At 39.6% G+C, this 72,089-nt stretch overlaps 1 protein-coding gene, 1 long non-coding RNA gene and 6 pseudogenes across 2 annotated transcripts; 5 read left to right on the top strand and 3 right to left on the bottom strand.

The window, feature by feature from the left end:
- Positions 1-11,994: 11,994 nt before the first annotated feature.
- On the top strand, positions 11,995-13,588 carry LOC148730723 (uncharacterized). Its single transcript, XR_016001011.1, has 2 exons — positions 11,995-12,718; positions 12,850-13,588. It is a non-coding gene; the product is annotated as an uncharacterized LOC148730723 (long non-coding RNA).
- Positions 13,589-20,660: 7,072 nt separating this feature from the next.
- Positions 20,661-21,146, bottom strand: LOC148730724 (uncharacterized). Its single transcript, XM_088759560.1, has one exon. The coding sequence runs from the start codon at positions 21,144-21,146 to the stop codon at positions 20,727-20,729; it is 420 nt and encodes a 139-aa protein (XP_088615686.1). The 3' UTR covers positions 20,661-20,726.
- A 1,667-nt stretch (positions 21,147-22,813) lies between these two features.
- Positions 22,814-23,405, bottom strand: LOC148730725 (uncharacterized; annotated as a pseudogene).
- Positions 23,406-30,240: 6,835 nt separating this feature from the next.
- Positions 30,241-31,755, top strand: LOC148730726 (uncharacterized; annotated as a pseudogene).
- A 5,004-nt stretch (positions 31,756-36,759) lies between these two features.
- LOC148730727 (uncharacterized) lies at positions 36,760-37,720 on the top strand (annotated as a pseudogene).
- A 1,931-nt stretch (positions 37,721-39,651) lies between these two features.
- Positions 39,652-40,831, top strand: LOC148730728 (uncharacterized; annotated as a pseudogene).
- A 10,079-nt stretch (positions 40,832-50,910) lies between these two features.
- Positions 50,911-52,241, top strand: LOC148730729 (uncharacterized; annotated as a pseudogene).
- A 15,609-nt stretch (positions 52,242-67,850) lies between these two features.
- LOC148730730 (uncharacterized) lies at positions 67,851-68,828 on the bottom strand (annotated as a pseudogene).
- Between the last annotated feature and the right edge of the window lie 3,261 nt (positions 68,829-72,089).

Here is a 72,089-nt window from a genome sequence, read left to right on the forward strand (position 1 = left end):
GGGGGAAGGTAAACCCTTTAACTTCCAAGGTCTGATTGTTACCTCTCCCCTCTAAGTGCTACATATTTCTTTGTAAAGTGGATATAATGATTTTATGTTAGATTGAGATAACTACCAGATAAGTTTGAATATTCTCATTACCTGTTTACTGGATATAATGTATGTATATTGAAGGGAGAATTTTCTCAGTAATTACTTCTGGGAGTTGAAAGTTATCCAATCTCTCTTTCCCTTGGTTACAGTTTTTAAAAGGAATATAGACTCTCTTCAAATAATTTCGGGAATTTTCAGGTAAAATCATCGAGCGTCGCGCTCGGAATCTCATTTGCAAACATCTGTGGATACCTTGAACTTTGTAAAAATGACAGTACTCTTATGGAAAACGACCAAATGACAGAAATGTAGAGGAAAATAAAGAATGTTCCTGTTAATCTTTACATCGATGTGTTTGTAATGTTCCGTTGCTGTCAATTTCATGCAGTCAGTTCTGCGTGTTGAAACTACAATAACAAAGGCACAACCCATTTGTTGTTTTGGTATGTATGTCATGTTGTGGTCATGTCCTTAGTATAGATGAATACAGACCTTCAAATGGAAAACAGTAATTGAAGTTTTCAAATTAAACGTCGAACCATAGGACGCGATGACTTTTATACCTTGGCTACTTATCATTAGGTATTACAATCTAACAGATATAAGTAGAAAAGAAATAGTAATAACGCACGAGTCGATTTTACAAACATCCTGCGATATTTGGACAATTAGCTACTTGTCTGTGTAATAGGACTATATGCCGTTTAATCTGGGAATAATTAGTTAAAAAAAATTCTCAGATAGCCTAGATCTTTTTGAACACGACGACTGATCTGCAATTAACTTATTATTATTTGTGGTATTCTTAACGTAATAATATTCAAACAAACACGTTTGAAAAGTTATATCGAGAGTAAATAGGGAGTCTTATCATTATAGAGCTTGTGAAGTTTTCTTCAATCATGAAACGTTAAAGGAATTTCAAACTAGAAATTACCTCTGAAATAAAATATTTCTAAATAATATCCCGTTGAAATAGATAGAAACGCGCATGGTAAAGACTGTTGGGTCAGGACAGAAAAAGCGAGAATGATAATAACAATTGCGATAATGACGATGATGCTAAATGCAATAGTATAATATTAACAACCATCCAGAGAAAAGGAACATTAACAACCCTATAAATAAATAAAAAATTAGAATTATAACATCATCACTCTTTTAAATCGGCCAATCAAGCGAGAGACCCGTGACGCTTGCAGCCATATGGTGACAAATAACATAACGTTTAGTAACATCATTAGACTGCTTCAGCTGACGGCCCTCAAGAAAAAATTTTCCATTTCCAACAGTTCTAAATTCTTTTTTCTTTGTTTTTTTTTTGTTTTGTGTCTCGGTTTTGTTTCTCGATGTAAGTTTGTATCATTTTGTCTTTTGACAGTTATCAGTAATTGGCAAGCGTTTAGGATGATGAAGGCGGGTCGTAATACGGTGGCCTTCCTAAATGATCGTCTGTGTGAGTCGTCCCAAATGAAGCTTGAGAGATCAACATAAATTTTTGGAAACCAAGGCAAAAGATCTGTAACGATTTGGACGATGAAGAAAACTTCCATCGCTCGGATGTACGACCGCCCCGATCATCTCGATCAGTACTAACTTGGTGCGCCGATCAGGATGATGCAACACTGATCAATTGCAAGAGAGCATCAGCGCTTGAACTTCCCGAGCCGGCTGCATAGAAGAAAATGCTTTCGTGAGCGTTGCTTTGGTCCAAATAATTTACAAGCTTCTGTGTAAGGCAGTTTTCACTGTTGAGTCGGGGGGACGTACCCCGCTAAACAATATACAGAAGGCGTAGGAGACGACGCCTAGGACTTATCGTCCTAATCCGAGAAGACAAGACCCTCTAACCATTTGCAAATGTCAGAGCAAAGGCAGCACGTCCCCCTTAGTTATTTCGAGACCCTGAGTGTTGGTCCAGTCTAGGGCTTTAACCTTTGACCTCCCGTAAGGCAGTGCGGCGCTCTACAACACCAGCTTTCTAGGCACGGTTGATAGCCGTGTAACAAGCATGAACTCTTTCTGAGATGAAGTTGAACCCCCAAGGCTGTCTACGTTTAATAAAGTCATGTAAACTTACAGCGTTTCGTTATGGAAAAGCAGTTATTAACGGAAACAACCACAGCAACTGTAGGTCAGTTCAAAATTGGTGAGTTTTATTCCTTTTTTTCCCAGTTGGGGTATCTCGAACAAATCTCATTTGTTTCAAGCTCAACTCTACGCAAAACTCTGTGGACTTTCCATGCAGAGGACAGAATTCAAAACGACTAGAATACTACATATAGAGTCCTCAACTGTTTCACGACCCGTTATGACTGACTGTGAAGTTGGGGATAGAGGAGCATGGTCGAGCAGGATTTTGGAAAACGTTTGGCAAAAATAATCCAAGTTCAACAGTTTTATATACAAAAATTACTTTAAGAACGACTTATCTTAAATAAAATGACCTCTTGAACTGCTAACAATGGGAAAGAGAATTCAATATGATACCTACACACTAGATTTGATAAAGGGAACGAGAAATGTTTCCATCGTCACCTAAGTGATGGCTGTTTTAACACTAAATCCGTGACTTTCTCCAGTAGTTCAACTATGGGACTTGTCAGGGGAAACTGGCTTTCTGATGTAATATCTGCTACATTTATGAGACAACAAAAATATTGATGGCAATGATTCATTAGGGATTTGAAGGTTCACTTGTCTAATTTGCCCTTTCATTTCTTCTGCCCCTAATCATTTACTCAACGACAGAAATTTAAATGTTGATCATTTATGCTTGGGCGTTACAAAAAAATCTTCTTCAACTCATTTAACAGCCTGTATATGTTTTGTTTTGCTTTTGGTTTTGTCTTGTATTTTTTTCAGTGTTAATTTTCATGTACTTTTTTTAAGACAATGAAGTAAGTTTTCGATTAGTACCACTCCGATATGTCCCCTCTGATAAACCTCTGAATAATTCCTCTTTCCTCGTCTGCAAGCCTTTGTAATTGATAAACCTTCTAGAGTATCTCAAAACGCTTAATATAAGTTATCAAATATTACAACTGCAACAACAATTGCGGGAAAAATAGTACAAAAAGATCGTTTGCTATTTATTCTTAATACTCCAAAAAAAAAAAAAAAAATGCCCTCTCAACAAAAATAGCCGAAGAAAACTTACTGGAGCAGAAATCGAAAGAAAAATAAACGGCATTAATGATTACGAGCAGTCCCGGCTAATAACGTTACTAATAACGTTAAACGTTCCATGATCCTCTGTAAAAAATATTTCTGAAAATAGAACGAAGATATCAACCTTTGATTATGAGACGCTGCTGTTGTCGTTGGATTAAGGTCGTTCTTAAGATCCCTTAACCCTTAACCCTTCACCCTTCAGATTGACCAGCAGCTAATTTCTCCCAACATTGTCGGTGGTAAATCAAACATTAAGGTCACAAGAATAAAGGAAATGGTTGCCGACTGAAGGAGCGCCATAAGAAATGTAAAAAGAACACTCTGGAGAATATGCATACTGATGTTGTAAAAGTTTTAGGGGTTAAGATATGCACTAATCAACATATGTTAGTAAAAATCTATCGGCATTCCTTCACTAGTTCTGCTATCTGATTGACCAACTTACTCGCCTGTAGCCTGAAAATGTGCGTTTGTAACTAAAATAAAAATTGAAAAAGACAAGTCTGTCTTGTTTTGACTTAAAAGTTTTAGATTACTAGAAGAAGCAAACTGTAAAGCATTTAGAATATTTCTGTTGTCCTCGTCAACCGTCAGGCGATGTGAAATTTGTGTTCAAAATTTAGTTGTTAAATTAAATTGGCCATGGTCGCGTACTATTGGAACTTTGCTTATTTTAAGTTGGTTGCGTATTGTCGTATTCTATAGATCACTTTCATAAGTGGCTGCTGGATTAATATTCTTTTGTTTAAATTTAAATTAGCCTTTCTGGCCTCGTTCTCTAGTACAAAGTTCAAAAGAATACATTATCTCAAGCGAGGCCAGAAAGGCTAATTTAAATTTGAATAAAAGAATATTAATCCGGCAGCCATTTTTGAAAGTGGTCAATTGGAAAAGAAACGTTGTTGAATTCGTTAATTCCTCAAATTTTCCAAGTGGCGGCAAACCAAGTTGAAACGGTTCCTTTAAAGACACAGATTGACCAAAGTATGAACTAATAGACCGTAAATGTCAATCCCCACCGTAAAGAAGGAAAACTGTTTCTTGCACGTTCCGAATAGAGCGAGTAGGAGCTTAGGAAAGGAGCCTTTCGCCACCTTGAAACGAGTTGCAGTTGTATAAACTTTAAAATATTTGGTTAATCTTTTTGTCCAATGATATTATTTCAATTTGTATTTCTCATTGTTTCGATAATTCTTGGAATGAGCAATCTTTTCTAAATGTTTGCTTCTATTCTGCCTCAACCCGTTGACTGCCATAAGTGACCAAGACAGAATTTCTCCTTACTATTTTAATACAACATCAAGTAGACAAGTGATGAGAATAAAGAAAAGTAAGTCCGCATTGCGTACATGTGTGTCTCACGCCATTGAGCTGCTTTTAGTGTCTGGTGTCATAATGAGCTTGTTCTAGCTAATAATCTGATTATGGTTAGATAGTTTTCAATATTGTTCCTGCTCATCAATAAAAACAACGATAACTAGCATACAATATAGTGCTGAAATGTTCATTAAAGTCAGGGTTAATTGCCAAACTCTGTTGTGGTCTCATTTCGACAACAGAAAACATGAAGATTTTAGGTACTGAAAAAAAACCTAAACATTATATCACACAGTGGCCTGATAGATTCAGTCATGATTTGTTTACGTAACAAAATGGAATTGGGTTCTGAAGTTTGTAGGTTAATGTTCTCTTCCAAGGCAAGTGATGTGAAATTAACTCCAGGGAAGCAAGAAAATCTTTGGCATTTTGTGTACCAGTACATAAGGAAAATGATATAATCTACACTAGAAGCCATTAGGAGCTTGATTTGGTTTCAATGTATGGCTAATTTTGGACAGTACATATAGAATACTTCATGGTAACTGCGCGCGTACGGTGTTTACGCACGAGTTGTGGCGTATCAGAAATCGAACAAGTCAGCGAAGTGACCGAGTGAGATATCGGATACAAAATAGCGAGTGTGTAAATACCGTACGCGCGCACTTTCCATGTGGTATTATGTTTGTTATATACATACTGAGATTGAACACTCTCCTTAAATTATGACAAGCTTTGTTTAAACAAATGTGGTCAAACAACAATCACTGAAAGAAAGCAGCTTCGTAAAAAGGGAAAGAGCTGAAATAAAATCCAAAAGTTATGAATCCAAAAGTTATGAACCGTGGATAACGAAACGCTTTTCGCTCATGGCTTTGCCGAAACAGGAACTTTCAATATTAACGATGGAAGAAATGCGAATAAAAATATTTGCAAAGCGATGGCTTGTGCGGTGTACAAAATGTGGTGTGTAAAATCCAAAAGTTATGAATCCAAAAGTTATGAACCGTGGATGACGAAAAGCTTTTCACTTATGGCTTTCGCCGAGACAGGAACTTTCAATATCAAAGATGGAAGAAATGCGAATAAAAATTATTTGCAAAGCGATAGCTTGTGCGGTGTACGAAACCGCGCCAACCAGCCTTGAATGAAAACTTTAACTTGCCGTGCGGCTCGCACGTGAAAAAACATGAAACGCGGCTCCTGATTGGACGTATCGCTTTTCTCACATGTGGTAAAAGCGATACGCGACATTTGATTGGTTTACATCGGTTTGCAAACGAAAATTTACTCTGCGGTTTTCTCAGTATGTATATAATAAATACATGTAAGCATAGGTTTTCATTTCTTATAATTATTCTATTTGGGTTTGATTGTATTTTCAATAAAAAACACAGAAAAATTCAGTTAAAGTAGGTAGATATGGGGTTGCAAATGGAAGAATTTCGGAGAAAAATAAGTGTATAACAAGATCAGAACACAAGCAATATTTTAATGAATCATATGTTGAGTAGTACATTACACTGACACTGCTAATAATTTTTTATCCCAATAAGATTTACAATTTTACCTGGAGGTTTTATTTAACAGAAAGTTTATTATAGATAGAATTTCACCGTAATAGATTTCAGGAACAGTAATGAGAGATATGATGACGTAAACATAACAGGGTTCAATGAACAGGTAAGCTAGTACACAATAGTATCATTATTTAAAGTATCAGAATTTTTAGCTTTTCTCATTATTGAGGTTGTAACTTCATGCCAGTGTGTTTCCCAAATTCAAGCTATGTGGAGACTTGAAATAAATAGGTGAACTTGACATCGTCATGTAAATGGTCAACTTGACATACTATGAAAATTTGCTTTCAGCTAAAATCTTACTCAGGAATGCAGTATTGTTATTGTTTTTCAATAGACCTAAAATTTATCCAGGCTTTCGTTTATTTTGGTCAGCTTAAGGGTGTATCAATCACCAAAACCTCCTTTGTATAAGTCTCATTGGTTTCCAGTGTGATCTATTGTTGCTGAGCCTAATTTACATTTGTAACTGAGTTTTGCACTAGTGATACATGGAAAAGGCACCTACCTGTTTTCAGCCAGTCAAGAGTGTAATTTTTCATGTATATCAGTGTTGCGATGAATTAACCCAAATAGACTACCGGTATCAAATAAATAGCTTGGATCATGACAGTTTACACTTTGTGTAACCCACACAAAAACACTAATTAGTTGATCCAATACCAAACTCTGAGATCAAACATCAGCATTGAAGTTAGCTCTCCAATCATCTTCCATTCTTAGTACTTCTCCAGTTTTAAGAGTGGATTCAGCACCCCAAGTGGGAGGTAACCTAAAATCTGAAACGTCTATGGGACGTGTAGAAAGCCAGCCAGTCACGATACAGCATCTGTCAGGACAGGCAAACAGACTTCATTTAAGCATCTCAGACCCTGATCTACGACATCTGAGGCATGAACGCAGCAGCAAATTGTATTAAGGGTCAGCTAGTAATATTGGAGCTGTTTCTACATCTCCTCGGAGCAGGCGACCCCTTCCTCCACCTCCTCCTGGTCATGAATCAATGATCGTGCAGTCTAGTTCAAGCGCAAGACTGAAATTAGGAAGTGTTGGTCAGCAAAGAAGAAAGAAACCGTTGGCCTCATCTGAACCCCTCAAATGAACGAGTAACTTTTGAAAGCCGAAGGAAAATACTTCATGTCCTTAAGTGAAATACTTACTGCTTGTTCTTGGGCTTCAACAATCTTCAGGAGCCAAAAAATGTTTAGGACATTGTCTTATACTGAAAAGCAGTTGCCCTGAAATAACAAGAAACTTAATCTCGTAAAGTTATCATAAATTCAGTTTAGTTACTAAACATTGTTCACTGTAAGAATGTGAGGATGAGGTACCAAGCGTCAAAGTTAACAATGAGTGACTATCATCTGATTTCTCCTTACAATGTCATCCCTGAGTCGTTTATTACAGTCATGAAAATGTAGGAAATGATCACTAACTAAGAGAAGCTCTTGACTGTTTAACAAATTATCCTTGTCATGAGCTTAGGAAACATGTAAAGAAACCAAAATCCTAATCAACGACGCTGCGCTTAACATCCATATTTATATTCTCCATTTCTCAATACATCTCCTGTGATACTGGCAAGGAGAACCTGTTTGACAATCAGGAAGTCCTTTCGATAGCGATTATTTCTTTCATTCTCATCACCTAAATGCTCAATTGACGGGAGCTATTTTGAGTAGAAATGAGTTGTTAGTCACCCTTAGGAGTTAATGGTATTCAAACCTAACCTGATGCACAGCACACATCAGTTCAAACAGAAGCGACGTAGCATTGTCCAGAAATTCTCTCAATAGTTTATCAATCTGAAAAGAAACAAAAAGTACACATGTAAGTGATAACAGAAGATGTCTCATTACATTTTTTAGTACCAAGGCATCCTTACGAGAATTACTTGACGAGAAATTATAGGAAACCATCTAACTAGTAGTGTAATGGGGGCGCTATCGTACACAAACAACCAGAGAAGCTAGAGGATTATGTTCCACTGTCACCATACTGGATGCTATTCCAGCCATATAGTAGGTTAGTTTGCACATAATGTGTTACAAAATACTCTTCTCTAATAGGCAGACAGCACAGTGCCCCCCTTATACTGTCATCTGAAAGCAACTTTAGTCACAGTTTAAAACATTGGCCAATGTCAACTTTATTGTTTACAGTCTGCTGCGTAAACATTGAAGGAAGTGCGATTGCTATAAACAAATTGGGAAGCATATTAGTGAGTATTCTCTTAATGGTACACGTGCTTCAGTGCCTTTTATGAATGGCATTTTCCTTTCTGTCCGATTTATCAGCCACTTAGATCAAGCAAATCTACTGCTACTGCACGTTATTCGATAAATTTGCATAGCGATGCGACATGTGTACGTGTAGCATGATAGATTGTCCATTTATTTCTTTTTCAAGCCCAAAAGTTCTTTGTTTTACACAACAATGTAACACATAGGAAACTTATAGCTCTGAACAACAAAGTCGTGCATTCGTTTGCGTCCGTGCAAGCATACAAAAAAATCGTATGTGCATGTCTGACTACCGTGCATCTGAGCATATGAAATATGTCTGTGTTGTTAACTTGTATCTGAGGGGTTAGTGTACCGTACCTTCCAAAAGTATTTTGTTAAGTTAAAACTCTTCTCTGCCGCTGTAAAAAGCTCCTGGATGAGAATAAATGTCTTCTTCGTGACATGAGATTGAAGGATTTCTGTCTTCAGCTGATTAAACAAGTGCAATAACTGTGAACTGAAAAAGGTTATGAGAATAATATAAAAGACTCAAATCTAACTAATATTCAGTAGCCATGAACCCTCAATTTATAATTGTTTTTTTGCGGTGGGCTGTTTGCTCCCCATAAGTCATGTTCTCTTCAAACTGGACAATGACCTGAGGTTAGGCAATACAGCTGCAAAGCATTTGTAATAAAAATGTACCTGTTTTAAATATTAGCAAAGTGTTTCCTGAGGAGATTTTTTACATATACTTAAATGAAAAAGAGAACAGAATTGTACATGAAAAAAAAAAAAAAAAAAAAAAAGACAGAACTAAAACGACAAATACATGTAAATAGATAAATCGATCAGCAGCAATTGCATAAAAGGCAAAACAACAATCAACTAGTGCTTTGACCAAACTGCATCTATTTCATGGACCTTCTTGCATAATCAGCAATTCACGCCACCATTTACGTTTTATCACAATAGAATCTTTGCTAATTAGTGTAAATTGTATTGTGACCGTAATATATGCAAAATGCTAGCAGGTCTGAAACTCGTGGATTTTGGCTTTACATTATCATTACTTGGATTAGTGTGTGCGCGAATAAAGAACTTTGTTTTTACAGAACCGAGTAGTTAATAGACCTTCTGTCCCCAAATTTGGAATTTCAGCTTGTTGTTAAATAAATGTATGTATAGTTACTTGTCAACTTTGTTTGATCCAGTGGGTGAAGTTGGTGTGGAACTCCTTCGATCGTGATGGAGTGTAGATTTCTGAAGAGAGAGGCAATCAAAATTTATAATCAATTAACCCTAAAAATTATTTACATTGCAAGTGTATAACACAGGTATCATGTACAAGAGATTTCTTTCTGTGGACCTAAGTTTTGACAACAAGATTCACATGTCCTGTCTGCTCATCACTTAAAGCTAGTAAAAACAGTGCTGGTTAAGCCAACCAAAACACCTGACTAGTGTAACACCTTTACACGGCTAGTTTTTAATTACCTTATTTTATCAAAATCCTTAGTTGAAAATCCTTCAATTACTAAGACTCTCGAAGAAAATTCAGGGCTCAACATCAACGGTAGCTAGCTAGCCACAAACTAGTAGAAATTCAGTTTTGGCTAGAGGTGTTTGATTTCCACTCGCCAGTTTGGCTAGGAAAGAAACTGAAACAGTTGTAACATCTAAGTTGTCTCTTGGCTAACAAGTTGAAAAGTTAGTGTTGATCCCTGAAATTTGTTCTGCAGAAATTTGTTTGATTCCCAGTCTTGAGAAGAATGGAAAACAAACTGTTACAAATTAAAGCAGCTTTACATGTACGAATCAAGTTTATTTTCAAAATGTGCAGAAAGGTTAATGCACTGTAATTTTTCTAGTGCCAACAGTGTACACATAGGAAATATAATCTGATTAGTTCCCAGTCTTGCACATAATCTGACAAAACAACATGGCTCCACAATAGCCTGGTGGCCCCTTATCTTTATAGCTGTTAATTTCAAACTTATTGTAAGCCCTTGAGACATGAGGGTTAGTTTATTATCACCACACAATGTACAGCATGTAGCTCTTTCATGGAAAGAAGCCCAAACTGCCATGACCTGAACTGGTTACTCATAACGGCATTTTCTGTGCTGAAGCCTGTTTTCCATATGTACATGTACATGTAGGGAAAAGTCCCTATGATTCAAAGTTTCACTGTTTCCTAACTGTCCCAAAGTTATCAGACAAGTAATTATAGAGGTTGTAGAAACTGGATGCTCCAGCACACCCCACACTTCTGTGATGATCAACAATCACTTGCTATATTTGGAAACTTAAATTTTCACTGTTAAAGAATTCAACAGTAGTTTTGGCTCACTACCAGTCCTTCAGTTGCTTAGCAAATCAGTACCCTTGAATCGCAGATATCTTTGAATTTACCGAAATGTTTGCAAAATCTGGGACGAATGGGAAACAAAATTGCCAATCACCATTGATCTTACCATTTTTTCGTCTACAGAGTTAAAGTTCAGTACACTGTAACCAGAGCATGCAGTTGTTAACACACATGACCTACACCCACACAGCCTACTAAAAAGGTAAAAAAAAAAAAATTAAAGGAAATTACCAAAATGTAATCGTTCCAGGTGCTTTTAAAATGCATATACATTGGTGATTTTTCTGAGAGGATGTATAAGTCCATTTCCATCAATTCAAATTTCTTGTTAGCAGAATAATTGCCTCCATCATCAGAATTATAGTCCAACTCTTCCCCACTGTCTACAGAGCCATTACTGTCACTTCCTTAATGACTCCTCTCCTGTGGATCACTAGAATCCACTGACTTTTGTCAGTTAAAACTAGTTGATGAATCCTGGTAAGAAATTTCAAGTTCACTACTGCTAGACCTACAATTTAATTCATCATAGTCATTATTAGTTCTTATCTACTGTGAACCCAACGGTTTCTTTCTTCTTTGCTGACCAACACTTCCTAATTTCAGTCTTACGCTTGAACTAGACTGCACGATCATTGATTCATGACTAGGTGGAGGTGTCGGAAGGAGTCGCCTGCTCCGAGGAGATGTAGAAACAGCTCCAATATCACTAGCTGACCCTGAATACAATTTGCTGCTGCGTTCATGCCTCAGATGGTGGAGATCAGGGTCTGAGGCGCTTAAACGAAGTCTGTTTTCCTGTACTGACACATGCTGCGTCGTGACTGGCTGGCTTTCTACACGTCCCATAGACGTTTTAGATTTAAGGTTACCTTCCACTTGGGGTGCTGAATCCACTCTTAAAACTGGAGAAGCACTGAGAATGGAAGATGATTGGAGAGCTAACCTCCATGCTAAATTGTTTTCACTAGGTGGAATGGCTATCGCATGGCTTGCTGCCATTTGCTTAAAAATCTTTTTGTAAACTATCAGAATGTGTTGGTTTTTGGTCTTCAAATCTCCTCCAAGAAATTCTGCAACATCATGAATCTAGAAAAAAAATGATCATGAATGTATTAATTAAAGAATAATCATTTTAGTTTTTTTAAAAAAAGCCAGTTTTCAGACCAACAATTTCAAGGATTCTTTTATCACTTATTTTAGAATAGTCCATAATCACTCGCAATTATAGAAAAATTCACTGCCTGACGAGTGAATTCCACGTTAAATTTCACGCGAAAAACCGATATCGCACGAATCGCGAAGCGATGAGTGCGATATCGATTTTTCAAGTGAAATTTAACGTGGAATTCACGAGTCAGGTAGTGAATTTTTCTTGAATCGCATAACTGAATAAAAATAAGAAAACAAGAAATTAAAATGCCAATGTTATTGTCTGTTTTTATTCCGTACACGCGCCCTTAAGAAAGCCATTTTAAAGTCAACTGTCAGAACTGTCATTGTTAAGGGAATGGAAAGCAAGGTAAGTCGCTCACGTTTGAACCGTCGACAATTTTAATTGTACCTCGTGAATTTTTCTTGAATCACACAGCTAAAGCCACCAAATCACTGGGCGAAACCAGATGTTCTGTAGTTTTGTGCGCCACGCCAGTGCGCAAACAATGGAAACCCTTTCAAAGTCGGGTGTCAATATCTAGCGAATAGAGGGAACAAGATATTTTTAGAATGAAAACCACTTTTATTTCAAACTCGTGGAGAAAGCGGTGCCTCACATTTTACAATCTTCAGCAAAAAAAACTAAAAGTACACAATACGGAGTTAATTAAGACAGAGATTTGCCTGCTACCACTCCACTTGGCCAAATGTGGCGCCGACAATCAACAACTGAATAGTTAAATCCTCAAGCGAAATGAAAATTTCAAGCGTTCCGGTATCAAAGCAAGATCTACAAAAAACCGGTAAGTGCTTTACAGTTGTAAAAAAAAGTGTATTCAAAATATAATGATTAAGACTGGAATTTCTCGGTAAACTCTGGCGAAAAAAAGTTCAGTTAAAAGTCACAATTTTAACTGTTTTTCTTTCATCGCAGGGAGTCGCTCGTTGGTGTCAATGCTGGACTGAAAGTTTATGGAAATATTTACTGGGGAATTATTAAAAGTTACTCCAGTAAACATTCCGCCAACTGCTCCTGCCATCAGGTAACTAGAACGACTGGCATTGCTGTCAAGGTCACTAGTAGCTGCTGTGTTGCTTGGCGTGGCTGAGCTATTGAGAACAATCTCCCGTAAAGCATGACTTGAATAGCCGTTGGTGGCTGTCGTCGGTTGAAACCGGCCAACTTATTCGACATTCGCCGCTGTTTTTCCAGAGGATTATGGCTGTATCTGGATATGGATTACGGATTGGAGTGGCCAGTGAGCTCTGATATCTCCACTGGGTCGAAATCATCACTGAGCGCTTGGATGACAGTTTTGCGACCACTCGAATTTGTGAATTTGCCGTCCAGTGTTTTGAAACCATGTTGTATTTAAAAGAGGCCAGTTTGTCGTCTGTATCGGCTACATTAATGGTCTGGATTTCGGGAAAAGATGTTTGACCCTTTTCGGCATTGATACCTGTTTTGGTTTTCTTTCGTAACGCTTGTTTGGTTTTCCTCGGCGAGAACTGTCGTTTGGCTTTCTTCCCTCGTCTCTGGCATTTTGATTTTTTGCTATGCGTTTTCTCGTACTTTTGAGCGTGAGTGGTTTCCTCCAGTTTTCTAAAAATTTCAATTTCAATTCAAAATTCGGAAGACATTCGTTTTCTATAAATTTGTTCATATTTGTTCATATTTTCGTAGCACTAGTTGTATTTACGTTAATTACGTTAGTAACAGTAATTTTTGCTCGCGACTCACGTCAGCTATATCGCTTTATGCGTTAGTGCGATTCCACGCTAAATACCCTCTCTTCCGGTTGACGTATTGACCAATCAGAGCGCGTGTTTACTTTGAGCTATGCGATTCTATTCAAAATTATTGTTTTTACTTTCTCTTGGGATTTACATCCTCTTGACAGATTAATGAAATTAAAAATAATTCCAAAGCTGGATTTTGCATAGGAAGTACAAAGTGTATTACAGGTTACTCAGATATAGGAAATGCCAAAAGAAAATCAGTGTAAGCACTTAAGCTGGATTCTTCAAGTGCTGGATATCAGAACATTTTATGAATTATTTCACTTTACAGATATCAATTTTCCAATTAAAAATGCTTATAAAAACAAGTCTCTGGAAGAATCAAACATCATGGGAAATGAAAATTTTCAACCCCTCTTCAAACCCTGCACACAGTTAGGCACTCAGGGAAATGCACAAAATGCTCTTTTTTTAAGACAGCAGCACTCTTTTTGCCACGGTAACAACAGCTGCTTGTTTGAGGCCTGGGGCCTCATTTCCATGCAAAAACACTTAAAAAAGAATGAAGTGCTTATCTCTCTATCTCAAGCTAAATATAACATTACAGATTGGTCCTTATACCATATATAGCGACATCATTTATCATCACTTTGATACCTTCAATTTTTCCAGAGAGTGAATGTGAACACAACAATAGATTATTTATCTCGGTACAGTTTCGGCCATTTTTTATGTAAGATGAAACAGGGAAAACGTTTATCTGAATTTCTCCAAACGTACACCGATTCTGAAACTGAAACTAAAACTACCCACCTAGTTGTTCATAATATTTTAGTTTTTAAATATGTAAAATATCTGCGGGCCGGCTCCTACTTTTCATAGGGGCAGTCCGCGAACGAAGCTCAAAAATTAGATATTGCATAGTTTGGCGATGTTCGCATCCGATGTTCTCAACAACAAACGTCTCATACAAATGAAGCTTGCAAGGCTTGGAAAGAATGTTATCTTATGAGCAATATCCCGAAGAGAAATATATTAATCTCACCTCTGGTTGTCATCTTTAAAAAAAAAAAATTATCAGTCTTTATGGAAGACTGCTTGACGTAACTACAAAGATATTGTGTTCAAATCGTGTGCATACCATCCAGATTCCGAGTGCTGCACCTTATTTCACGGGAATTTGAGCAACCTGACATCCTCTGAAGATACACTGGCTGATCTACACGAAACTGTCCCATCACCGGTCATTTGTAATAAACGTGTACGTTATCACGATGGCGTGACGCTCTATTTCTCCCTGAAGTTTCCCTCGGTCGAGAAATGAACATTTTTCGATATTTCAGCAGATCTCCGCGCATTCTGAAATAAAATAAGACCAAAAAACAAACAGAGAAGAGGAAGACTTTGGTTGAATGCGACAGAGCTGAATAATAAAATGCTCATGCCAGAGGGTATGCGGTTAACAACGTGGGCTCAAGTATCCCAGGTCTAAGCTAGTGAACCGGAAAATAATAAAGGCTGACTTTTAAACCGAGGAACTCTATTTTCGTCGAAGGCATTTTCCTATTTCCAGAGGTTTTAAGGGGAAAATTAATTTTTGAAAATTTTTTAGGAGGCGTAGCAAGTTTTTGGAGGTTGTTCTGTAAAAGAAAAGCGGCAATGAAAATGACGCCTCAAAGTGGATGATTCTCTTGTCTTATAGTAGCTGTATTAAATCATCCCCCTGGAGCAGATATCAACATCCGTGAACATTTGTTTAACTCTCTGGCCCGGGCTGAATTTATTTCCCCGAAATGTGCCCTTATTTTAGCCAGCGATTTTAACCGCTTCGATGTCACGCGGCTTATAAGGCATTTTCATCTTGGGAACGTGTCCACGTAAGATCCAAGCAATATCAAAATTTGAGTCTGCGTGGTACCCTCCAGATTTTTATACTATTTTGTGTACATACTGGTATTAGTCTTAGCCAGGAGCCCATCACTTGTCTTAGGTAACCGCCTCCCGGTTAGCTCAATGGATAGAGCGCTGGACTGCTGTGCGAGAGGTCGAGGGAGTTCACGCCCCGGCCGGACCAACACTCAAGGTCTTGAAATAATTGAGAAGAATATGCTACCTTTCTGAGGTTGAAGAAATGGTTAGATATTCTAGTCTTCTAGGATAGGGACGAATAAATGGAGGTCCCGTCTCCTACAGGGTTAGGGGTAGGAGTCGTTAATTTCCCACGCACGAGATTACTGTGTGATGGATGTCCTCCCCTGGGCTGGGATGAGTGGGATTTATTGGGTGGACTACTCGCATGGTTCGCATATGTTCCGTTCTAGACCTACCCTACTGCGGGAATGCAGTGAATGGTTCGAAAAAAAAAAATAATTAAAAACCTGCCAAATATTTTTTCCAACGTCCGAACAGTTCACGAGATACAGTGGTTCGAGTGAGATGACACAGTTTTAAGTAGAATCGCATAGCTTAAGACAAACACGCGCTTTGATTGGTCAATACGCCGACCGGAAGAGAGGGTATTTAGCGTGGAATCGCACCAATGCATAGAGCGATATGGCTGACGTGAGTCGCGATCAAAAATTATTGTTACCAACATAAAAACGTAAATACAACTATTGCTACGAAAATGTGAAGAAACTTAGACAAATTTATAGAAAACGAATGCCTTCCGAATTTTGAATTGAAATTCAAATTTTAAGAAAATTGGAGGAAACCACTCACGCTCAAAAGTACGAGAAAACGCACAGAAAAAGAAATCAAAATGCCAGAGACAAGGGAAGAAAGCCAAACGACAGTTCTTGCCGAGACAAACCAAACACGCGTTACGAAAGAAAACCAAAACAGGTATTGTAATGTTTATGTCGTCTACCGGAAGTCGCCCTATCTATCTATTAACACACTAAGGATTCTGGATCTGAACTATCATGGTTGCCATGAGGCTGATGTATTCTTTTAGTCATTTATTAAATCTCTTTTAATCATATACATCATGAGTCTAAATCAATGAGAAACATCACAGGTATCAATGCCGAAAAAGGTCAAGTATCTTTTTCGGGAAATCCAAACCATTGTAGCCTATACAGATGGCGAACTGGCCTCTTTTAGAGACAACATGGTTTCAAAAAACACTAGACGGCAAATTCACAATTTCGAGTGGTCGCAAAACAGTAATCCAAGCGCTCCGTGATGATTTCGACCCCCTGGAGATATCAGAGCTCACTGGCCACTCCAATCCAGAATTCATATCCAGCTAAAGCCATAATCCTCTGGAAAAACAGCGGCGAATGTGGAATAAGTTGGCTGGTTTCAACCCAAGCACGACAACTACCAACGGCTATTCAAGTCATGCTTTACGGTAGATTGTTCTCAATAGCTCAGCCATGCCAAGCAACACAGCAGCTACTAGTGACCTTGACAGCAATGCCAGTCGTTCTAATTACGTGATGGCAGGAGCAGTTGGCGGGATGTTTAATGGGGTAACTTTTAATAATTCTCCAGTAAATATTTCCATAAACTTTTAGTCCAGCATTGACACCAATGAGCGACTCCCTGCAATGAAACAAAAACATTTAAAATTGTGACTTTTAACCTTTTTTTAACTGTTTTCCGTCAGAGTTTACCGAGAAATTCCAGTCTTAATCATTATATTTTGAACACACTTTTTTATAACTGTAAAGCACTTACCGGTTTTTTGAAGATCTTGCTTTGATACCGGAACGCTTGAAATTTTCATTTTGCATGAGGATTTGACCAATCAGTTGTTGATTGTCGGCGCCACATTTTGCCAAGTTGAGTGGTAGCAGGCAAACCTCTGTCTTAAAATAACTCCGTATTTTGTACTTTCAGTTTTTTGCTGAACATTGTAAAATGTGAGGCACTGGTTTCTCCACGAGTTTGAAGTAAAAGTGGTTTTCATTCTAAAAATATCTTGTTCTCGTCATTCGCTACATATTGACAACTTTCAAAGGGTTTCCATTGTTTGCCAACTGGCGTGGCGCACAAAAGTACGAAACATCTGGTTTCACCCAAGGATTTGGTGGCTTTAGCTTTGCGATTCAAGAAAAATTCACGAGGTACAAATAAGATTGTCGACGGTTCAAACGTGAGCGACTTACCTTGCTTTCTATTCCCTTAACGATGACAGTTCTGACAGTTGACATAAAAAAAGGCTTTCTTGGGCGTGCTTACGGGATAAAAACAAACAATAATATTGCCCATTTAATTTCTTGTTTTCTTATTTTTATTCAGTTACGCGATTCAAGAAAAATTCACTGCCTGTCTCGTGAATTCAACGTTAAATTTTACATGAAAAACCGGCAGATATCGGTTTTTAACGTGAAATTTAACGTGGAATTCACTCGTTAGGCAGTGAATTTTTCTACAGAATTGCATCATTGAATAAAATCTCGCATTCTGATTGGTTAACGAAGCGAGGTATTAAGCGTGGAATTGCGAGTTGAAAACGAGGCTAAGTGACTACGTCACTAATCACAACAACTATCGTCAAATTGTTACAAAGTTTGGTTTCTAAGTCAATTTAAAGTGAGTAGTAGGAAAAGGGGGTTTCTGGCACATTTTTTTTTTCAAAAGTACCCTGAAAAACAGGGCAATTTTGAAAACTGATTTTTTTTTTTATTTTTTATCTCATTTAAAAAAAAAGAACGATGTTTCTCAGGAAAAATGATTGGCGCAGTTTCTTTCAAACAAAAATCAAAGAAAAATTGAACATTCAGTGGGTTTCTGGCACATTTTCAAAAATACCCTGAAAAACAGGGCAATTTTGAAAACTGATTTTTTTCACTTTTTATCTCATTTAAAAAAAAAAAAAGAACGATGTTTTTCATGCAAAATGATTGACGCATTTTTTTCTTTCAAAAATCAAAGAAAAATTGAAAATTTGACTCAGTGGGTTTCTGGCACAATTGCCTGAAAAACAGGGCAGTTTTGAAAACTGATTTTTTATCTCATTTAAAAATGAACGATGTTTTTTAGGCCAAATGATTGGCGCAGTTTCTTTAAAAAATCAAAGCAAAATTGAAGAATTTTGAGATTACTTTGATTCTCAAGACAATCTCAAAATTCAGTTCTTCGATAAACGTGGTTGCCCTGTTTTCGTCGTTCAAGCGGGTTACCACCGCGCTCGACTTATTGATCGACATTCAGCACTACAAACGTCGCATAAGGAAGATTCCGACCGCATTCCATTCACTCTCACGTTTCACCCTCAGAACCACTCAGTTAAATCCATCATTCTTAAAAACTTTAAATTACTTCAAAACGATCCAGAGACAAGCACTATCTTTTCGCAGCCTCCGCTCATTTCATTCAAACGCGACAAAAACATAGGCAATTTTTTGGTCAGTTCTTTTCAGACTAATGACCAACCAGGCACTTTTAAATGCGCTCGTGCACGATGCAAAACATGTCCTTTCATTCACAACACTGATAAAATATCGGGACCTAAACGATCCATTAAGATCACCGATCACTTCACGTGCACCTCCGCCAATGTAATCTATTGCGTAACTTGCACTTATTGTAAAAAGATATACATCGGCGAAACAGGCAGAAGACTAGGTGACCGATTCCGAGAACACCTTCGAGACGTGGAAAGGAATGACAAGGACACATCGAAACCAGTCGCTAGACATTTAAATTTACCTAATCATTCTAAGCAACATATGGCAATCTGCAGTCTTTCCTTGCACTTAGGTGACGCGGAAAGCCGTAAAAATCTTGAACAAAAGCTCATCTTTCAAACCGGCAGTTTAAATCCCACAGGGATCAACGAACGCTTTTCATTCCACTAATTTATTCATGTTTTTCTCGTTGCCATGCTCCCACCAATAACGTAGCTCCATTTTCTGCCTTTAAAAGCACACACAACCCACAATTCCTCTATTCGCTCCGACGAAGGGCTAACGCTCGAAACGTCAGCTTTTGTAATCATTACGGTGGCCAATTTACCATTTCAACTTTGTTGATATATCCAAATCTCAAAATTCATTTGAACCATGAGAAAAAACTAATGACAATATCTCAGAAATAATCTCAAAAAACACATTCTCCTCATCGAATTCCTTCCGGAGGTAGCTCAGTTTTAGGTGGAACAATCTGAAGCTCTTCTCTGACAAATACCCGCTTTGGTCCATCTTTCAGATAGTAAAGAACAGGTTTTTTTTTATTCACAAGTGCTTTTTCAATTTTGAAAACTTTTAGAGACCAGATTGGATCTATTGCTCTTCTTTGTCCACCTTCAAATTCACCAGGAGAATAGAGATATCTCACGTTTTTCGAATAGTCAAGTCTCTTTTCTTTCAAGCCAACAGGTCTTGAATAAGAAGTTGAAATCTTTGCGTCAACCACCTTTTCTTTGATTGCGTCAACTGGTTTCTCTCCAGTCAATCTTGTCTCCTCACGATTTAATGCAGAAACAACTTCTGGAAGCCTCTTCACCCATTCTGTTGATCTCGTTCTGTCTTTGAGGTTCATCTCTTGGCCGTATTGGAAGCTAAAAAGGCGCTCACCCAAGGTTCGATTAAATCGCTCAACTATCCCCTGATCTCTATGAACGTTTACGTTTCCTCTTCTAATTCTTACATCATGCTTTGCCATCTCTTTAGTTGTTTCACCCATGAATTCACGTCCAGGATCAACCTAAAGATTTTTTGGCCATCTCAATGGTCCTCTCTTGGAGATTGCCTGGAAAGCCTTTGAGACCTCAGAAGATTCTTTTGAGGTGAGAGGTTCAACAGCCTTGAATCTGCTCGCAACATCGACCACTGTCAATGCATGTTTATAGACCTTTCTGAAAAGTTTGTCATGAGGAAGGAAAAGAAGATCAGCCTGATGAACTGCATTTGGAAAATCAACATCAAACGTTGGCCGTGGGATATGCTTAGGTGCAGGCAAATAAATCTGCCAGATGGCTTGTTTCATCAGCCAAAGCTTTGTAACATCTTCAGGAACCCGAGCCTCTTCTGCCAACTTTTTCACAGCACCCAATCCCTTCCAAAATCCTTTCGGGCTATAGTAAACTCTTGAAAGTTTTCTCTCCATTTTCTTTTGCTTTCACAAAAATCGACTTGCAGCCAATCCCAAAGCCAAAGCCATTCCTCCAGCATAAATCATATTACCTTGTTTCTGTTGTGTGCTCGGTTTGTAGAAGTTAGAAAAGTGCGGTTCTTTCATATCAAGCTCTTCACTATGTGCCTTGTTGTAAAGCTTTAAAGCATAATCTGTATCAACAAAATTTTGATTTGCCTCTATTTTGACTCGGTCGTTTGCTGCAATCCAATCGAGTAGCTTTGTTCGATTCTCTTTATATTTCTCTTGAGCTGCCTGGTATTTTTCTATAGCAAGATCATGTCCCTTCTTCTCTTCTTCGACACTATTTCTATCTCCACTCAAATACTTTGCGAGATAGCTCCCGCCAACAAATGCAGTTGCATTGATGAGTGCTCCTCCAATCATTATTGCTATGCTTGCCATTTTATTAATCGCTGGCAAGTTTTTATCATGAAATTAACCTCATAGAATATTGAGATAGTCCACAAACTTAAATGCATTTCTTAAGATGGCAAAATCTTCTGTTCTTCAAAATATTTTTTGCTGGGATTGATCCAGCGATCACGAGAGTGAACTTTACATAGTTCATGAGATTTGAACTCGGATCAGAAGTCATCGGTTCTCTGATAACTCTCCTTGCCACCCATTCAATTCCAGCAGCAAATCCAGTCAATGTAGCTGAATCTGTCAGTTTTCACAAGTGTATTATCAGACATTTTTATTTGAAAGACAAAACAAATCAATCCATTGGTTTTACTCTTCTTGGAATTTGAGGCAACTCCGCTGATTCTCCCGCAGAGATGCGTTCAATTTGCCTTTGTTCTGGGTTTGGTCGTGATTTTACGAGCTCTATCAACTCTTATTCAAGTTCTTATTCAAGTTCTTATTCAAGTTCTTATTCAAGTCCTTATTCAAGTCCTTATTCAAGTTCTTATTCAAGTTCTTATTCAAGCTCTTTTTCAGGTTCTTCACAATGACTTTCTACTTCAACATTAACCGCGTTTGGTTTTAAGGGAACTTCAACATTTTTGGCAGTGAGAAGAGCAGCACTTGCGATCGCCATGTACTTTCCGTACTTCAAACTCAAGCTTCCTGCAATCATTCCGAGTTCTCTCTTCACAATGAAGCCATCGTTCAGGTCTTTCGTGAGCTTTCCTTCGTCAACAGGGAGAAAATACGCCAACGCTTTACACGAAAGCTGAAGAAATGTGTCGACTATCGCATCGCAAGTCTTTGAAGAGATCGAGGCCTCATATCTTTTGAAGTACTTCTCAAAATCTTTTTCAGAAAGCATTTTGACTTAGTCCTGGGTGAAAGAGACACCAATCATTTCCCTTGCTCTTCCACTCGCAATGAGAACAGCAAGTTGCTCTCGGTGATCTGAATCACTTGTGGGTTCTACTTCAATAATGTTCATAGCAATAATATCTGTGATTGCTTCTTCTTCTTTGTTCGCCCTGCTTGCTTCGCACGCTTCGCTCATCTCTATTTTATTTCTTTTTCAAATTTTATATCGAAGGGATGACAAAGTGACAAAATCAGATGAGAATATTTCTCATTCTTCAGCTATGCTATTAATTTAATTTGCTCTTCTTTCGACAAATCACCTGCATAATCATCAAATGTCGCCTTCATATCCTTGGCCGAAGGTGTGTAGAATAAAACCAGTACAGCAATGTTTTCTCTGAATGGTTTTGCGATACTTGTCATCTGCTGTGTGAGCACCCAAACACTGATTCCCTTATGTCTTGCACTAAATGCTAAATTCACGAGTTCATTTGTACTCTGCTTCACATCTTTTGAAGCCGCACAGTCATCAAGGATGATAAGTGTATTAGTTCCCTCATAAACAAAACTAATGAGCTTGAGACAAAAATCAGTCTGGTTTCTGAGTGGAGTCAAGATAAAGAGGTCTTTGTCTAAATCTCCAAAATTATTATAAGTTTTGTTGTGGATGAATGTTGGACAAATCAAAAAAATGTAATCGAATTTCTGATTTAATTTATTGCTCAAAAGATTGACGACATATTTTGTCTTTCCTGAATTTGTTGGTCCAACTATGAATGCATTGAAAGGAATATTCCGAGGATTCATATTTTATAGTGCCCCTGTGAAAAAGTTCAGATCTTGTCTTCTCTTATGATTCTCTTATCATCATTTGCGCTTAGAGCAATCTTGTTGATGGTCTCACTGAATATCTCATGTCTGTGTGATCTGATTACATTCATCTTTCTCATTTGTATTTTTCCGCGAATTAAGCACTTTTTGTAGTCTTCGTGAGTTATATTCTTCTTTATCACAGTCTTCTTGATTCCCTTGCACTTCTTCTCTTCTTTGCCCTCAAGAATCTTGTAGCTGTATAGTTTTGCTCTCAAACCAACAAACTCTTCAATAATCTTTCCACCAGCCTCATCTTTCATCATGCCCACAACTTTTTTTGTTACAACCAGTTGAGATCGTTGAAATGTTGTCTTTTGGAAAGTTGCTGGTGTCAAACTTTTCTTCGACATCTGCTGCTGTGTCCTTGTAAAAGTCTTCAGTTTCAATCTCATACATGAGACTGTCAGTGTCTGTGAAAAGAAGCTTGGCGTTATCTCCATATTTCTTTTTTATGTAGTTGTAGTGGAAATCGTACATCAAAGTCTTGCTGGAATCAAGAATAGCCATTCCACAGAAAACTGGCTTGTCAAACTTTATTGATGTTTTCCCCATATGTATTGCAATGAGATTTTCGTCAAATATTGTGCCATGCTTGAAGTTTGGTTTTGCCGAAAGCTTTTGTGCTTTCTTTCGATTGTTCAGAAGCCTCACATCAACTCGTTTCCTGATGTTTACCATTGTTTTTCCAAACACAGAGTTGTTCATCAACTTGAAAAAATCCTTTTCAAATTCATTCTTTGCATTCGCGCGCAAATTTGTGTTGAGCTCTATATAACTTTTCAGCCAAGGTTCTTTTTCAAATTTGATTCCTCTGTAAATCTTTTTCACTCTCAAGCCGAGTTCAAGGCACTGTTTGAGATTCTGGTGATGAATGATATATTTCTTCTTATCGTTCAAATTTGGCACAAGTTTCTCGACTTTGTCTGAGTTGATCATGATTCTCTCTGGAGCAAGAGGATAATCGTTGTGAAGATCATGAAGCTCTTTTGAATATTCAAGATCAACCTCAAGAATGCAGGGAATATTGCGATGCTCGCTATCGCTCGCTCTCCAGTCTCCAATCTCTTCTCGACTCATCCATTTGAAACCTCTGACAGGAAGAGGTTTGCACATTGCCCATCCATGAAGATTGTTTGCGTCAAAATAAGTCAGTTATTTTGATGGTTTTTCTCTGCCAAACTTTCAATTCATGTATTTGTTGTTTGCTTTTCCATAGCGATTTGGGATCATTGAGATTCCTCCACGAGTTCCTTTCTCAAACATCAGAAGCATGTCTGGATCACTCAAAAGCTCAAGCTCAGCATTTGTCACCTTCAATGCTGCATCCCAAGTCAATCCAGGAGCAGTGTAATACCAAGCAGGATCGAGATTGTAATTCACAAGACAGACGTTTCTGAATTCTTCAAACACATCTGCAGGCAAGAGAATATCTGATTTGAGATAAAGATCATGATAATCACCCATGTTCTTCATCTTGAACTCATTCCAGATTTTCTTTGCATGCTCATAATCTTCATGGCTTATATTACAGTCATCAAGCTTTGAGTAAAACTCTCTTGTTGGTGGAAGTTTTGTTTCTCCGAACTTTTCAATGTTGCTCATGTAATCATATGGATAAACACCCTTTCTTGAGATCAACTCGATTTCGCGACGGCTCTCGTCTCTAAACACCTCCCCAGTTTTCTTCAGCTTATTGTGGCTCAGATTACTGACCAGTTTATCGAGAGAAGAAGCCATGAACTTTAAACTATCTATAAAGCGAAGCTCAGTCTTGGTTGCAACTTCTTCTTCTTCTTTGTTGGTGTAAGAGCCAACAGCAACAGACTTGCTGAAGCTGATGTACTTCTCTTCATTATCGGAAATGCATTTTATGTCTCCCTCGGTCTTTCCAAGATTCTTGACAAAACGATGAGAGTCATAACCAGCCAAGTTGTGAAATATAACAGGAGTGAACTTTGGCTTTGCGAATTGAAAATTGCAATTTCTGTGTGCAGCTCCTCTATACTTGCCGGTGAAATGACAGTGATCTCTAACTTTGTCGCGCAAAGCGAGCGCAACAATATCAGTGGTGGAGACGCACACGAAAGACTCACCACATATTCAACAGCACTTCGCTGCATTGAATATTTTCTTGTCTTCATTAGTGAAGATCATCTTTTTAAAGTCAACTTTTTTGTAAATCTTCTTGATGTTCTCTTCTAGCATTTCAACAAAGATCTGAGCAACATCCTCATCATCAGAATTTTCTCTGTAGATTAGTGGCTCTTGAGAATAAAGCTGGTCATCAAAGGAGACAACCTTATAGCAAAAGCCGGACGGTTTATGTTTTTGATATTTAATAGTAAAGCTCTTATCGCTTCTTGGCTCACAAGAATGAATAGCTTTTGTGAATGATTCAAAGTCAGCATAAACAACAAAGGGCACTCTTATTGATCGGTTATGTTTCTTAAATTTGATAAAAGCTCCTTTTTTTGGCATTTGAATCTTGACAGCCTCATTGTTTGCGCAGAGCACCTCGTGCTCCGCAAGCTTTTCTTTGCTTGAAAAGTGATTCAAACAACTGAGGCAAAATTCTTTTGGTTCTTTATGCTTTGAAACTTGACTCGAGAGAAGCCTGCTGATGTTGTTTATCAAGCAGTAGTGCTTATTAGCGCCAGCGACAGCGACTCTGTCTTTCTCGATAGAAGAAGATTGATCACCTGATTCCTTTCTCTGGCTGGTGACTTGCTTATTCTGAGAGAATAGACTCTAGCCTCACTTTCATAGCCAAACACGTTTACCGCGATATTTTCGTTCTGTTTTTCAAAATTTTTTATCTTGTCAAGCTCAACCGGGAAGTTGATTCCTCTCCAGTCAAGTCGATCAGATTGTTCTCTAAGAATCTTTGTTATTCTTTGAGGGTTTTTCTCAACTGGATAAAGCGCTCTTGTAATGCACCATTTAAAACATTCATTGTCTTGATTTTCCATATTGATTATTGCTTTTTTTCCTTTGAGCTCTTTCGGAAGTTCGATGTAAGAGCTGCCGTTCAAAGGGTTGTACTCTACAAGATGCAAGTCAAGGAAAATGACTCTGTGAAACTCCCAGTGACTTCCGTTATTGTTGAATTCTTCAATTCTTTCCTGAATAGTTTGAACAAATCTTTCATACGTTTCGCTTTCATCAGTTGCATTAAGATTTTCAATTGTGTTGGTGTGGAAATAAGCATCAAGACACTGAACTTCTCCATCCATAGCTCGCCTCTTCATCTCGCAAGAAAGAATCATCTTGAGTCTTGTCTGGCGGTTCTCTCTCATGATTTTCAAAACTGCCGGTTTTGCCTCCTGCATGAATTGATTTGGCCCAAAACCCTCAACTCCATCTATTCTGAATTGTCTTGCGAAACCTCTCAATGCAGTTGTTGATTCGTGGGCGCGCCAGCGTCCACTGTCCCGAACTGTAGCGCTAGTGCTAAATGGATTATTTTCGTAGTTTTCAACGAACTCGTTCCATTCATCTGCTATTGTCGCGTCATCCGAAGTGGTAACGTATGGTCTCAATCCAAGCATCTCTTCAATTTCTCTTATTTCTCTTCTCCTTTGTTCTTGCGGATCAAGCGTTAGCGTCTGCGTTAGCGACTGCTCAGAATCTCTTGTTGGTCTGATAACTGGAGCATTGAAATCTGCTGGAATTGGGTGGTCAATAATGTTTCTTATCAACTCAGTCAACTCTTGCTTTCTGAGGCTTGAATATTTTTTTAGCCCGAGTCGTTTTGCCTCGGCTTTTAATTCTTTAACATTCCAGTTCTCCATTTTTTATAAAAATATAAAACAATTATATTTTTATAAAATTTTATCGCGGTCTTTTTCAGCTTTGGAAATTTGCTGGAATAATATCAGTGTAGTGATTATAAAAATCTGCTTTTCTTTTCAAAGTAAATTGTGAAGTTTTTCTGGTCTGATCTTTTATTTCTTCATCTGTCAAAAGCAGAAAGACGTTTCCAACAATATCTTTTGGAAAGCGATAAGTTTTCTTCAGTCTTAATTTATCTTCTTCTACTCTATTTCTCCAAAATTTATTTTTTATCTTGTGAATGAGATCAAAATCTGTGTACATCATAATGAATTGATGGCCTGTTATCTTTTCACGCTCGTCTCTCAACCATTTTTGATATTCCTCACTCGGTTCAAGATATTTGTCTTCAAGGCGCCTTTGAACGAGAAAAGTTTTGCTTTTTCTGAGTCTTCTATCAACTCCTCTCTTTTCTTCGTCGCTAAGAAGATCATAATCATTAAGAGTCCATTCGAATGGTTTCAATAATCTTCTCACTGTTTGTGTATTTATTTTTCTTGCTGGATCTCGAAATTTACAGAAAAAGCGGTATTCTTTGTTCGCTTCATCCGTTTCTAATTCTGCTCGCTTCGCTTCTCGACTTCCTGACATTTTTGTATAATATAAAAAACATTTTAAAAAATATAAAAAAAAATGGAAGAAAAGAAAAATTTGAGAACGCAGTCGCTAACGCAGTTGCTACCAATAAGCACAAAAGATTTCAGAGAAATTGCCAAAGGCTGCGGAATAAAATACAGAAGCAAGATTCCAAGCAAAGAATTGAAAGAAATGCTCGGCTATTGTCCTTTGAAAAACAAACGGAGGGTTAAAGTGAGTGACGAAACCGTTTTTCGCAAAGAATATCAATCACTCGGAGAAGCCGCAAAAGATTGTGGAATTTCGAATTCCTCTGCTATTAAATATGCGCTGGATAATCAAATAAATTTCATCAAAAGAAGATCAGACCAGAAAAAATTATTTGTGAGAGAAGTCTGGATTGATGTCAATAAAAACTGAAACGGAAGATTGTTTATCATTGAGGGGGGAGTAGATTCTTTTCACAGAAAGCGAATGTTTTTCAGCGTGGGTAATTGGTAAAGACTTCCTGGGAGATTACATAAGAGTTTAAATAAATGACAAATAGGATTAAAGAACGTGCTTGTCATTTATTTAAAATATTTGTGTGTGCAAAGAATTACGCTCTGAAGATGAGCAGCCCATCCGCCTCCTCAGAAGAAGAACGTATTCTTATTACTGAAGAAGATGATGAAAACAATAATCTCAATAAGGAATAAGAGGAGATTCTAAACGAACATATTGAATACCATGAAGAAATGAAATCTCTCATGGAAAATGTTCTTGAGGCGACTAAGAGAAGACAAACGTTAATTAGAAAGTCATTGTCCAAACTCAACACTACCAAGCGCTGGTAGACTTCCTGCGGTAATGGCCATCCCTGAAACTTGGGAAGCTGCGGCCACTCGCATAAAAGCGGTCAACGCGACAATCGATCGCTCACAACTACTCGAAAAAAGAGTTGGACTCGGTTTTTTTATGGAAAAAGGCGAGGATCTTTTCAGAGATGCAAAACTTCTGGGCAGAGTGAAGGGTACCTTTGAAAAATGGATTCACGAAAACACTGGTTTATCATCATGCTACACCAGAAGGCTTAGAGCTATTGCAAGGGTAATTCATAATTACCCAAAACTTTATAGACTCAACATGTCTGTATCTGATGCTTACAAGCGGTTGCCAGATATCAGAAAGATGCTGGAAGTTGAACAGTACAGGGTGGCATGGTCTTCAAGCTAAAAATATCTTTGTGACTAAGCAAATGTGTTAATTTGACTTTTCTGTTTCCTTGACCACCGCGGTCATGCAGGAGCTCCGTTTCTAAGCAAATGTGTTAATTTGATTTTTCTGTTTTCCTTGACAACCGCGCTCATGCAGGAGCTCCGTTTCTAAGCAAATGTGTTAATTTGATTTTTCTGTTTTCCTTGACAACCGCGCTCATGCAGGAGCGCCGTTTCTAAGCAAATGTGTTAATATGATTTTTCTGTTTTCCTTGACAACCGCGGTCATATAAGACCGGCGCATCCAAGCAAGATTAATGTGTTAGTTCGTGATTTTTTGTCTTGAAATAAACAAAGAAAACCCACTCGGTCTTTTGTCGAATTCAACTCTCAATTCTTTGCGAGTGTAGGGGACACCAGTGTAAGAAGAGAGCCCAATTTTTCTCGGTATTCTTTTTTTATTTCCTTTCTGAGAGTTGCAGTCTCTGCCCGCTTCGCTTCCTCAATTTCTCTGGAGAATTTCGTCTGAGTTCTTTTTTCAGAGAATGATATTGATCAATTTCGCTCAGTATCGAAGCGAATTCGACATCTGTTATCGAAGAGTCTTTCAAAGCCTTTGAAACGAGTCGGCTGATTTTTCGTTGCTTCGCTTCAGCTAGAGAGACGGTTTGTTCATTTTTTTCAGTCTTTTTCACGAGAGATTTGTTCGCGAGAGTCGTTGCGGCAGACGCTAAAGCAAGCAAACCCGCAATGCTTGTCAAAGGCACAGAAATTATAATTCCCACACCGCTCAAAGCACCTGCGAAACCACCTATCGACAAAAGAGCTGCCGTGATGGATGTGACTGAGATGTTATGCGACACACAGCTTTTACTCTCTTGTATTTTTTGGCGACTTTCTGGTGATGTGAAATCTCATTTTCAATTTCCCTCTGGCAATCACAAATCTTTTTCAACCTGAAATCAGAGCCTGAATTTGGGTGAGAAGGATACAGCGGTGGAGCACTTGGTAAAATATTTTCAGCAGACATTTTTTATAATTAGATTATCTCAAACTCAAATCTCATTGGCTTTCTATTAAAATCAATTATATTTTCATTTTCATCAGTCACAGAAATCTTCATTGATGTGATGTCATTCCTTTGAGATATTATTCGCGGTGATGGGGTTTCAGAAAAATAGTTCACCCTCTCAAAGGGTTCTCCTGCAATGTCAAAACACGCAAGAACTTGTGACGGCTTTCCATTGAAAAGGTTTTCATTCTCATCCAAAAGATCACGGCGAACAAGATAGTTGTTAAATGATGAAAGAGTTTTTACAAAATCTATTTTTTGCAAACGCCGTTTAATTCCAAGAAGATCAGCCAGATCATTATGAAGAAAAATCTTTTTGTTTTGAGTATTTTTAATTTCCAAACTTGCCCTTGTGGCATTCAGTTGTACTTTGACTCCCTCGTTTTTCAATCTATCCTCAAGAGCTTCACCTAGGCTTCTCAGTGAATAATTTCTTTCAGGAATTGTGTTTACAGATGAATTGTCCTGAGCATCAAACATAGAGATTTCTTTAGAGCGACTCAAGTTATGCCATGAGTTGCAAAGAGAACAGCTCACCAGCCTGATATGCTTGCCAAGATTCAAAAGGGGTCCTTTGAAGAGAACTGTGCAATCATTTGAAACTTCAATAATTGTCAACAAAACCATTTTGATTTAAAAAAACAAATTAAAATGTTGATTGCGTGGTTAAGATCAGATGAAGCAAAAAGAATTGCTGAGAAAAAAAGAACAAAAGTCTGGAATGATTTCAAAGCACAATATCCGAATGCAGATTTGAGCAAGTTCAAAGTGCAGGTAACATTCTTTAGCAAAAAGGAGGGAAAAGCAGAAGTTTACTTAAATCGAGCTGATGGTGTTCAAACTAGCGTCTCAGGATCAATCAGAAAAGAGTGGGGTGATGAAATGAAACGTGCGCTTGGCATAGCAGGATTTCCCATTGAGCTCACTTTGAATCCTTCTGCAATTAAGGAGGTTCCAGCTGTTCCATTTCACGAGACTTTGAAAAGTCACCTTAATGAAGAGATAAAGATATTTGTCACCCCAAATCAATATTTCGAAGCAAAATTCAGAGAAATATTCACAAGAATGAAAATTCTGCACAGCTCAGGCGCAGAATCAAAGAGATGGCTTGCTGGGCCGAGTATGAGCTACTCGCCTCAACAAATCAACTTTGCTGTGTGGTGCGCTACTTCAGGCTGTGGAATCTCTCGTGGACTACTTGACATGGTTCCAGAATAAATCAAGTCGTTTCTGCAGTTTCACATTTATTTCACAACCAGAAGAATTCTCCTTGAGATGGGTGGAATACAGAGTGAATCGGCTCTCCCGGGCGACACAACTTTCAGTCAGACGAATAACAGCTACGATCAGCCGTCGTTCAAAAGATTGTGTTCAGAATTTGGAATTTCGTCAAGCACAGACTTCCGCTTCAAAGAAGGAAGGAATCACGGTCTCGGATCTGTTTTCAATTATGTCACAAATACTGGACTTATGGCAACTGCAATCCCATATCCTGGTGACAACAAGTTCAGCGATGAAGGTGAAAAAGCTGAAAAAGACAATCTGATATATTTCATAAGGAATGACAATGTTAAAGTTGAAAAACAGTTTGAGTTTTTCATGGCAGAAAAGTCAGAAGGCCTGGCTCAAGCCGGGATGGCGAGATTAAATCAGTCGATTGAGGCATTTGTTTATTGTATTCTTGGTTCACAAGTTAATGTAAGATCGTCCATCTTGGGTTTATCAGGAAGTGCAAAAGAGACTCAGAGTGAGTTCCTTGTTTTAGTTGAGGATGCGATCAGAATGAAAGACATCTCAAAGAGCGTACAGAGGTTTCAGCTCGCGGTTGATGAGGCGAAAGTCAGACTTGATCTTGCAATCTCACCAGGTAATTGGCTGATGCCTTCAAATCTTGTTTTGAACACACAGAGCACAGTTGGGTATAATAACAAGTTGAAGAAGGCAAGTTCTGACATGAAGTTTGGGGTTAATAAATCAGTGAATTTGGATATGAAATCAACCGGAGTTAAGCATGTGAATGGGGGCTCATCAAAAATCAAGAGACCTACTTCTCAAAAAACTTCAACTGAGGTTCGGTCTGAGGCTACGAAAACAAGCGTGAGCAAGATCGACAGCAACAGCGCCAGCGACAGCGATACAAATCATGATAAAATTAAGGTTGGATTGATTTCAGTTGGACTGGTCTCTGCCTTCCTGACTTATCGCCTTTTGTTTTGAAATCGCTCAACCATGAATATGGCAACACCCATTATCAGAACCCAAGAATTTTGTCCGAGAAAGATGATCACTGAGCCAGCTGTTCTGAAAACGAAGCCGACTATTGAACCAATGAGACCTGGTAAAATTCCAGCTATCTTTTTTCCAAGAGTCGTCAGCCCGTTCCCCACCCCTTTTGCAACAGTCGTCAAGCCTTTTGTCAATGTGCTCACAATCACTCCAATCGTTGTTCCAACTGCCAAAACAACAGCAGAGACTGTAAAACCATACTTTTGGAAGATGTTTCTAACTCTCTCACGGAGCGATAATCTTTCTTCGAGTCTCTCTCTTTCATTCTCAAGAGCATCAATCTGCTCTTGATTTTCTTCTATCTTTTCTCTTGCTCGTTCTCTTATAGCAGGGTTTTCATTCTCATCATCAGCAATATCTCGATCATCTTGAACTGACTGTTGTAGCTTCTTAATTTCTTTATCTTTCTGTGCAATCAAAACCTCTCGCTCTGGGCCAAGTGATTTTTTAATTTCTTTTGAGAGACTTGGATTCAACCTCTGCTCATTTGTGCCTCTTTCTTCAGTAAACAAAGGATATGTCTTCTTGCCTTGACCAAACATCTTCACCTGCAACCTTCCTTTCTTGCTATAAGAAACCTCAAGTTCTGAAGCTTTTGCCTCAGGAAAAATTGTAGTAAGTGCTTCCCATGCATCTTCATTTGAAGTTAAAACTCGCGAACCAAAAATATCACCTTCAATAAAAGATGTCTCAGCAGTTTTTGAGCCCTTTTCTTGCTCTCTGTTCATTGTCGTCATTAGAATTTCTTCGCCTGAGGGCCCTGGAGTTGAATTCTCGTCTGGTTGAAAAGGTGTTGTTGTGTCACCCTCATCTGCTCCCGCCTCACTTCGTTCGTCATCATCATGATCATCATCATTATGTTCTAACAGAGGATCAGTATCTCCACAATCTGCCATTTTTTTAAAAAATATCTTTTATAAAAATGGAAGTCAGTGAAAGAATTGGCCCGAGTTTTGAAAAAAAAAATGTCAAACGCTCTCAAGGCAGACCGTGTGATTCAAAGAGTAACATTAAACCCGAATAGTGCTTTCCCTAGTGAAGTCCTTAGGGTTCCAGTTCCAAAACTTGAAAATGGGGTAGTACTTGTGCCTGGATCGCTTGCACTCGTCTTCAACTTGGAAGTCGCTGGGCATGCAAACAATTTCCTCGTGAACAATGTAGCAAGAGCTCTTGTCGATCGACTGACTTTGAAGTTTGCAGGAGAAATTGTGCAAGACACTGATGGTTATGATTTATTCAAGCTTTGGGAGGACCTCTTCTTGACTGAGAATGAGAGGGCAAACATGTTCAGAGAAGGTATTCAGTCTGAAGATCTTTCGAAAATCAGATGTAGCGCTGGAGATGAGAAGACTTCGGGCGTTGATAAAGAAAATAAGCTCAATGAAGTTTATGGGAAAATGTACAGGATCTCATTGGATCATTATATTTTGAAAGATCATGGGGCTTTTTTTCCGAGAGCTCTTTCTGATGAGCTTCTCTTCGAGCTCAGGCCTGCACCTGCTGGTAGTGTTGTGAAAAGATCCGACCCAACAAAACTTTATTATAAATTGACTGACATCCAGCTTGAGTATGAAGTCATTCACAGTCAAAAACTGATGAAGCCCTTTCTAACTACAAAAAATGGAAAGAGATTCATGTACGAGCATATCATTCATCTCAAGACAATCTCAATAGATAAAGGTTCCGACACGATAATCAATGAGAGCATCAATGTTCCAAGGAGGTCTATGTAGGGGCTTCTTCTTCTCTTTTATGAGACATACACAACAGGAACAAGAAATAGTGAAAAGGCGTTTAATCCCAACATCACTGATGTTAAACTGACTGTTGATGGTATTCCAAATAAGATTTACAACCAAGGAATGCAGGCAAGAGATATGTGGGAAAATATTTGGGAAGGAGAACAGCGCGATGAATGCAACAGAGTTTTATGCTGGAGACAGGTTCGGTCTCTTTATCGATCTTAGAAGCATGAGAGACAATGATCTTCATGGTTAAGGATTGAGATTGGTGAATACAAAAGATGGAGTTCATCTTGCAATTAACAGGAAAGGATCGGGTTCAGGAAATGTTGAATGTCACAGCTTCATTCTTTCTGATGCTCAGCTCAACATCGTCAACAGAGAGCTTGAAAGTGTGAACTATTAATAACGCGATCAGAAGTTTTTTCTGAGATATTGTCATTAGTTTTTTCTGATGGTTGAAACGAATTTTGAGGTTGTCTTGAGAATCAAATCTCAAAATTCTTCAATTTTGCTTTGATTTTTTAAAGAAACTGCGCCAATCATTTTGCCTAAAGAGCATCCTTCTTATTTTTTAAATGAGATAAAAAATCAGTTTTCAAAACTGCCCTGTTTTTCAGGCAATTGTGCCAGAAACCCACTTAATCAAATCTTCAATTTTTCTTTGATTTTTCAAAAGAAAAAAATGCGTCAATCATTTTGCCTGAAAAACATCGTTCTTTTTTTTTTAAATGAGATAAAAAATGAAAAAAAATCAGTTTTCAAAATTGCCCTGTTTTTCAGGGTATTTTTGAAAATGTGCCAGAGACCCACTGAATCAGATGTTCAATTTTTCTTTGATTTCTTTGAAAGAAACTGTGCCAATCATTTTGCCAGAAAAACGTCGCTCTTTTTTTTAAATGAGATAAAAAATGAAAAAAAATCAGTTTTCCAAATTTCCCTGTTTTTCAGGGTATTTTTGAAAAAAAAAATGTTCCAGAAACCCCCTTTTCCTACTACTAAAATGTTTTTAAAACCATTGTCAGTTTCTATTAAGAGCAAAAACTATAAAAAGCGTTTTCAAAGTGAGCCTGAGGTTCTTCCTTGTTTTGAACTGAACTCCAAATTCTTGGAGAGGCATGAAAAACCTCTTTCGCTCGAGACAACCCGAAAGCGAGAAAATCCTGTGAACACGTCCTACAAAAAAAAAAATCTCCGAGCTAACAGGTCACACCTACTCGGGTTCAATATCCATCTGCAGCCCTAATCTTTTAGAAAAACAACAAAGGATGTCAAGCAGGTTGGTTGGGTTCTCAGTCGTACTACTAAGTACACTGTCACAGCTGCGCCAGCGACGGTCCACCCACTAAAGCTTTACGAGAAATTTATATCAACAGCCTTCCATCAATATTTCAATAACACAACATCACTGAATAACTGCATTGGGGATCTAGCAGTAAGAGTTGTAGGTGGATTGTTCACCAATGTATCGTTCAGCAACTCTCCAATGAATATCTCCATCAACTATTGAACTTTCAGTCGAATGCTCATCCCAGCGATTCAGCTAATAGCAGTCGCCTGTAGTGAATTTCTAAAAATAAAAAGATTAAACACTTATTTGCTTTTAAAGGAATAAAAAAATCCATCAATACACTAGTTACACCTCAAGACACTTACCTTATGCGCTGTCTCCATGTCCGGCAGCCGGACAGCGCTTTCAAAATACTCCGTGTCCGGCAATCAACTTCTTTTTTAATTTTCTGTTAATAATAACAAAGCCTTCTTTATATGGCTGAAAACCTCACTATTTCCACCGTAGTGTGGGTTTTCGTGAGCTCGGCAACCGGTATGCCGGTATTCATAACGTTCAAGCTCGCCGCGAGCTTCCGGACAGGAAATTGAAAATACTCCTTGTCTGGCAGTCGAATATTTTCCCGAATATGAAGTCATTACACTCGATATATTTGAGCTATACTATCCTAGACGGTGTTATTGTTGTTTACATGGCTAAAGAGTACGACTACCAGTTTTGAAACTGCCGTGAATTGTAGTGCTTTCTACGAGCTTCCGGACACGAAACCGTAAATACTCCGTGTCCGGCCTTGAAATATTTCCCGAATATTAAGTCGTTCTACTTAGTATATTCAAGCTATAACAGTTGACAGTCGAGAGTTACTGGAGTTTCACATTCAAAGCGGTGAGCTTATGTTTCTGTTTCACTCTACATGTATTTGTATTAACACCTGTTTATGTTCATGTGTGTATCTATTTTCAGGGAAGTACGCAGCCTAGGAGGGTGGTTTGTGAGCACAGAGTGCGGGGGTATGCACCCCTGAAACTTTCGAAGAATCATGTTTTAGTCCGCATTCCTTGTATTCAGAGGTCTATTACATCATATGATTTCTAATAGCTCATCTTTTTTAGCACTTACTCCCCCCTAACCCTAACCCTCTGTAGCCCGTGTGGGAGGGAAGGGGGGTTCCAGCAGTCTCGTGTACATAAAATGGTGTAGCTCGAATCTTTCCAGTCCGTACTGCGCAGTCTCAGCACCCTAATGTTTGTAAACATTATAAGTCTCACTCGATGGAATGCGAGTCAATGTTATTCAGTACGAATGACATACCTTGTCTTTGAGTCCTTTCAGATTCTTTTCTCAACACCCTCATTACTTTTTACAGCTGTGAAGTTGCAAGGGAGTAGGAGTGGCGCAGTAGCGAGAGCGCTCGCCTCCCACCAATGTGGCCCGAGTTGGATTCCTGGACCCGGCGTCATAAATGGATAAGGAACCCATGGGCTCTTGGTGGGTGGAGTTTGTTGTTGGTTCTCGTCCTTGCTCCGAGGGTTTTACTCCGGGTTCTCCGGTTTTCCTCTCTGTTAGGAATGTCACGATACCTGTAAGCACGCGTTACGTGCCAGTCCTGTTCTCGGGAATCATGGGATTGTAACACATGTGCTCGCAAGTATCTAGTTCTGCCTCGTCATCATGCGCACTATCAAGTCACTTGAGAAAGCACCAGCCGCTCAAGTGGTCAGTGCACTTCCCGCCTTTGCTCGAGTCGGTCAGCTCAAAGCAACTAGAGGAAATATCTGGAAAGGCGCTGTGTATGAACAGTTAAATTGAGAAATTTTCTACATTTAGCCGTGAGGTACATTAGAAGGTTTCTATGTACTAAACTGGAAGCAAAAAATCGTCAATGGAGCCGAAAATGAAAAAATCTCAACTTGCTGAAAATGGCGCAGCGCCAAGCAACGGCGAGTCGGCCATCGTCGCGGCCATCAGTTCCATGAGCGAGCTGCTAGTTTTTTCCATCTCTTCACTGAAGTTTACCATGACTGAATCCCTCGGTCAGATGAATGACACCATTGACCACCTCGCAATCGAGGAAGGTTCTTTAGAGGAAAATGCTGAAACTGAAGAACAGCTAGAAATAGCCACCTACATGGACCAACGATCCACACAGCAGTCGGACAAAAGCAAGCAATCTGGGTCCGCAGAGTCAAATAGGGGTGGGGGGGGGGGGGTTAAAAGCCTACCAGTTCTCAAACAACTGAGCAGGGCATTAACACTCTGATAAATCAGAGCTCTGAATCTCAGCGTGATGTTCCTGATGGGGAAATTGACCTACTGTCAGGCATTGGGAACTATCTCAAACATGATAAAAAGAAGGGTCCTGCTATAAACAAGCAGATCGCCAAAATTGTCCATGGCTTAATGAGAGAAAAGCTTACGGACGAAGTTTTGACAGCGACACAGAATCGCTATAATACGCAAGAAAGCTGTGAATGTCTCACCAGCACGAAGGTCAACCATCTCATTTGGGATAAACTTAAACCAGACACGAGGTCTGCTGATATCAAGTTGCAACGAGTGCAAGCCAACCTTGTCAAAGGGCTCATTCCTGTAGCTTCTATGGCTGAGAAACTTGTGCAGGCATGGGATAAAATTCCCAAAGATGCCTTGGATGCCACTGATTTAATAAGTACGGCCACTGATGCCATTGCTCTGATAGGTGCCGCTAATTTCGAGTTAGACATGCGGCGCCGGGAGAACATCAAGCCCAAGCTAAACGAAGACTACAAACATTTGTGCTCCAGCTCGGTCCCATTCACATAATTCTTGTTTTGGCAATGATGCCGATTTACCTAAACAACTGAGAGATCTCGCGGAAGCGACCAAGGTCAGCAAAAAGCTTAACCCCAAAGTGGAAGGCCACAAAAGCAATGGATAAAGAGGTTACAAACACGAAAAGTCCAAAGGATCTGGGTACAAGTACTCCTCTCGTGGTCTAGGCACTCAGATCAATAAACACTTCAACTGGAAAAGGCCTGGCCCCCCTTGCAAAAAAAAAATAAAAGACGAGGGGAAGAGGCCAAACAAATAGGGCCAGAAAACCCCTTAAATGAGGTAAGCTATACCACAAGTTATTTTCGAGCTGGTAGACTGCAACAATTTGTCCCAGCATGGAGAGATATAACTGACGACCCAGAAGTCTTAGATTGGGTTGAGCACTGTCATTTAAAGTTCATAGATGATGTATCCCCGGTACAAGAACCGAGTTATAAGGTCATTGAATTCAATGACACCGAATCTGCTATTATAGATTTTGAAATTGTTAAACTCCTTAATAAAGGTGTAATTGTGGAGTCTCCTACTCTCAGGGAGAGATTCTACCATCCATTTTCCTCAGTCTCAAAAAGAATGGAGTAGACTACAGGATGATCCTAAATTTAAAGGAGCTAAACCAGTTCATTGTTTACGGACACTTCAAAATGGACTCATTTAAGACAGTGACAGATCTAATGACCCAAGGATGTTTTATGGCATCTGTTGATATAAGAGATGCATATTATACAGTGCCAATTGCCATAGAACATAAGAAATACTTGAAATTCATGTGGCGGGACAAATTACATCAATATACCTGTCTACAAAATGGGTTGGCATCCGCCCCTAGAATCTTTACTAAACTGTTAAAACCAGTGTTTAATGTACTCAGGCAAAAAGGCTGTTTGTCTTCCTCGTACATAGATCATTGCTACCTTCAAGGAGCCTCATACGGGGAATGTTATGAAAATGTACTAGAAACTGTTATGTTGCTCAGGAAACTTGGGTTTCCTATTCACGAAAAGAAATCAGTGCTTGTACCATCTCAGGTCTTGACATGCCTGGGATTTGTTCATAACTCAATCGCGATGACTGTGCAGCTTAATGACAGCCGAAAGGAGAAACTGAAAAATGCCTGTCTCAACCTAGTTAACAAAGAGAACTGCACAGTCCAACAAGTGGCAGAGGTCATTGGGCTGCTAGTGTCAAGTTGGCCAGGGGTAGAACTTGGCCCTTTACACTATCGCAGTCTTGAAAGAGATAAATCTAATGCCTTGAGAGAAAACAAAGGCATCTTTGGGTCTTCAATGACCCTCTCCCCCTGTTCTAGGGCAGAACTTAATTGGTGGATAACTAATGTGGACACCTCAAACAGACTTATTTCTCATGGTGAACCAGAGCTCGTCATGTAAACTGATGCCTCTACTCATGGCTGGGGAGGTGTGAGGGAAGACCAGACAACAGGGGGGAGGTGAAACCAACAGGAAGCACCCCATCACATTAACTACCTAGAATCATTGGCTGTACTCTTAACATTAAAGGCTTTATGTGGAGAATGTGCTAATTTGCACATTCGGGTTCAATGTGATAATACCACCATAGTTTGTTATATCAACAAGATGGGTGGCTCAAAGTCCCCCGACTGCAACTCAGTGACAAAACACCTATGGGATTATTGTGTTGAACATAACATCTGGTTAAGTACCTCACATCTGCCAGGATGTGAAAAAACTGAGGCAGATAGAGAATCTAAGCACTTTAATGACCGTACTGAATAGAAGTTAGAGTAAAAAATATACCAGTCAATAACCCAAAGACTTGGTCAGCCAAGCATTGATTTGTTTGCACCTTGCTTAAATAAACAATGTACTGATTATGCCTCCTGAAGGCCTGATCCAGATGCACTGTTTGTTGATGCATTCTCTGCCAACTGGAATATGTTCTTGTTTTATGCTTTCCCTCCATTTAGCCTCATTGGGAAATGCCTGGAAAAAACTCAAGCAAACAAAGCATAGGGAATACTGGTGGTGGCCTTCTAGACATGCCAAAACTGGTATCCCAAACTGTTGCGACTTCTTGTGGTTCCTCCACTGGTCATCACACCCAGGGCAACACTCCTAACACTACCAGGGTGCCAGAAGCTTTACCCACTGAGGAAAAAGTTTAATCTGTTAGCATGTCATTTATGTGGAGACTCTACAAAAACAGACGCTTTTCTGAAGGAGCAACCAACATTGTCTTGCAATCCTGGCGCCAGTCATTACAGAAACAGTATGATGCCCACATCAGGAAATGGCTTTTCTTCTGCACTAAAAGGCAAGCAGATCTTATTTGCTCTACTATAGGTTTGGCTGTGGAATTTTTGACAACCCCTTATGATGAAGGATTGAGCTACAGAAGTATAAACTCTGCAAGATGTGCCCGGTCTGCTATTTTAGACAGCCTTGACTCAGCTCACCATACCTTTGGTGGGCACCATGATGTCAAGAGGTTCATGAATGGCATCTTCTAAAGTAGGCCTCCTCTTCCTCGTTATAGCAAAACTTGGGATTTCAACTTGGTAATCAGTACATTGGCCCTATGGGCAACTCCGAAGAACTCTCTCTTAAGGATTTGACATTGAAACGCGTGATGTTAGTTGCTTTAACCACAGCCCAGAGAGGGCAGTCATTGCACCTTTTAGACACTCTGAGCATGGTACAAGAGGAGACTGCTTATACGTTTCTGCTTGATAGAAATTTAAGACAAAGCAAACCTGGCAGATCAACGTCTGAATTAGTTGTTAAGTTATATGCGTACCCACATGACCGCAACCTTTGTGTAGTAAATGCTTCATCAGTATACCTTGATAAGACTAAGTTACTGCGTGGCAGTGAGTCTCATTTGCTCATAACTCATCAGAAACCACATAAGAGAGCCAGCAGAGACACAATAAGACGCTGGATCCAGGAAATGATGTTGAAGGCTGGCAGAAGTGTCAATGTTTATAAGCATCATAGTACCCGCTCAGCTGCAGCCTCCAAGGCTAAGGTCAACAATGCCTCTCTTGCTGAGATAATGCAACTGCTGGGTTGAGCTCAGCAGCCACCTTCGCTCGGTTTTATGATAGGGAGATTGAACAAGGTTCCTCGTTTACTAACAGTGTACTCAGCCTAAGTTAAATTGTTATTAGAGCTTCTGATTATAGCGTGTGCTATCAGTTGCTTTGAAATCTCACGTGACTTCGTAGTGCGTATGATAACGAGGCAGAATAAAAAATTAAAGGAGACTTACCTTAAATCGATGTTTGATTTGGATTCTGCCGAGTCATCAGTAGCACAAGAAGTCACGTCCATACCCTGTAGAGGTATTTATACCCACCCAAACTTCTACTCACCTGATTAGCACACTCAAGGCCTTAAAGACTGACCACTTGAGCGGCTGGTGCTTTCTCACGTGACTTCTTGTGCTACTGATGACTCAGCAGAATCCCAATCAAACATCTACTTAAGGTAAGTCTCGTTTAATTTTTAATTTGGCTGGACAGATGTGGATTAAAGTACTTGTTGAGTTTAATCGAAATTTTTATCCTTGTGGCGACCTAAACCATTTAACCTTTACCCAACACTCCCTCCACAAAAACCGTCAGTTCTAAATTCTAATTCGATCTTAAATGTAATGAACGGCGTTATATTGGAGAGCATACAATACGGAAACATTAAGTACCAGGGCAATTTTCTAAGTGCCCTCAAGTGCTGTAGAGTTTTTAATTTGCAACGAGCACCCCGGGACACGCATCGCCGTCGTAAACATTTCGCAAACTCTACTTGCTTTTCCAAAGAAACGGCCAGTATTGCACTAATTTGAAAGGAGAGCTGATATGATGATGTTTGCCCAAAAGTTGCGTTTAACCAGCGTCTGTTCCTCGATTTCCTTATTCTATCACAAGGTTAAGAAATTTTGATCGGATTGTGGCCGCCAAAACAGCAGAAGAAAGTCGTTGGTAAGACAGTACTCAGGAAAACGTTCAAAGGTTTCAAGCAATGCTATTCTTTTAAAAATCTGACAGCCGGTAGGACATAGGATAAGCCACAGGGTAGGCCATAGAGTAGGCCACAGGGTAGGCCACAGGGTAGGCCATAGGGTAGGCCCCAGGGTAGGCCATGAGGTAGGCCCCAGGGCAGGACAGAGCGTAGGCCACAGGGTAGGCCATAGGGTAGGCCACAAGGTACGCCATAGAGTAGGCCACAGGGTATGCCACAGGGTAAGCCACAGGGTAGGCCCCAGGGTAGGCCATAGGGTAGGCCACAGGGTAGGACACAGGGTAGGCCACAGGGTAGGCCATAGGGTAGGCCACAAAGTAGGCCAGAGGGTAGGCCACAGGGTAGGCCACAGGGTTGGCCACAGGGTAGGCCATAGGGTAGGCCACAGGGTAGGCCCCAGGGTAGGCCACAGGGTAGGCCATAAGGTAGGCCACAGGGTAGGCCATAGGGTAAGCCTCAGGGTAGGCCATAGGGTAGGCCACAGGGTAGGCCTAAGGGTAGGCCATAGGGTAGGCCATAGGGTGGACTAGAGGGTAAACCACAGGAAAGGTCATAGGGTAGGCCACAAGGTAGGCCATAGGGTAGGCCATAGGGTCGGCCATAGGGTAGGCCATAGGGTAGGCCACAGGGTAGGACACAGGGTAGGCCACAGGGTAGGCCATAGGGTAGGCCACAGGGTAGGCCGCAGGGTTGGCCACAGGGTAGGCCATAGGGTAGGCCACAGGGTAGGCCTCAGGGTAGGCCACAGGGTAGGCCATAAGGTAGGCCACAGGGTAGGCCATAGGGTAAGCCTCAGGGTAGGCCCTAGGGTAGGCCACAGGGTAGGCATAAGGGTAGGCCATAGGGTAGGCCATAAGGTAGGCCACATTGTAGGCTACAGGGTAGGCCACAGGGTAGGCCATAGGGTAAGCCACAGGGTAGGCCACAGGATAGGCCACAGGGTAGGCCATAGGGTAGGCCACAGGATAGTCCACAGGGTAGGCCACAGGGTAGGCCATAGGGTAGGCCACAGGGTAGGCCATAGGGTAGGCCACAGAGAAGGCCAAAGGGTAGGCCACAGGGTAGGCCACAGGGTAGGCCACAGGGTAGGCCACAGGGTAGGCCACAGGGTAGTCCACAGGGTAGGCCACAGAGTAGGCCATAGGGTAGGCCACAGGGTAGGCCACAGGATAGGCCACAGGGTAGGCCATAGGGTAGGCCACAGGATAGTCCACAGGGTAGGCCATAGGGTAGGCCATAGGGTAGGCTACAGGGTAGGCCATAGGGTGGGCCATAGGGTAGGCCACAGGGTTGGCCTTAGGCTAGGCCACAGGGTAGGCCAAAGGGTAGGCCACAGGGTGGGTTAAAGGGTAGGCCATGGCCTAAGCCAGGTTTTGTCCACACCCCGCTAGCGATAAAAACAATAAAATTGCCGATTTAATTTCTTGTTTTTTTATTTTCATTCAGTTATGCGATTCAAGGAAAATGCATTACCTGACTCGTGAATTCCGTGTTAAATTGCAATTGAAAACCGATATCGCTCTTATCCCTTCGCGATTCGTGCGATATCGGTTTTCGTGTGCACGCGGAATTCCCTCGTCACGTAACTGATGAATGTTCCTATAAAATCATGGTAAATTCGTCCATGAAGTTTGCTCAGAAACTACTGGGTCCTGATATAACTAAGAATCTTTGCCAATCTCAAATGAATAGTATACTCATTGGAGTCACCTAAATTTGAAGAGGATTCGATAACTATGTTCCAAAATATTAATGTTTTAGGAAAACCTTAAAAAATCGAGATTTTTCATGATTCGAAGTTAGAGCGAAAATCGCTTAAAATAACTCGCAGACGGCCATGTCTCTGCTCAAAATTACTCCATTTCCGTAAAGTTTATTTTTTCAGAAGTATATATATCTACAGTTGATAAAATCTGTCTGAAGTTACGTAGGTCTAGCTATGCGAAACAGAAATTTTTTATCGGCATTTCGCTCACGACAACGGGCGAATGACAAATGGGGACTATGACCGCGAACTGTTGACATTTGGTTAAACATACCACTGATTCTGGTGGAGACGTTCTGTGCTCATATTATATTTGAATACACAATATTAGGTTTATAAAATATACCTGATGAAAAAAGTCCAAGTTAGAGTGCTAGTAAAAGTACACTTGCCAAGCCTGGTGTACGCGGAAAACTACCGGCCGGTTGCTGACTTTAAACACTCAGTCGTATGCAGCATTTTAGAATGATGGCTGCGGCTGTAAACTGCTCAGAGATTTTTCAAGACTCACACTGGCCACTTGTTTCGATGATCAGCCGTTTAGATAGATAAGTTGAAATGCTTTACAAAGGGTCTTAACACATCGAAATCGAAGTATTAATAGCGTCACAGAGCACCCAAGGTACCAGGGTGTTATTATCAGAGGATTACCTTCTCCCACTCGGTGTTTCTGAACCAGAAATGCTGATTTGATTGCATTTTTTTGTTTGGGTTGGGGAATATTATATCTATTTCTTTACATCCGGCTAATCCCAAACCCTTTCCAAAACTCTAGAACAATAACGCCATTTACTGGTCCGCTATCCATACGCCTCTCCCTGATGTCACCTCCAATCCAGCCTTACCCTACCGCAGGCTTTTTAATGAAAAATGGGGGACCTCTACACAAAAAGGCATATGAGTTGAAAGACCAGACTAAAGACACCCCTTCCAGAAAACCCCGCATGCGAGAGTTCACGATTCTGTAGCTTAAAGCGTGTTCACAGAGTTAGCTGATGTTTCACCCTCTCGCGGAGATTATACCGTCAAATCTCTCTTTCCAGTGGCTCTACATCTTGGTCACCAACGTTGATGTCATTGGCCTACGGCAATTTTCCGGTTTTCTTTAATGTCGCCAGTCTAGAAAAATAGCTTGTAATCTGCTGAGCTGTGAGCCACTCCTCTTTGTTGAACAAGCGTTGGTTAGTACCCTCCCGACATAGTGTGTGCAATCGTCTTGAAGTATCAGGCGGGCTCACCTTGCGCCCTGTCTCTACACCAACAAGAAATAGCTCGAGAAGGAAGTTATTCATCTGTTACGTAAACCTGCTGTTCTTCCTTGCCTCGAGGGCCCAGCCACCAGGCACACTGTTGGAGCTGTTGGCGGTAGAAGTACTGGAGGTCTTATGGGTCTCTGGTATTTTTGCTTTCAGAGAGGAGCATTTCGCCGCACATTGCCGTCTAATGTGATCATACTGTGTTTCCTCGTGAAGTTTGTACTGGTGCTTGCCGAAGTCGAGATGGCTGACAAGGTAGTGGTTAGAGCGGTAGACTTTAGTATACCTATCCTCAGCAAATGAAAACGAGGCGCTTGCAGTTACGTTCCCCCACAGTTTCGCTGATGGTGGATTTCTCGACCGGGAGGCTGGCTTTTTCAATGCGCTTTTTTGCGGTGTCTGGTGCGTGAAAAGGATTAAAAACCTTTAGACCTGTCACTTGCTGCGTTGACTCCATGGTAAAAACCTTTTTCCGAGATCCTACTCCCATACATAATGCGCAAACTATTCATTTTGGTTTATCGCGCTTGCGAATAATTTATTTCAAAAGTTTTTAGCTCCCCCTTCAACATTCCCAAACAGTTGGGGTGAACAATGGACCGTCCCTTATAATGGTAGGGAAGAATTTCTGGTGCTCTGCAAGACTGGAAATATGTACACCCGGCATTGTTTCGGTGATAATATTGGATGTAAATGCACGACGCAAGAACATTTTTCAGTTCCCGATATATAGCTTGACGGAAATAAGTACGCTTTTATTCCAACCAAGCTTTCCTAAAAATTACATCCATAATGCTTTGCACGCTTCGAAACTGTCGATGTCCACAAGTTTTTTAATCGTTTTATATTTATTTAGCCGGTCTTATACTTACATGATCAATTTAACGTTGCAGGTGCAGCAGTTAAGATACTTACTTGTACCCTGACAGAACATTACTTCTCTGAAGGGAGGGGGGGGGGGCAAGTTGTTTTGCGGGCAAAGAACTTATTTTCTTTTTTGCAGCCCCAAAATAATCATTTGGAGGGGTTGCATATAATTTATTTCGGTTTATTGCGCTCGCAAATAATTCATTTCTGTATATACGGTTCTGCAAACAATTGATTTAAAAATTTTCCATTCTCCTACTTACACCGCACTTGCAAATAGAGTAATAGTATACATTCCATTGGCACTCGCTGCCAGGACTTTTCGGAATGAAAACTGTATATGATATGTTGCCTTATTGTTGCATAAAAGCCTAGCCTAAAACTACATTTATTGGGATGACTACCGGCTTAGAAAAGCACTAATATTTGGGTGACCCTAAAAGCGACAACGGTGGAACGAGGGAATGGCGGAATGGCGGAAAATGACCCCAAATCCTAAAATATGGAACGGCGCAAAATGACCCGAAATCCTAAAACACGGAATCGCGGAATATGACCCCAAATTCTAAAACACGGAACGGATGTCGGCAAATTGCACTTATTTTGTACAAAGACACTCAAGCGCTTGGCTCATTCATCCCCACGACAATAACGCGCGTGACTAAAATGAAGTATTATTAATTTTTTTTCTTTTACTGACTGGCATGAATGACTTCCAAAGGAAACAAACGAATTAGTAATCACTGCTGTGTATTATTTTAGTGACTGTTTAATTTTCTTTGAACCTTTATACATGAAAGATTGCTACGTTTTCGCGTTCTAAGCCTGTTTAGATATCTTTTGTTGTGCTAATTTTGCCATGGGTTTAAGTCGCGGCATAAAAAGTCGCACAGTGGGTGAAAACTAACTAAACATACCAGATTACAAAAAAAATTGTAATTTTGATACGTTTCCTGGTAAGGCCTGCGTCGATTTAATGAAACAAAAATATCCTCAAACGCTTTTAAATGTGAGAACATCACAGGAACGCTTTCAGGCTTCTCAAAATATAACGACGCTCAGCTCCAAACTTCCACTAGGGTGAGAGTAAGCCCTCGTTAGGAGCTCTTTCAAAATAGAACGACACTCAGCCCCAGCTCCAAACTTAGGCTAGGGTAAGAGCACGCCCTTGTTAGGAGCTCTTCAATACGAGTTTTTCTTCGTCCACGAATAAGTTTTGGGCCTTGAGTAACACTAGCTGAAGAGAGGTTTGTAGAGGGTCACACGCGTGGGAATTTCTCGTGGCATGAAAAGACAAAAGAAAGTCAGCAGAAGGAAGCCGTCAAGAAGAATTTGAAGAATCTCTTCGCGACCAGGTGTCCAAAACACCACCATCCTACTATTAAACTTACGACTTACACACCGGGGGAAGAATTAAACTTTCTGGACAAAAAAAGAGGCTATTTCACCAATTCGTTTAACAGATTTCTGTTCTTCAACAAATTGCAAATCATCAACTCTATGGCCATGAGAAATTCCCACGTGCATTACCCCATGCAAACCCCTCTTCACCTAGTATTACTCAAGGTCTAAAAATTTTTCGTGGACGAAGAAACGCTCGTATTGAAGGGCTCCCAACGAGGGCTTGTTCTCACGCTAGTCTAAGTTTGGAGCTGGGGCTGAACGTCGTTATATTTTAAGAAGCCTGGATATGTTCCTGTGCAGACGTGACCAGGAAACGTGCTGTGCGACTTTTTATGCCGCAACTAAAACTCATGGCAAATTTAGCACAACAAAAGGTAACTAAACAGGTTTACAATGGGAGAACGCAGCTATCTTTCACGTATAAAGGTTCATTATTATTAATACCAATCAGTAAAAGAAAAAAATTAATAACACTTAATTTTAGTTACGCGCGTTATCTTCCTGGGGATGAATGAGCCAAGCGCTTGAGTGTCTTTGTACAAAGTTCCTGCAACATGCCCTGACATCCATTCTGTGTGTTAGAATTTGGGGTCATTTTCCGCCATTTCATGTTTTAGGATTTAGAGTGATATTCCGCCGTTCCATGTTTTAGGATTTAGCGTCATTTTCCGCCGTTCCATGTTTTAGGATTTGGGTCATTTTCCGCCATTCCACCGTTTCACCGGTCCGACATTTAGGGTCACCCTCATTATTTGACAGTATTTTACCCGTGTATCACTAGTTGTCTCCTCGGAGCAGCGCACAGTCTCGCTGTGATTAGATAAACATTTTCTAAATATCACCAGAAAACCAAAATAATAATACTATTTTAACTCGGAAACGTGACAAAACATATTTTATCTCATGCTGTGTTCATTTTAAATAGTAGCCGGTATTCCGACACAGCATTATTACAATGAGTTACCTTGTCCAGTCTCGCAAAGCAGACGGAAATGTAAGTATCTTTTTCTCGACATCTCCCTGAATATCACTCTGTATAGTTTCTGTCGGCAAGAGTTTCATATAACCCCTTACATTAATTATGCATAGAGTGTTGCAAAGAAACCTAGATACTTAGTCTTTATAAAATAAATGCATAATTAATGTATGGGGTTATATGGAACTCCTTCCTTTCTATCTGCTCTAATGCTCAGGATATTTACAAACTTTACTTGGCCGCCATCCCAAGCCACGCCAAACATAATTTACCGTCTTCCTCTACTCCCTCAGGGAGGCTTTGAAACAACCTTACAAGTGCTCTCTTGTGCTGCTAGAACAATTGTTCACAATAAAAATGGATCTAACGCTCTTGTTTCGAGCAGAAAGGTTAAATTCTTTCTTAGAATATTGCTGAAAAGAACAAACACATTTAAAATCGCCCATCTTTACGAAATGTCTGCTGGTATGGCTATGCATGGAAAGCGTGGTAAATGTCGATGTCTCAGCGTGTCATGCAATCCTCTCAGCGCTTTACCAAAGTAATGCCGTCGGAAAACAAAAATAGCCAAAATAGTTTGAATTTGCATTTTCGATATACTTGATCATTACTTTGCCTTTAATTCCAACAAATAAGATCTTTTCTCACTTAAAAAGGCCTAGACATTTCGGTGCAATAAAAAAAAAAATAATGAAAGAAAATCGATCGGCCTTCCCATATAATTTTTAGATAAGATAAAAGTAGAATGAAACATGAAAATGGTTTTTCAAAATACTCCTAAAGATCTTGTCGAAGTTTTCCTTGCATTGTGGAGACCTATAAACAAACGGACTGTGTATTACGATACTGTGGCACGTGTCGATGACCCTCCTAGGCACGCCAGATTGCCGTATTTAAAGGGAAAATTCTTCATCTAAGATGCAAACATCACACACTCGTTTGGCTACAAAGGTAAGGCTTATAACTCAGAACTGTCATCCAGTCAGTAACGATCTCGTTTATCCGAGTCTCTTAAGGTGGCTGGAGTTAATCCTAACTTCGGCACGGTGACTGCGTTCTTTAGCGGTCTCACATGCGATTTCCCCATGGCGAAACTGCAATGTATCTTTCATTGCTCATTAATAAGGCGCAGCTATGACGCTGTTCCACAACCATGCTCTTGCGACACATCAGCAGAATGATGTAGCTCTGACCGCAGAACTCTACCGAATCCCTCTGGCTTGAAACATCATGCGATCCTAAATCCCTGTGAACACATAAGGCTTTTTCTCCACTTTCTCCAACGGAGACAGATTTACTCCGGGAGATTATTGTCCTAACCTAATCATAATCTACACAGCCCTTGGTGGATTTCTCTCCCTGGTAGGAGAAACTGGCTGTTAAATCCAAGCAGATCATATACGGTCACAATCGAGGACAATACCTCCATACGATTCGCTGGCTGTTTTCGCTCACTGTAAACGAAGTCAACCGTATCACGTTCCACGTTCTAATAGATTCTTAATGCTCTATCCAGGGGCAATTCCTAGGATTTCAAATCCAGATCCTTAAAGTGTGGAGGTCGTTCTTCCGCTAGCAATGCTGACAAGACATTACGATGGTTTGCGATTCATTTTGGCGGTTAAAAGCTTCCTCTTGTGAGTAATTCTAACTGCCTGCTGATGTCTGTCGCATCTTCTTCACTGGAAAAACATTTGAGTAGGTCGTCTACATAGCAGTCTTTCAATGCAGTATCGATGGCTTCTGGTGGAAAATCCTGCTGGTTGTCTTTGGCTGTCATTCTATGGGCGTATCTAACCACTCTCGGTGAGGACTTAGCTCCAAAGACGTGGACAAAAATGTGTCTTTGGCTCTCTTGAAATAACGCCATTCGGCCAACGCTAATAAAAAAAATGCCCCACGTTCCTGTGGTGCCACGAACACCTGGCGAAACATTCTCTTGATCTCCGCCATGATTGCAACGTCATCAATTCTAAATCAGAGGATTACTTCAAATAGGGCTCTGGTATTTTCTGGTCCCGCAATAATGAATTGTCCTGTGATGTTCCACCACTGGATGGAGCAATAACCTGCATAATCTACTATTCGCTCCGACGAAGGGCTAACGCTCGAAACGTCAGCTTTTGTAATCGTTACGATGGTCTATTTACCATTTCAACTTTGCTGATATATCCAAATTGTTTAATCTACTATTGGTTCCTCAGGCTTTCGGGGATGCTATACTGCGTGATAAGGGAAAGCTTGGTTACAAAGACAGGTGAGTGAGGTGAACAAGATGGCGGGCCCGGGTAGAGTTCCTACCACTTTTAATAATCTGAGCCCTCTTGTCACACTTATTCTGGTACTTAGCTCCATTCAAATCTCGAAGAAAACTTCAATAAGCACTGGATCAGTTTTCTACTGCGAATATTCGTGTACTTTGAGGAATATTTTCACTACGAAGGCTGCGGGTGTGAGAACGAGAACGAGGTATCTCGAAGCCATACTGAGCTACTACCCGAATAGCGACTCTTGCCTTTAACTGGCAAGAATTTCCATTAGTGGAGACGTTTAAAAAAATCCCGGACCTACAGTGGAAAGAAAGAGAAGTGGAGAGAAACCTACAGAAAGTGTGTGCACCGGCTGCGGCCAAACTATGAGAAAGAAACAAAATGGCGTGCTGTGCTCTGGTTATACTGGCCTATTCCACTTAAAGTGCACTGGCATGAATAGAAAGGAATTGTACAGCTACCGTAGGAACGGCACATGGCTTTGTTTTACCTACTGTATGCCTCAGTTTACAGAGAGCTTTTTTGAGAATTCAGTGAACAAAGAAGTACTCAGTGTTATGAGTGATGACAATTCGATACCTGACTCATTGGAATGGTTTTCAGGGAATAAAAGCAGCTACTATAAATCCAACATTAAAATCGCTCATCTGAATATTAACTCCATTCAAAACAAGCTCGATGAGGTTAAAGAAATGTTGAACCGGTATATGTTTGATATTCTATTTATTGGCAAAACTTAACTGGAAGGATCGTATTCCTCTAGTTTACTCTATCAGTCAGGATACCGGATTGTACGACGAGATCGGAAGAAAGGTGTAGGTGGATTAATGGCGTTCATACGGGAATACTTGTCTGCCTACAGGCGTCGATGTTTAGAGCTGTAGTCGGTCGAGGCAATATGTTCGGATTTTAGAAAGTGCCAGTTCATTGTCTGTGCATGCTACAGATCCGAGAGAGTCAACAAGCCTGTAGAATTTGTATCTTTGCTGAGTTCTGCAATCGAACTGATGTTTAAGTGCCGCCAAGAGATAATTTTAAAAGGAGATTATAATTTGGACATGCTTGGTAATGAAGATGAAGGAAGAAGGGAAAACAAGGCACTCAAGGATCTGTGCGACAGGTTTTGTTTATTCAGTCAAATTACCGAACGTACGAGAATTACGGAGAAAAGGCAATCATTGATAGATGTTATCTTGGCCAGTCATCCTGAACGTTTCGCCACCAGTGGCAACTTGCATCTTGGAGTTAGTTATCATGATTTAGTATTCGCAGTCAGGAAACCGAAAATTCCAAGACCAAACGCACGTGAGATTGAATATAGAAGCATGAAAAATTTGGATGTGAAGGAACTTCTAGAAGAACTAACGAGGGTCCCTTGGGACTCGGCGTATACTTTTGAAGATGTTGCTGACCTATGGGATCACTGGGCGAAGCTTTACTGCGAGGTGTTGAACAAACGCGCTCCTCTAAAAAAAAGTGGATCAGAGGTGACCAGCTGCCGTGGATCACTCCTGAATTACAACGTGAAATTTTTCGGCGAAATCGACTATTCAAGAAACACGCTAGAAATCCAACTGATTCTTCTTGGGAAGAATAACGTAAACAGAGAAACGAAGTTACTTTATTAAAAAGGAAAGGGATTAAGTCGTTTTGTGTCGATGCTTCCTTGAATAAAAAGCATCATGGAGAATTCTGGAGGAAAATGAAACCGCTTCTATCAAGTAAGGCGAAGACGAGGTCCAAGATCGCTTTGCTGGAGAACGAGCAATTGATTACGGACCCCAAGTGTGTTGCTGAGATATTTAATGATTATTTTTGTGACGCAGCTGCAAGTGACGGCGCTCAAATGAGTGTGGATGAATTTACAGATCACCCTAGTGTCAAGAGGATTGCTGAACATTTCGGACCTGCTAGCAATTTTGATTTTCAGCTGATAGAGGCGGAATATGTGAAGAACATACTGCTGAAGCTTAATCCAAGGAAAGCCGTAGGATGCTATAACATATCGTAAAGACTATTTCGTATTACAGCTCCGGCCATTGCACACCCACTGACATGTTTGATTAACTATCTTATAACAAGTTGCAGTTTTCCTATGGTTTGGAAGTGTAGCAATGTTTCCCCCATATATAAGAGGTCAGAAGAGACCGACAAGGCTAACTATCGGCCAGTTTCACTATTAACTGCTTTTTCCAAAGATTTTGAAAGAGTCATGTTTGATCAGATGTACGAGGCCTTTCGATGCAAGATGTCTCATATTTTATCTGGTTATTTAAGGGGACACTCTTGCTGTTCAGCTCTACTTGATGACTGAGGATTGGAGGGTGAGTCTCGATAGGCAATAAGGTGTCGTTGCAGTCGCGGTTGATCTTAACAAGGCTTTCGACTCAGCGTGTCATTCACTTCTTCTAGCTAAATTGACGACCTATGGTTTTTCAGGGAGGGCATTACAACTCATGACTGCATATTTCTGTGAGAGGAAACGTGTTAAACTTGGCAATACTTATTCTCAGTGGAGACCCGTTAGAACTGGGGTCCTTCAGGGGAGCCTTTTGGGTCCTCTGTTGTTTAACATATATATGAATGATCTAAATTATTTTATTGAAGGCACCTCATTGCGATTTTAAGCCGATGACACAATTGCTTACGCCTCAGATATATCTCCTATTGTTTTACAATGCATTATTAACTCAGATCTTCAAGTAGCGCATACACGGCTCCAACATAATTATTTGCAAATCAATGCAACAAAGACCCAAGCGATGGCCATTGGCCCAGTAAATTATAGACATAATATTAATCTACAAGATGATAATGTAGAGCTGACTGATATTCTGAAGATTCTTGGTGTCATTTAAGATAAAAGAATAACATTTAAGCCCTATATACAAGTACAACTTAAGAAGGCATGTGCTAAGGCAGCTGCCATGCGTAAGCCGCGTAAGTTTATACCACAAGATGTTATGATTCGCCTTTGAAAAGCATATGTACTACCCCACTTAGAGTATTGTACCCCACTCCTGCTAGGAATAAGTAATGGACTCAAAAACAAGTTAGAAGACACTAATTGCTACATCCTAAGGACTATCCTAGGGTATTCAAGCTCAGAGTTTTATGATTCTCTTCTTAATTTAGCTAAATTACAAAACTTAGAGACAGGGAGGCAATTCCAGTCATTAGTTATTTTATATAAATGTTTAACAGGACAGGGACCGGAATATCTTAGTAAGTTTTTTAATGTTTTAAATGTAAATTACAACCTAAGAGGGTCTGGCACACGCCTTAAGCTGCCATCGTTCAACTTAGAATACATGAACAAGTCATGGTCATATTTAACTACTAAGCTTTGGAATGGTTTGCCTACTAGAGTAAGGGAATGTCCCGACTTGGCTGCCTTTAGGCGCGCGTTGCATTCGTTTATGGCGAGGCTTTAACTCGATTTTTAACAACTTTCGCTTATTAATTAGATAGTACACACAAATTAGATAATATATAGCTTTTCAATGATTTTATCTTTTGATATTAGTTCTTATTAGCTCATTATTTGTAATTAGTTTAACGTTCATGTTTTAAACGAGCTATTAGCTCTTAGGTGATACGTGGGTAAATAAAGTATTATTATTATTATTATTATTATTATTATTATTATTATTATTATTATTATGACCTCGTCGTCCGGTATCTGTCTTGACGATTGTCGGGGATTTCTTACGGCACCGTACGCTGGTACACTTAACAATCTAGAGGACTGTATACTTTTCTATTTCTCCGGTTCTTACAATCCAATGATCTGACTACAATCACGTTCACGATCAGACGAACTAAGTAACAATCCTACGTTTTACTGACGTTTTCTGCCACACGAGGCAGTAATTTTCCAGGAATCCCGTGTAAGAGTTCACAATGATGTAACGGACCTAAATTAAGCTATTGTTACAAAATATCACGTTCTTTCTCCTTATTTCTCCTTATTTGGTTCAGTAAACACGCTACGGACTTCGGTCATGGATTGCGAAATATGGAGACTATTCTTATACGTTACAAAGTTCATCGAGACTATTCTACTTAATATTCAATTTCAATTGTAATAAACGAGTTTCTTTTCTGACAACGATCCCTCAGTTCAACGGCTGTATTTTTCAACAACGCTACAGTACTGGCGAAGGAATACGTGGTATTTCTGCGTCTTTCATTCTTACCATGTTAGTCGTCTTACCGTGGTCACTAAACTGTCTGGAAGATCAGGTACATCTTCTCAAAGTGGAGGTCGAATTTGATAGTATCCACTTACTACGGTTGCTGAAAGATCCATGATTTCTTCGGCTTTACAATCTTTAACCGACAAAATTTCTTCTTAAGTTCCATCGGTGTCGCCAAATTCTTCATTCAACATGCACTCTAAATGTGCATTAAGAACTTCACGCTCATGTTCACGTGCACTGGCTCATCTGCAATTTGTCTAATAGGCCCTGAGACGGTCCACTCATGAAAGGGGGTTCTGATGTTGGAGGGTTGACCCAATCCTCCTTCCCTCCTGTCTAACCGCAAGTCGATAATTTTTGAATGATCGCTGCCTATAGGGATTGTAACTCTTCTATCTCCTGTTTCAGGTAGACTGACGTAATCAAAATGAAGCCACTTCCTCGTTTCACATGACTAAGTTTGAAGTCGACCTCTAGTTGACCGATTCCGAGAACATCTTCGCGACGTAGAAAGGAATGACAAGGACGCATCAAAACCAGTTACTAGACACTTTAATCTGTCTAATCATTCTAAGCAACATATGGCAATCTGCGGTCTTTCCTTACATTTAGGTAGCTTGGAAAGCCACAAAACTGTTGAACAAAAGTTTATCTTCCAAATCGGCACTCTTAATCCCACAGGTGTCAGCGAACGCTTTTCATTCTAAGAATTTATTCGTGTTTTTCTCGTCGCCATGCCCCCACCAATAGCGTAGCTTCACTTTCTGCATATAAACCCACACATAACGGACAATTCCTCCATTCGCTCTAACGAAGGGCTAACGCTCGAAACGTCAGCTTTTGAACTCTTTTACGGTGGCCAATTTACAATTTCAACTCAGTTGATATTCTCAAATTACCTTGTCAGCCATAGGAAAGCTAAGCAAGGATACGGCTAGGTGTCAATTTAAAGGAATTTTGTAATCAATAAATTAAAAAGCCATCGGATATGCTTCTAACCTTTTAATTATAGAGTGTGTGACATAACACCAAATGTACTTTTTTGTGTGACTTATATATGGTACCAAAAAGAATGCTCGTACATCTACACGATCAAACTCCATTCAGTTTTCAAATAAGATTCCGTTTTACCACGGCAAAGTTGCGTCTGTCGATCAAAACGAATTCTCCCCAATAAACGTTTCCTTTATTTCTCATACGAACCGAGACCACATAAGAAAATTAGAAATCTAATAATACTCACTCTGTTAAGACGGTTTTCTCCGGTTACGACAAAAGCCTTTAACACTTAAAGCAAAGCAATAAATTTCATTATCAATCCAATCAATTTTGTTCAGATAGCAATGACTCGAAAGTTAAACAAAGCAATTAATATGAGAGCAAAACGCATGTGAACTAAAGGACATGTTACGGAGTCGATAATATCAGCATACGGACTACTTCAGTGGTGATTAACACCACACGGCTAATACATTAGCAAACTACAAAAAAAAATTACCAAATTTCAAATATCCTTGGGAGGATTCCCTACTAGATTTGCTACAAAAAATTCTACGGCGGAATGTTTTCACTATGACAGCTTGCAAATTTAAAAAGGGAGGATGGGCCGGTACTCATTTTTGTTTTTTGTTTTTTTATTGTTTGGATGTTACTTATCTCTTTCTATCCTGTTTTAATCTGTTAAGGAAATTGAAATAATATCTACCCAAATTCTCCTACTCTGAATCCAACTAAATTGATTAATTATTTGCATCTTTAAACAATTCATTTCATGAGTTATTATCGAAAACAAAGACCTCATTTGTTTCTTTAATATGGAAAGACCTTCAAATCATCGCTATCATCACGCATAGTTTAGTAACGAAAGGTGACATTAAGGTACCCTAACGGCGGGTACTAGACCATTTTCCCAATCTTTTGGCAGCGACCTTCTTTGCAACTTCCTCACCCGATCCTGCATCTTCTTCTCCAAGATCTTCAACCCTTGAGTATTTCTTCTTGTCATAAGCTCCCACATTAAGTAGCTCCTCATATGTCTGGGGTGGAAAGCAAGAAATAAGAGTTGTATACTTGCTGCACGGCACTATATTACTATGATGTTAAGCTGAAAAGTGCAGTTACTTCCACGGCGGACTGAGAATATCTGTGGTTCTAAGAAAGATTTATAAACTGGAAATGGTGAATTGCGCGTAAACGGCGTAACGAGCGTGAAAGCACCACTGACCAGGGGTCTAAATGGTCTTAATTGAGCCGTTTACAGCGCGTAGGGGAACGAAACCAATAACATCAAGCCTTGCTCCCGGAACTAAATGGTGTCAAAGTACTGAAAAATCCTAGAGGCTTCAAAATTCATAGAATGTTAGGAAGGATTCAATTCTTAAAACAAACCTCTTCACAAATGTATTTGTCCATTCTTTGTCGCAGGTTATCAAATGGAGGACGAAGTCAGGGTTAAAATTCCAGCGCCGTTTCATCATATCATGCCTGAAATTAAACAAAGATAGTCAATTCTCAACTATTTTTTTTTGGACTGTGAAAATAATTGCAAGAAGTTTTATCTACAGGAACTCTTTTAACGAAAATAATGCTTTAGGTTTGTTTTGGGTCATGGAACATATCTGCACTATTTCACTCGCTCTGATCTCGTCGAGGTACGTAGACACGCATTATCACAGCTGAATACCTTATGCTCTTAGTTCACACTTTTAAAAGAAAACAGCTTTTATATTCATCGTTTAATTATTCCATTGCAAAGAATTCTACCAGAAGAACGTTAATTGTGATGTGTTGAATTTTAGGCTACACATGGGAACACGTCGATATCGCACCAGAGAGGTGCAACTCACAGTTTTTTATCAACATGATCAGGCCTTGGCATCTGATATCCTTTTGTGACTTCTGCAACCACCCTGCCTTCTAACCATCCATCGTATGGAATTCCTCCTGTCAAGGCATAAGGACGTGTGCATGTGATATTACTGAATGTATCACTAATAAAGTTGTTGAAATTGTAGGTAGAGAGCTATAGTTTTAATAATTTATTACAATTGTAAACACCTAGAAGGTCAAATGATAAGAGTGCATATAAACATGTTCCAGGAAATTGCTGTGGCTGAGATCTACACGGCGAGTTCCTTTTCGACATCATTTTAAACAAGAAAGAAATCTGCACTTACATAGCTTGATGATTGCCCAAATCGAAATTCTCCTTGATCATGCATGTACATTTAAATAGCTTGATGATGCTCAAATAAAAGTTTTCCTGAGTCAGAGTAGTTTAAAGCTTCTTCGTTTTGGTTCGGTTTTGATGGTATTCTCTAACAAGTGAAATTTATGGAAGTCTTCTACTCCTTGTTTCATTTCATCAAGAGACTAACTACCGATAAATAGCTTGCTATATATTAAAATGAAAACAGAGTTAATGAGATTTGATTTTCAGATGTAAAAAGCAGATCTTTAGTGAACACGGGATAGTCCTAAAAGCGACAACTGTCTTACTTTTTGCCCGGAGGTTATACAATTCGACCGGAACTTATTATCAGGGTTCATTTTTGCAAGAGAAGTTAGACTGCTTGATTAGTCTTACAAGACTGGTACACTAGTCAATTAACTAAGGCAAGAGAATGTGACCCATCTATATTATTTTGTTTAAGGACATTTCCAGGAATGAAAGGCGTGGAAAAAGTAAAAACAAACCTTTATTATAAATATTCCTATTGAACTTAGTTTGGCTTACCAAGGGTAACTATCTCATACAGAACGATTCCATAGGACCTCCTGATGAACATGTCAGAAATGTTCCGCAGTTATTGCCGAGTGAATTTTGAATGTGAAGTAATAACAAAAGAGAAAATAAAACTGGGTGATCATTTTGTTCAGGTGATGGAATATTAGCAGCCATATTATAAATCACAAAACATACTTCCTTTCGCGAGACTGTCTACAAAAAACTTCAGTGAAATTATATACCCCGATGTTTAGCGTTTTACTTTGTCTTTTTCCCTTTTCTTAGGTAAATGTGAAATATGAAAGCCATGTCGGTGGTTGAGCTAAGTTAATTTCATGCTGAGAAAATGCTAGTGTTTACAGCTTGTTTCCAGAAAGCTCCACAGTAAAACAAGAACCACAACAACAACGAAAAGCATTTCCTACCTTTTTGGCATTTCCATGGCCGTATTTGAAGCTTTGATATGCCATGCCAAAGTCGGTCACTTTGCAAACATAGTTGTTATCGAGGAGAATGTTTCGGGCCGCAAGGTCACTATGGATGATCGATCTACCAGGAAACAAAGATCTATGACTTGAAAGCCTCTAAATTATTTGATTTCATGAGAAAACGGCGAGCATGTGCGAAGAGAAATGGGCAACTAGGCAGGCCATTATAGTTCTTTAAGGCTGCCAGGACTAAGTCGTTTATCTTCTTAAGAAAAATGGCAAAAGCTGTAATGAGGATGATCGTGATGATAATCACAGTAATAATAATTATGACAGAAAAATGAAATTTAGAAATGGTAAACCAACAGAAGACCGGTTGTGCTCAGTAAAACAATATGCTCTTTACAATACCTTCGATTCTTGTTACAAATGTCGAGGGACGTTCCGTTTATTCGCTTTGTTTTCTTAAAACTGGCATAATAGTTTGGCAGTTGCTTTTTTTTTTCTGTGCTTGTTAGCGCTGCGGAGTGTCCCACAACAGGTCAAAATCTAATATGGTTGGCGCATATCCGACCATTTTACTGTTGCATTTATTTTTCCTAGGGTAGTCAAAAGGTTCGGCTAAAATGAAGGTATTTTAGAAAGTGGTTTTGTTAAACAACGGCTAAAATTTGTCAGCATAACCGGCCTTATAAGTGTGACATCCGAAGTGACCTGCTCGCTGTAATAAAAGTACCATGGCCCAAAAAAGGTCTCACACTTTATGTAAGTGAAACGTACTTACGAATTTTGGTCAGAATCTGAGCTATTGAAAAACAGTTTAAAGCTCTGAGATTTTTCGGAGTTAGAATTGATTTATGACAACAATGAAGGACTTCACTTACCCCTCACGATCCGAGGAACACCATACCGGTAGCGATTTGTTTGGCAAACATCACAAGATCACAGTTGGTCAGTTCTTGAGCCCTTCCCTCACCAGGATAATACCGATCCCTCACTCCTCGACATTTTCTCAGGTAACCAAGTAGGTCAACGCATGGCATGTATTCCATGATGAGAATTGGGTGGACTTGAAGTGGCGTAAAAAAAAAGTCAAGGCTCATAACCTCGGTAATGAAGCTCATATGAAGAAGTCCTAAAGGATCCGTTCAATATTTGTGGTATTTTTAATAACTTATACATAAAAAATGCTATACACTTAGTACTTACTTTGAGTTGTAACGCATCCCATGAACTTTACAATGTTTGGCTGACTGTTTTCACCGATAAGTTTTCACAGCTCAATTTCTCTCATCAAATATTTCCTTCCTTCCTCTCCAGCAGTGGCTACAACAACAGGATATATTGATAGAGAGATAATCATTCTGATGAATGCATTTGTTTCAAGCTTGAGACTGGGAAATAGTTTATTAGGGTTTCAAACATCAAATCTTCCTTACACCATTTAGATGATTTTATAAGAAACCAGCACGTTACTTAACTCACCGACGAGTTCTCCCCAGACATTGCTTAGTCGATTAAGATCGGAACCAGCTTAGATTCAAATCCTAACAATGAACTCTTGGTTTTCTTTGGTTAGCATCTTTATGTAAATTTTTTTGTTGTTGCTTTTGTGTCGTATTTTGCCGCGAACGGTGTATACCAACAAAAATCAGAACTTTTAAATCAAAATTATTTTCGAAGGCGTAGAGAAAACCCACAATAAATATTTACTGTGATTAACCCAACATTTTGACCGAAAGCGAGAAAAAGTGAACGTTCTAAAAAGGTTTCAAATCTATGGCCTTGTGGCACCGTTCAGAGATGCACCGTTCGGAGATGGTGCCATCGCGCATGCGCGAGATCTTAGATGTCCCATATAGGAACCCAGGCGAAAGCCCTGCGTTGACCATCCGCAACATCGCAAATACTATCGAAAATCACCGTCCACTCAGTCTGTTAGAATGCCACCGTCAACCCGAGACAGTCAGCCACTGAAAAAACGGGAATGAGTCACTTTATATCGGAGGTACTTGCACTTTGAGAAACCATAGTTTAAGGGAAGAGTAAGCTCTAGTGGATCCAGTGGCGGATTTAGAGCTTGGGGGAGGATCCGGGAGACCACACTCCCCCCCCCTCCACCCCTGCAAAATTACCGGACACAAAAATGTTTGCAATGACAGAATCGCGAGACTGGCTGATTCTTTTCAATTAATTTGTTTGCCTCTTCTCCCGTTTCTTCCGTGTTTATCTGTGAGTGAAGAAGAGTGAGGAGGTGAGGAAGGGTATGTATTCACGCCGGGTCAGCTGTCGGCAATTTTTGGTCACGCTATGTCGCCAAAGATGGTGATATGGCCGTTGTCATAAGTTATGGCCCTGGAAACTATTTTGGAATGGTATATATAATGCTCGCGTTGCTGTTTGGGAAAGCGCGGGAGGAATTGAAAGCATTTTCCTGCAAACATACGAGGAGCAAGCTTTATTTTGATACCAAATTCAACGGCAAAAGTTAAAGATGCGAGTTTTCCTTCGTCTTCGCTTTTGCTTTATCATGGAGCCGTGAGGAACTGCTCTAAAAATGGCTAACTTCAGTTTCAAAAGGCTTTTTTCGTTCTTCTGAACATAACATCAAGTGTTGCAAAAATGGAAACTACAAACCTTCGGTTAGAAACGTATGTTTTTCGTTTTGGGGATTTCGTTTTACTTTTTCAGAAATATTGCCTTTTTATGAGTGGTTTGTGTCAGACTTGAGCACGAACAGACCGGTACTGAAATGATCAAGACCTACTTTTCGAACCTTCAACGCCAGTGATATGCCTCTCAGGCGAAAGCAATACAACCGCTTTGCTGTTGGGAAATACAACAAGGCAAGGAAAAGCTGGCAGGAGGAGTTCGCCAGAGAGAAAGACAGCCTTTCTCAGCTTTCGAAAGAGGTGAAAACACTCCAGCGGAAAGCTCAGAGACTGGATGATAAGGTAAAAACCGGGCCGTAATTGAGAATGACGGCCTTCTTCTGAAATGAAATTAATACCACTAGAATCCGTTCTCGCTACTGTATGATTTCCCTAACTTATTATAAAGGTAGTCGTTGAAATCCATCGTTGGCTATTTAGTCTATATGTTTCGCTGTTTAGTTCCTCATCAGCTCTTTTTTAAAACACATTGGCCTCACTTTTTAACACAGACCAATAAGAAACTCTTCCAAGACAAGCATAGTACGAATAGTGGTGCAGGTGAGGAGAAATCAGGTTTTGATCTGGTAAACACTGTTTCTTGCTTATTTTTGTTGTTGAAGCCCGAGCAAACCAAAATTACCAAATTTAAAAGGAAAATGCACAGTACTGCATGCAATTTAAGATTTGTAATATAATTAGCATATATCTACATGCATAAACACAGAATCTTTTAGCTCTGCAAGTTTTGACAATAATGTTTTTGAGACATTTTATTAACAGATTAAAGTTGTAAAACGTGGAGACTTTTAAGCTTAAGGAATATTTTCAGAAAAAAGGACTGACCGAGAGTCAACAAAAAGAAGTTCACACACCAGAAGGAGAAATAAAGATATGTTGTTATGTCATGTTTGTTTGAAAATAATAATTATAGGCGGGAACAAGAGAAGTCAGAGTTTTCTTTATGATACTGGATAATTCTCTTATTTTTATTCTGAGATGATAACTGAAGCATAATATTCAATCTTGAATATGTATATTGCAAGGATACTTTCTGGATTACAGTATTAGATGTGGCTATTGTCTCAAGTGTACAACACCATTCTATCTGAGAATTCAGAATTAGAAGCTATGAAAAAATAACAAGGCATATTCAGTAGTCTCATTTTTTTAAACAGTGACTTGTGTGTGTCCACCAACTGACACTGTCTCACCTAAGAGACTAAGTGCAAAACCAATGTTCTAGGTGATTATATATTATCTAACAGTAAGGTTACAAATTATATCATCAAGCAATGTAAAGAAGAACAGTTGGCAGAGTTTAATGTTCAAAAGATAATGTATTGCGTAGCATAGGTACTTACTATACATCTGGGGTAATGGGGTAAAGGAAATACCAAGCTGTGAGGTTAGCATCATCAATGAAGTCTAGTGATGCTAAGGGGGGGGGGGGGGTAAGACAGCTATCAAGTTTCTTGTCAAACTGCCCTATACAAAAACCTCCTACTTACAATTCTCTTGTAAATGAAATTAAGAGGATTGATGTGGGAAAGGTCTCTTCCATTTAAAGAAGAAGAATTCTCTACAGACATTGATGATGAGAATATTAATGGGTGCTTTAGAGACTTAATAGAGTATTTGCCCCGACTAGCAAAATTTTATTTGAACATGTAGGGGAAACGCAAAGGTGCATTAAAATGGTTTGGAGAAAATGATCTTCTGAACTTTCGGGCAATACAAAAATGATCTATCTGGTTTTCGGTGATGTAATCGGGGGAGCGCAGCGTGGCTTTGTGGATCCTTCTGTGAGGGAAGATACTCCCACCAATCACCGGGTCGTTGTTGGCGCAAAGGTCTGCAAATAGCTCGCCATTTTCATTCATCTCTCCTAATCCGTGATTTCCCATAACAAGTTCATACCCCTTATTATCCCTTCTATCTTGGCGTTGAGATCTCCCATGAGAATGGTAACTTCCTCTCCTCCCTGCCATGCGATGAGACTCTGCAATGCGTTATAAAACTCCTCCTTGGCTGATTCATCGGCTTCATTGGTTGGTGCGTAGCATTGGATAATTCTAGCATTAATTCTGCCATGCGATGTCTTGAAAAGGGCAGTGATAAGTCAAGAGTCGATCGGTTCCCAGCTAATAAGTGTCCTGATGGCTTGCTTGGAGATTATGAGAGCAACTCCTTGTGTGTGGGGTGCACTTGGATCTTCATGGCCTGAGTAGAGCACTGTCTCTCCTGTGCTGAGTTTGCACTTACCAGCTTGTATCCAGCGGACGTCACTGAGACCGAGGATCTCCAGGTTGTAATTCCTCATTTCCTCTGCAATGGATGATGTTTTTCCGGTTTGGTACATGGACCTGACATTCCACGTACCGATTCTGATGGTGTGTCTTGGAGAAAGAAGGCTAGTCAGCCGCCGAGGGTTCTTCTGGCTTTTCCTCTGCCGCGTCATTCTCCCGGAAGGGCCTTCTCCTGCCAAGATGTCTGTAAACGTGTTTCTGTTTGTCGATGTTTCTGTAATCGTAGCATATCCACTTGGCAGGTGATTGGCCTACCAAGCTTCACCAGTGCCCTGTTAGCCGGCATTACCCGTTTCCACCTCCCACGACGAGGACGTAGGGTTGGACTTGTAGGAGGCGATGATGATAAATGCGATAATAAAATATTGACAAACATTCTTATAAAGTAAATAATAATAACCTATAAATGGATAGACATCATGATCTTTTAATGTTTTCAAAGACCACGGCTTATCGGCCTTCAAAATATTGTTATCTCTGTTAATCAATTTAAGTATATACACCCACTGTTTATTTCTGTTTCAGAATTGCAGTGTCTCCGATTATTTTTTTTATTATTATAATTATTATTATTATTGTCATTATTATCATTATTATTTTATTTTTCGTTTTATGTATTTTTCAAAGCAAAATGCTTCCTTGGTTTTTTTGTCATTATTTTTTTGACTTTTCAAGACGAAAATCGCGTGAATGTTCAAATATAAGCTGTTAGTTGACTAACTCTAAGCAAAGATGATGGGCAAACAAGCGTGGGGTGAAGGTAAACCCTTTAACTCCCAAGGTCTGATTGTTAACTCTCTCTCCTCTAAGTGCTGCATACAGGGGTGGGGTGAGGGGAAGGTAAACCCTTTAGCTCCGAAGGTCTGATTGTTAACTCTCCCCTCTAAGGTGGGGTGGGGGAAGGTAAACCCTTTATTTCCGAAGGTCTGATTGTTAACTCTCTCCTCTAAGTGCTACATATTTCTTTGTTAAGTAGATACAATAGTTTGATATTAGATTGAGATAACAACTTCGAGTTTCTACGTGATAAGTTTGAGTATTCTCATTACCTGTTTCCTGGATAATGTATGCATATTGTAGGGAGAATTTACGTAGTAATTACTTCTGGGGGTTAAAAGTTAACCATTCTGTTTTCCCCTTGGTTAAAGTTTTTAAAAGGAATAAGTACATTAAAAGCAATAATAATAACAACAGTTCGTGGTTGGTATGACACGGCGTTTCGTCTTCACAAAGACTCTCTTCAAATAATTTCCGAAATTCAAAGCGTCGCGCACAGAGTCTCGTTTGCAAACATTTGTTGATACCTTGAACTTTGTAAAAATGACTGTACTCTTATGAAGTAAAGACCAAATGACAGATATAAAGAGCAAATTAAATAAAAGTTCCGTTTATTTAATGGTAAACACCACAGCGTACACTATTGAGTTATGGATGAAGGCGGGAGGTTGCTAAGTAGGAAAGAGGCGTAAGAGATGCGCGAGGCGATAGCGGAGAGCGACTGTAGCTTCTTGAGTGCTTAGCAGACTTCCTAATCTTCCACAGTACCTGTCGCGGGCCCTAGAGGGCGTCCAGAAACGCACACTTTCCATAGCTTTTCCGAACCTTGCATATGTAGCTGCGCTAGCTGCGTCTCGGATCGCCACGCCTGCGGATAAGCGCGAAGAAGCTTGCAAGAAGCTTATACGTACCCTGACACCGTCAAGCCCTGTTTTCAATTTTTTCAAAAGCCGCCTCGCTCAACCAAGTAATAAATACAATCTCAGGTCCTCTTCTACTAGTTATGTGAAAAGCAGAAAAACTGACCGTTTTGGAAAGTTTGAAATGAACAAGTTTGCCACTTATTTAAAGCAAAATGTATAAAAACCCATTCTTGATTATTGTATTTTGTAAGCTTACTTCTATGTATACAATTTGCTGACTATACCTGTAATTCAGATTCTCTGCAAGGGGTATAAATAAACAAACAAACAAACTGAGGCGTTTACCTTTTTTTTCAATATAACATTGATACATTGTAGCAAAATAGTTTTCTTTTATTTAACGTATCTTACGTGACCAGAAAAAACAAGCGCGTGTGGAAAAATAGTCTTTGCATTTGCTCATGTCAGCAGTGTACACCCATGGGCAAATGTTGGACGCTGAATTGACCAAATAGAGTGCGCACTTTACTTTAATTATGTTATAATTAAGAATTGTTTCATGCTTAGCGTGCGTCTATCGAGTTATGGATGCACGCGGGGAGTTTTGAGAGCACTCAAGAAGCGTAAGAGTTGCTTGAGGCGCAGCCGAGAGCAACTCTAGCTTCTTGAGGGCCCTCCAAACTTCCCAAGTGCATCTATAACTCGATATACGCACAGCTAAAAGTATGAAACAATTCTTTTATAACATACGAAAACAATTTGGGCGCTGAATGACGCTTTTGTAATGTTTTTTCAAATGAAAGTTGCTCGAAAATGTTGGCGTCTCCGATTGTTTTGTTGGTTTTCTAGTTAAATAGTTTTCGGTAGAGTTAACAAATGTAACCAAAAAAACGCCATTAACAAAGACGTTTACATTTAAAAGTCGCCACAGACCCATTTTGTAGTCTTTTTTGTTCTTGCTGAATGTCTTTCAGCTAAAATCTTCTCCAGCTCCTATTCCGATAAATTTGTGTTTCGTATTCTTAGTGCCTGTTGGCTTGACTACTTTCGGGAAGGTCGAAAGTCAAATAAAAGTTTGGTTGGTCTTCTATTTATAAACATCACTTTCCAAAACTTTAACTTAAGGAACTCACACGATGGAAATTTTGCAGCTATTTTGAAACTGCACACGTCATTTTATTGAGCACGGCCGTGCGTACATAAGGATTTTGTTCATGTTGACGCAATAGGAATTAGATAGGACTAGCGCGCGCGCTATGTTATAATTAACAATTATTCCACGAGCGCGCGTTAGATATGGGATGATAGATAGCCAACGAGGCGCATAGCGCTGAGTTGGCTATAATCACCTCATATCCAACAAGCGCGAGTGGAATAATTCCTTTATTAAAAAAAAACGCCCCCAAGATATTGGACAAATCTTCTCGACTTTATTTTGTAAGAAGAAACCGGATGTTACAATTTACAGATATTAGATTATGGTATATTGGCTCATATACCATAGTGGCTAAGCCAATAAAAATTCTTAAATTGCATTATCCAATGATCCAGTTTTTAATAATTAACAATTATTCCATGAGCGCGCATTGGATAGGAGATGATAGATAGCCAACGAGGCGCGTAGCGCCTCGTTGGCTACAATCATCTCGTATCCAACAAGCGCGAGTGGAATAATTGTTTTGTTAAAAAAAGGCCCCCCAAGATGTTAGACAAATCTTCTCGACTTTATTTTGTAAGAAGAAACCTGATGTTACAATGTACATATATTAGAATATGGTATATTGGCTCATATACCATAATGGCTAAGCCAATAAAAAGTCTTGAATTGCATTATCCAATGATCTAGTTTTTAATAATAATCTTTATGTAGCTATGTTTGTAATGTTCCGTTGCTGTCAATGCTGTGCAGTCAGTTCTGCGCGTTGCAATTAAAACGGCAAAGGCATAACCAATTTGTTGCTTTGGTATGTAGGTCATGTTGTGGTTATGTCCCTAGTATAGATGTATACGAACCTTCAAATGGAAAACAGTAATTGAAGTTTTGAAATAAAACGTTGAACCAAGAGAAGGGATGACTTTTATTCCTGGGCCACTCATCATTAGGTATCACAATCTAACTGATATGAATTGAAAAGAAATACTAATAATGTGCGAATCGACTTTACAAATCCTCCGATATTTGGACAATTGGCTATTTGTGTTTGTAATAGGGCTATTTGCCGACCAATCTGGGAACAATTGGTTCAAAAAAAAAAGTTCTTAAGACAGGCTCAATTGGACGAGGCTGTAAGCCAACTCCAATTTGCTTGTCTGAGGAGTTTTTTGAAAATTGTACGGCATGTGGTCCTCTTACTCACTGATCGTATAGCCAGTCTGTTGTAATTGGGCATTGCTCAGTCATGCTTAAACTCTTTAATTTTTAAAACTGTACAATTAAAGATTAAAATTTGAATTTGAATAAAATTGATCAACGATTATCTATAAAAACTTGCGACAAAACGTTGCTTGATAACATTGTAAAATTTAATAAACCATAAAAACCTATAGAAAGCTAAAATCGGCGACGTTTCGACGTTGACATAACGTCATTATCAAGTCAAGAATGTATAAAAATAAATTCTATGAATACTAAAAACGAACAATAAGAAAAAATAATTTGCGGGTTAAACAAAAAGTTTAGCACGTATGGAGTCCGTTTGCACGTTAAGATTAGGTTTGAATTTCTTAATATAAAGCATTTCAAACACTTAACAATCAAATTTGCTTTGACACTTTCTTAGAATCTTAAAATGAGTATCATTCAAACGATCCCTCCTACCATGCGCTTCATGCAAATGCTTGCCAATTGCCGAATTTTTGTGTTCAGCGACACGTTGAAAAAGGTGTCGGGCCGTATAGCCGACATAATCTGCATCGCACAGATTACATACAAAATGATAAACAACGCATCGCTGATTAACAATTGATGGCTTGGGCTCTTTAGGTTTTAGGTCTTGTTCTAATTTCTTGCTTACAAAAACTGGCTGCAAAACGAGGCGAATCTTATTATTGAGATCACACAGCTGTCTCCGAACAGAATTAGCTGAAACCTGATCTTTGAATGGTACATTAATTCTGACTATGTTGTTCTCGTCAGCATTTCTCTCTGCTGTGCCTACAGAAGGTTTACGAGAAAAATAATTGGAAATAACAGAATTTATAAGACTACAGGAGTAATCAAGACGGCTAAAAAGGCGGCGCAATTTGGCGTATTCTTCATTAAAAGCCTCCATTGTGCAGGATAGCTCATAAGCGTGATGTAACATTGTCTTTAATAAAGAGTCTTTATAGCGTTTGTCAGTATGACTGTGGAAATGCAAAAGCAAGCCAATATTAGTTGGCTTTCTATAGACTTGAGTTTCAAGTCTTGTTCCATTCGTGGTGATATCAACGCCGATGAAAGGAATCCTATAATCAACAGGAAGCTCCATCGTGAGCATTAAACTATGATGTAAGCCATTCAGGATAGTTAGAAACTTAGTGGCAGCATCAGTATTTGACATTCTTACAAGGGTATCATCAAGGTATCTTCTGTACAAATGAGGCATCAAGCCATCACATGTGGGCTTCTCTTCGAGGTGGCACATGAAGACGTTCGCCATTAGGGCGCCAAGGGGGGAGCCCATAGCTACTCCATCCATTTGCTCATACAACTGACCATCAAACGGAAAAAGTTGATTGGTTGTGGCAATTTTTAGCAACTTATATTATTATTATTATTACTTACTGTTACTATCATTATTATTATGCAGTATACACGTTTATTATTATTATCATTATTATTATTATTATTATTATTATTATTATCCAGACTCCAGATGAAGCAGATAACAATGCTGCAAAGTCCCAGGAAATGGCTAAGAAATGTGAGGCCCTGAAAGCATCTCAATTAAGGGTAAAGAACATGTTAACACCGAACTCGCTTAAAGTGAAAGAACAAGCATCAGAAAGAGGTGCTTCCAGTTGGCTCACTGTCATCCCATTAAACGACCCAGGATACGATCTCAATAAAGAAGAATTTAGGGATGCCCTTAAGCTCAGATATAATTGGGAATTCTCTGACATCCCAAAGCGGTGCGTCTGTGGTGACATCTTTGACGTGGACCATGCGATGACCGGCAGAAATGGCGAATTTGTGATACTACGCCACAATGAGATCAGAGACCTGGAGGCGGAACTTCTTAGCACCGTATGTAAAGATGTGGAAATCGAGCCTCCCCTGCAGCAGATTACGGGAGAAGTTTTGAATAATGGGACCAATCCTTCCCAAGATGCTCGTTTTGATATTCTAGCGAGAGGTTTTTAGGAGCCACAAAAGTCTCCAACCTTTGATTTCCGGGTAATCCACCCTTACGCTGACTCTTATCGTGAGAAGACATCTGAGCAAGTCTTTAAACAGCACGAAAACGAGAAGACACGAAAGTATGCCAGTAGAGTATTGGAAATAGAGCAAGGATCCTTCACGCCCCTGATCTTTAGTACCACCGGAGGATGGGCAATGAATGCAAAATTTACCATAAACGCTTAGCTAAACTCATATCCATTAAGAAATGTGAAACATATTGTACCACTATGTCCTGGATTAGAGCCAAAATCTCTTTTGCGCTCTTACGATGCGCCCTCTTATGCTTAAGAGGTACAAGAAAGAAGAGAACAACAGTTGAGACATTCGATGCAAATTTTTTAATTGACAATGCTATGGCAAATATAGGCTAGACATTCTTAAAATTTGTTTTCACAGTTTTTTAGGGTAAGAGTATCATTTCCCTATATTTTTTTTAATGTAATTTACTCTTTTAAGGGTAACTTCGATGCACGTTGTTTTGAAACTCTTGTAATACGAACTAGTAGTTACCTTCGCGATTTTTATATGTAGGTCGTTTTTGTTATAAAATTTAGTTTGGACCTGATAAGAGTCGGATCCTAGAGAACCGAAAAAAAAAATATTATTATTACTATTATGTAGGAGATATGACAATGTATACTCTTCCATTTTCTTTCTAAAACAGGTATCTGTTTCAAGGAAATTTCCGTCTTGTATTTCATGTTAAAAAAGTTGTTAAAAGGTGTGGTAACTGACGTTATAAACTAAGCTAGTAACCAGGAACATTCGAGCACTGCAAGTTGTGTGATGTGGCGTTTGTGATAATTCGTATAGTGTATATGTAATGAGATTTTTCCTAATATAAGAGCCTGCAATCCTCGTGATCGTAGTTTTTGCCGCCATGTTTTTTAGTATGAGATTTGGTGATTAAAGCCTAATTCTTCTGGCAAAAGTCTTCTTTAGTCTACAACAAAAGGGTTGACATTGTGTATTATCATCAGTATATAATAAATGTTGAATCGCATAAAATATACAATGTGAAGGTGTAGTCTGATCGTCCGGGTGAGTGTAGTCCTGAGAAGGACTGTTGTCAGTGGTAGTGACTGACGTTTCGACAACCTGTGCGGAAGTCATCATCAGAGTCAAGTGAATGATTGTTGTCAGTAGAATGTTCTTATTCCAGTTCGTGTGAAATGATCGGTTGGTTTTGCCGTGATGTTATTGGCTGTAAGACTCAAGTGACGTAAGTCGGTCGTGATTGGTGTGTTTCGATCTGTCGGTAAAGTTAAGTTGTTCTTTTTCGGTCGTTTGTGATGTTTATGTCGTGAATGAGTCGTTTGTATGAAGCGGGTAGTTGTTGACATCTGTTTAGGGGAGTCTGTTCTAAGTTAGTAAACCAGCTTTCCAGAGTCAGTCGTTGAAAATAGTCAGTGCTGTAGGTTAGGCATTGCGCAGAGTCCCAGTCAATGTTGTGGTTGGTAAGTCGATGGTGTTCAGCAATGTGATTGCTGACGTCACCTTTCCTCGTCGCCCGTCTGTGTTCAGTCAGTCTTGTTGTGAGGTTTCTGCCAGTCTCACCGATGTAGGAGGCTTGGCAGTCGGAACAATTGATCTTATAAATCGTTCCCTGTCTGTTCCTCGGTTCGTCTTTGTCTTTAACGTTGGTTAGTAACTGACGTAGTGTGGTGATGGGTTTGTGGGCGACGCGGATATTGAAGGGTAGTAAGATGCGCGAGATGTTTTCAGACATGCCTTTTTATGTACGGTATGGTTGCTGTAGTCGTAGGGGTTGCGGTGTCGTTTGTTTCGGTAGTGGTAGTGGGTCGGTGAGTGTTTCGTCGGATGAAGTCGTTGTTGTAGTTGTTCTTCGCAAAAACACGGTGAAGGTATTTGTTCTCGTCGGATAAGCTGTCTGTCGAGTCGCATACCAATTGTGCGTGTCGTGTTAGAGTTCTTATAGTTGTGGCTTTGTGTGATGTAGGGTTGTAGGATGACTTGTCTAGTGATCTGTCGGTGTGTGTCGGTTTCCTGTAAACTGTCGTCCGTAATGAGTTGTCGTTGTGGCTTACCAGGCAGTCTAGAAAAGGAAGTTTGCCATTTTCTTCGACTTCTCTGGTAAACTGTATGTCACTGTTTTGTTCATTATGGTGACGGTGGAATGCGTCAATTTCGTTGTGTCGAACGGCGGTGAAGGTGTCGTCAACGTAACGTAACCAAAGCGGTATCGTTTGTCGGCAAGTCGAAAGGGCGCGTTCCTCGATGTTCTGCATCACAATTTCTGCTATAACAACAGAAACTGGAGACCCCATGGCAGTGCCGTGTAACTGTTTGTAGTGTTTACCGTTGAACTGAAAGTAAGTAGACGTTAGGCAAATGTTTAGCAAGTCCATAATGTCGTCTTTCGGTAGCGGTAGTGGGTCGGTAGATTGTCGGATTGCAGTCTCAGTGCATTGTAATGCCAATTGAAGTGGAATACTTGTGAACAGTGATTTCACATCAAATGACACTAGTTTGTAGTCGTCAGGTATCTGAACAGTCT

The sequence above is a fragment of the Stylophora pistillata genome, chromosome 5 (genome assembly GCF_964205215.1).
Source record: "Stylophora pistillata chromosome 5, jaStyPist1.2, whole genome shotgun sequence".
In the NCBI taxonomy this organism is placed as follows: domain Eukaryota; kingdom Metazoa; phylum Cnidaria; class Anthozoa; order Scleractinia; family Pocilloporidae; genus Stylophora; species Stylophora pistillata.

Excerpts from the sequence above, each read along its gene's own strand:
- LOC148730724 (XM_088759560.1), bottom strand. The coding sequence starts at position 21,146 with ATGGCAAGCATAGCAATAATGATTGGAGGAGCACTCATCAATGCAACT.